At 37.6% G+C, this 72,089-nt stretch overlaps 2 protein-coding genes and 1 long non-coding RNA gene across 5 annotated transcripts; 2 read left to right on the top strand and 1 right to left on the bottom strand.

The window, feature by feature from the left end:
- Positions 1-22,191: 22,191 nt before the first annotated feature.
- On the bottom strand, positions 22,192-23,403 carry LOC122054016. The gene is made up of 2 exons (XR_006132511.1): positions 23,222-23,403; positions 22,192-22,387 (listed from the first exon to the last, which is right to left on the bottom strand). It is a non-coding gene; the product is annotated as an uncharacterized LOC122054016 (long non-coding RNA).
- Positions 23,404-31,036: 7,633 nt separating this feature from the next.
- On the top strand, positions 31,037-40,496 carry LOC122052422 (uncharacterized protein At5g19025-like). 3 transcript variants are annotated; one of them, XM_042613923.1, is made up of 2 exons: positions 31,037-31,765; positions 38,201-38,291. In XM_042613923.1, exons 1-2 carry the CDS (start codon positions 31,095-31,097, stop codon positions 38,220-38,222), a joined length of 693 nt encoding a protein of 230 aa, XP_042469857.1. In that variant the 5' UTR covers positions 31,037-31,094; the 3' UTR covers positions 38,223-38,291. The 3 variants fall into 3 exon arrangements, with proteins under 3 accessions (XP_042469857.1, XP_042469855.1, XP_042469856.1); XM_042613921.1 differs by lacking the exon at positions 38,201-38,291 and adding an exon at positions 35,207-37,146; XM_042613922.1 differs by lacking the exon at positions 38,201-38,291 and adding an exon at positions 40,197-40,496 and having other exon boundaries at positions 31,047-31,765.
- Positions 40,497-41,227: 731 nt separating this feature from the next.
- LOC122050652 lies at positions 41,228-46,326 on the top strand. The gene is made up of 8 exons (XM_042611543.1): positions 41,228-41,231; positions 41,948-42,183; positions 42,274-42,353; positions 42,534-42,594; positions 43,501-43,558; positions 44,134-44,191; positions 45,142-45,214; positions 46,004-46,326. The coding sequence occupies exons 1-8, from the start codon at positions 41,228-41,230 to the stop codon at positions 46,094-46,096; spliced, it is 663 nt and encodes a 220-aa protein (XP_042467477.1). The 3' UTR covers positions 46,097-46,326.
- Positions 46,327-72,089: the final 25,763 nt, after the last annotated feature.

Raw genomic sequence — 72,089 nt, forward strand, 5'->3', positions numbered from 1 at the left:
TCCTCTTGAGAACTTTACCCTTTGAATTTCTTGGAGTCTTGAAACCTTCCATTAGAGCAAACCATTGCTCTATCTCCATCATAAGAAAATTTTCGATTCTTGATTTCCAAGAATCGAAACTCGTAGAAGTGTATGGTGGAGTCACCCTTGTGTCAAATCCAAGTCCATCTTGGAATTGCATCTTGAAGTTGAGCTTGATAAAGTCTTGAACTTGAAGAATTTGCTCCAACTTCTTCACCCTCTAGCTTTTCTTGTTACACTTGACCCTTCCGGTGATGATTCCGGTGAAGAGCGGCCTCGCTCTGATACCACTTGTTAGGACCAAAAGTAGCTAGAGGGGGGGTGAATAGCTCGTCGCGTTCGCTCGGTGCTTGGCGTTGCTTGTTCCTTCAAAGATGTGCAGCGGAAATACAAAGAAACAATCACACAATGCTAACACGGTTGGTTTACTTGGTATCCACCTCACAAGAGGTGACTAATCCAAGGATCCACACCAACACACACACCCTCCACTAAATAAAACTCTCCTTTATGGTAACTACCAAGGGCGGAGAAGCCTACAAGACTCACAAGAAGAGAGGAAAGGATACAAGAAATACAAGCTTACAAGCTTACAATGAGTATAAACCCTAACCCTAGCTTCTCTTCTTGGCTTTGACCGCCTCTTGACTTGGAAAACTTCCAAGATCCTTCAAGAACCGCGATCCGAGCTTTGTGAGGCCGTGGAGGAGTCGGCGAAACCGGAGTGAATCGAGAAGAGATGCGAAGGAAATGAACGCTGCGGCCTTTATCGACGCCAACGGTGGATCCCGATCGATTCGAATGTTCCCAATCGATCGGGAGGCTTTGGATCGACTCACGGATCGATCCAGAGTGCCTCATGCTCACAGACCTGCGATCGATCCACGGATCGATCCGGCCATTCCAATGGCGTCCCAATCGATCCAGCGATCGATTGGAACATCGATCGATCCACGGATCGATCCGGAGGCTCTCTGCTTAGGAAGGCCGGATCGATCCATCGATCGATCCAACACTTAGTTTGCCCAAAACCAAGTTCCAAGCTCTCAAACCAACATCCGGTCAACCTTGCTGGTACATCATGCAAGCGGTCACCGACTGGCGGACTTCCCACCAAGTGTCCGGTCAACTTTGACCCACTTAGACTTTTCTATTCATGCCAGTATCGGTCACTCCCTTGACCTACTTGGACTTCCATCGATGTCCACCCTTGACCCATCTGGATTTCATGCCATGTCGATCATCCTTTGACCTACTTGGACTTCCCAACACCGGATGTCCGATCATCCTTGATCCATCTGAATTTTCCCTTGCCTGGCTTCACTCACCAGGACTTTCACCTAGCTTCACTCACTAGGGTTTTCCATCTGCCTAGCTTCACTCACTAGGGCTTTCACCTGGCTTCACTCACCAAGACTTTCACCTAGCTTCACTCACTAGGGTTTTCACCTGGTTTCACTCACCAGGACTTTCACCTAGCTTCACTCACTAGGGTTTTCCTTCTTCCTGGCTTCACTCACCAGGACTTTCCTGTCAAGTATCCGGTCAACCTTGACCTACTTGACTCTTTTTCAATCAATTTCTTATTGTCAAACATCTAAACTCAAACCAAGACTCAGCTTGGTCACCCAGGTCAACCTTGACCTGAGGGATGTTACACCAACAATTAATTGTTGGTGCAACATCCCTCAGGTCAAGGTTGACCTGGTTGACCAAGCTTGAGTCTTGGTTTGGGTTTCGATGTTTGACAAATGCAAGGTTGATTGAAGGAGAGTCAAGTAGGTCAAGGATGACCGGATACTTGACTGGGAAGTCCTAACTGGGATATTAGGCAAAAGAAAGTCCTAGTGAGTGAAGCTAGGCAGTATGAAAGTCCTGGTGAGTGAAGCCAGGCAGATTGAAAACCCTAGTGAGTGAAGCTAGGTGGAAGCCCTGGTGAGTGAAGCCAGGCAAGGGAAAATCCAGATGGATCAAGGATTAATCGGACATCTGGTGTTGAGAAGTCCAAGTAGGTCAAAGGATTGACTGGATACTTGGCATGAGGAAATCCAGATGGGTCAAAGGGATTGACCAGACATCTGGTGGAAGTCCTAGTAGGTCAAGAAAGTGACCGGATACTTGGCACGACGAGAAAAGTCCAAGTGGGTCAAAGGGATTGACCGGACACTTGGTGGGAAGTCCAAGGGAGTGACCCGATGCTAGGCATGATGTACCAACAGTTCAGGTTGACCGGATGTTGGTTTGGGAGTCTTCGAACTTGGTTTTGGGGAAAACCAACATTGCCGATCACCGTATCGATGCCGGATCGATCGGTGGATCGATCCGACTTCTCCAATAGAAGCTCGGATCGATCCGTGGATCGATCAGATGTCCCAATCGATCGCGATCGATTGGCAGCTGCTTCGCGCGATAAGCGCCGGATCGATCCGTGGATCGATCCAGCGCTTTTCGAGCACAGAGCACCGATCGATCCATGGATCGATCCAAAGCCTCCCCGATCGATTGGGAACATTCGAATCGATCGGGATCCGACCGTTGGCGTCGTTTATAGCTGCAGGCGTGCGATGGCTGCGGCACCGCTTCACCGATTCACTCCAGATCTCTCGCCAGCTTCTCCACAGCACTTGCAAAGCTCAGATCGCCATTTCTTGAAGGATCTTGGAAGGTTTCCAAGTCAAGAGGCGGATCAAAGCCAAGAAGAGAAGCTAGGGTTAGGGTTTGTACTCATTGTAAGCTTGTAAGCTTGTATTTCTTGTATCCTTTCCCTCTCTTCGTGTACTGAGTCTTGTAGGGCTTCTCCGCCCTTGGTAGTTACCATAAAGGAGAGTTTCATTAGTGGAGGGTGCGTGCGTAGGTGTGGATCCTTGGACTAGTCACCTCTTGTGAGGTGGATACCAAGTAAACCAACCTTGTTAGTGTTGTGTGATTTGTTTCTTTGTATTTCCGCTGCACATCTTTGAAGGAACAAGCAACGCCGAGCACCGAGCGAACGCGACGAGCTATTCACCCCCCCCCCCCTCTAGCTACTTTTGGTCCTAACAAGTGGTATCAGAGCGAGGTTGCTCTTCACCGGAATCACCGCCGGAAGGGGCAAACATATCAAGAAAAGCTAGAGGGTGAAGAAGTTGGAGCAATTTCTTCAAGTTCAAGACTTTATCAAGCTCAACTTCAAGATGCAATTCCAAGATGGGCTTGGATTTGACACAAGGGTGGCTCCACCATACACTTCTACGAGTTTCGATTCTTGGAAATCAAGAATAAAAAATTTTCTTATGATGGAGATAGAGCAATGGTTTGCTCTAATGGAAGGCTTCAAGGCTCCAAGAAATTCAAAGGGCAAAGTTCTAAAGAAAAGCAAATGGAGCCCGGAGCAAGTCCAAAGGTGCGAGGCAAATGACAAAGTGACCAAGCTTTTGGTCAATTTATTGCCAAGCACCATTCTTTGCAAAATTGGAGAATTTGAAGATGCAAAGGAACTTTGGAGCAAATTGGCTAAGCTTCATGAAGAGAGCCCCTCCACTGTACAAGATCATGAAGAATCCAGAGAGGGTGACTCTTTGGAGCAAGACCAAGAGGAGGACTCCGAGGTTGAGAGATGCTCAACCTCCGAAGAAGAGGAAATCCAAGAAGCTTCATCCTCAAGGGAATGCACCGAAGGGAACAAGGAGGGAGCATACTCCTTGTTTCATGTTCAAGATGATGAAGCCTCCACCTCTAGGATTGAGGGGGAGCAATTCTTGGTGACGCCGGATCAAGAAGAAGGAGAAGCTTCTACATCCGGGTCAAGTGAAGAAGAAGAAGATGGTGCCACCTCCGAAATTCAAGAAATATCAAATGGAGGAGCAAGTGCCATCCCTATACAAGAAGGTATAAATGTTTCAATTAAAAATAAAAATCATATAATATGTTTTGAGTGTAGGGAAAGTGGGCACTACAAGAGCAAATGCCCTAAATTGGCCAAGAAGAAGGGCCAAGTGGCACAAAAGGGCAAGGAGAAGCCCAAGGAGACCATCCCCGGAACAAAGAAGAGCAAGGAGCACATCGTGTGCTTCTCTTGCAATCAAAAGGGGCATTACCGAAGTCAATGCCCTAAGGGGAAGAAGGTGGTCAAGGCTCATGGAGGAAGCTCTAGTCAAGGGGGAGCCTCTAAGGTAAAGAAGAAGGTAACATTCATTGAGCCTACTCCTTTACATTATGGTAAAAAGCATGATAGTTCAAATTTATATCATTTTAATGCTATTTACCATGAAAATAGAAAGCATGATAGCGTTACAGAAAAACATATAGCTTTTCATGCTAAAACTACTACACCTAAGGCTAGGATTGTAGGTAAAAATCTAGGCGAAAACTCTAAGGATTTTAGATACAAGCCTAGAAACAAAAATGCTCATGGGTCAAATACTAAGGACTTAGTGAGAGAAAATCAAGTCTTGAGGTCAAGACTTGATAAAATGGAAAAGACCCTGAAAAGTATGGAAAATATCCTAAAAGGGCAAAATGAGCATAGCCTAGGTCTGGGAGCACATACGTCATCTAATGGCCATAGAGGTTTGGGATACAAACCCAAGGCTAAGAAGGATGTGCCCTCTTACCATAGGGTTCCATATAGTTATGGAACAAACCCTAGGTCTCGTGGTCAAGTCAAAAATACTAGAGAAGTCATCCCTAAGAGTATTTTTGCAACAAATGTGACTAAGACTTCTAAGAAGTCAAAGAAGGTCACAAAGAAGGTCACAAGGGAAGAAATCCCTAGAGTTGACCTAGAAAAAGTGACCAAGGCTTCTAAGAAGCAAAACAAGGTCACTAGGAAGGTATCTAGGGAGGTTATCCCTAGTGAATACCTAGAGCATCCAAGGAGCACCAATAGGTTTTGGGTTCCTAGGAGCATCTTCTCTACCCCATAGATGGGTTAGAGAGTGTCAACTCCGATTAGAAGGGTAGTTTACCCAACTTTGAGGAAATTGACACTCAAGGAGCATTTTCAAGGTTGTGTTAACCTTTGAAAATGAAATGGAATTATTATTTACTCCTTGAAAGAGTAAAATGTGCCTAATGGTGGAAGAATTGATTTTAATCTTAAATGGCACATATTGGGAAATTCATAAGAACTATCAAGTTGGGATTTTGGTATGTTCTTAGGCAATTTAAGGCAATCCGGGCCTTAATTTAAAAGTGCTACTCTTGTGGAAAAATGGAATATGCCAACATTTGAGGAATATACTTAATTTTAATTGGCATAAATTAATCAAGGGAATTAGAAATGCAAACTTAGGCTTTGGCATTTTCTTGAAGCACTTTAGGGCAATCTAGGTTAAGTTGTAAGTTTAGCTAAGGTTTTAAGGATACTTAGATAGTTAATCTAGGTATATTTTATTAATGCTAAATCTTGCCATGATTGTTTGCCCATCATATGCCATGACATCATGTCTATTTTTGCATTCATTGTTTTATTATGAAAAATCCAAAAATACCATGTCATGACATTCATACATCATGTAGTTATAGGATATTTTCTTTTGAAAATTATTTCCTTTTGATGTATGCCATAACATAATCATGCATTAAGTTTAATTTCTTGTACTTAAGGACAAATGGCATTTAACAACAAATTTTTAACAAGTGACATCCTAGGTGGATGTCTAATAACTCTAGAATGCCTAGATAGATATGCATGATCCCTAGATTAGGGCAAAATCAAAATCTTACATCTCACAAGGACTATAAGGTGACTTGTATGTGTTTTAGTGCACATTAGATATAAGTGAGATGTTAGGAAGATGAACAAAACTCAAGATGTTGATTTAGTGCATTCTTTTGAGTTTTAGGTTCATCAAAACACATAGTTATGTGTTTTCCCATCATTGGGAAAGCTAATGTACAAGTCATGTGCATTATGCCCAAGGAACATGATGGGATATTGGTTTTGAAAATGTTTTTAAAATGTTTTTGGAAAACCTTGGTGAAGGCTATCTTTTGATAGTAATCACCATTGAATAGTTAGACACAAACTTGAAGAAAACGCTAAAGTTTTAGCAAGCTTTCAAGTTTGTGTCAATCTTTGAAAATATGAGGTATTTTCTTAGAAAACCATTTTTCCATGATTAAGTATGCCCTAAATAATGTCTACACGAAATTTCATGAATTTTGGATTTTTGTAGAATTTTCTAGGGGTTTCTGAAGTTGACTGAAATGGAATTTCAGCAACTATCAGAGCTCCGATCGATCCATGGATCGATTGGAGTGCCTGAATCGATCCGTGGATCGATTCATAAGGCAATTCTCGCGAGCAGAAGCTCGCTGGATCGATCAGCCGATCGATCCACACATCCTGAATCGATCAGTGGATCGATTCAGATAGGTTGAATCGATTGGAACCCAACTCCAATCGATCCAGGATGCTGATTTTGGCTGGGAAGGCCTGATTTCAGCACTCTAAATCTATTTTAGTCTAGGTAACCATTCTAAACCCCTGAAAATACATTTGTATACATAAAAAGGGTGTTTTCGTGTGGAAAACAAGGATGGATTGGTTAAGGAAGGCTAAGTTGAAGTTTAGGTTGAGGTTTATTTCAAATTTTGAATATTTGAACCTCAAAACTTCTAAAATTGGGTTTCCTAAAGTTTTGGGGATTCCAAGTCATTGTTGGTGCAATGACAGAAGTTACCACCATGTCTTTAGGGGGAGGGACTCTTTAAAGACATGAAAATTATTTTTCATGAACCTTGGAAGGTGGTCAACCTTCCGTTAAGAACATGCTCAAGGTTGAGCGTTTGAACTTTAATGGGGAGTGGATATCCTCATTGTTCAAGTGGCTTTAAGTGGATAATGCTCAAGGATGGGCATTTGCCTACATTGGAGGAGAATGTAGGGTTAAGGTTAATGAAGGGTATGGGACCTTCATTATCGTGTTGGTCACAACGAGTGAAGTTGTGAACAACGATGAGCAACTCTTCAGGGGGAGAGTTTTCAACAATGGGACATTTGTTGAAGAGTGCCCAAAATTGAGACACGGGTTGATGTGTGCTCAAAGATGGTTTGATGTGTGCCAATAGGGGGAGAATGAAAGGGAGTAAGTTAGGCTTTCATTACCTAGAGGGAGTTTGCCCTCGTAGGGGGAGACTGAAGGGCTTAACTTATGTATTCATTACCTAGTGGCATGAAGAAGGTTTAGGCTATGGGATAAGCCTAACTTACATGTGGTATTGTAAGTGATAGTGTTGGTATTGTCAAACATCAAAAAGGGGGAGATTGTTGGTGCAACATCCCTCAGGTCAAGGTTGACCTGGTTGACCAAGCTTGAGTCTTGGTTTGGGTTTCGATGTTTGACAAATGCAAGGTTGATTGAAGGAGAGTCAAGTAGGTCAAGGATGACCGGATACTTGACTGGGAAGTCCTAACTGGGATATTAGGCAGAAGAAAGTCCTAGTGAGTGAAGCTAGGCAGTATGAAAGTCCTGGTGAGTGAAGCCAGGCAGATTGAAAATCCTAGTGAGTGAAGCTAGGTGGAAGCCCTGGTAAGTGAAGCCAGGCAAGGGAAAATCCAGATAGATCAAGGATTAATCGGACATCTGGTGTTGAGAAGTCCAAGTAGGTCAAAGGATTGACTGGATACTTGGCACGAGGAAATCCAGATGGGTCAAAGGGATTGACCAGACATCTGGTGGAAGTCCTAGTAGGTCAAGAAAGTGACCGGATACTTGGCACGACGAAAAAAGTCCAAGTGGGTCAAAGGGATTGACTGGACACTTGGTGGGAAGTCCTGGCAGGTCAAGGGAGTGACCAGATGCTAGGCATGATGTACCAACAGGTCTAGGTTGACCGGATGTTGGTTTGGGAGTCTTGAAACTTGGTTTTGGGCAAAAACCAAGTACTGGATCGATCAGGGGATCGATCCAGGAGCTGGATCGATCAGGGGATCGATCCAGGAGCTGGATCGATCAGTGGATCGATCCAGGCTTCTCCCAGCGAACAGAAAGCCTCTGGATCGATCCGTGGATCGATCCAGATGTCCCAATCGATCAGTGGATCGATTGGGACGCGGCTGCTTCGCACGATAAGCGCTGGATTGATCCGTGGATCGATCCAGGCGTGTTTCCCAGAGCACAGAGGCGCTCTGGATCGATCCATGGATCGATCCAAAGCCTCCCCGATCGATTGGGAACATTCGAATTGATCGGGATCCGACCGTTGGCGTCGTTTATAGCTGCAGGCGTGCGATGGCTGCGGCACCGCTTCACCGATTCACTCCAGATCTCTCGCCAGCTTCTCCACAGCACTTGCAAAGCTCAGATCGCCATTTCTTGAAGGATCTTGGAAGGTTTCCAAGTCAAGAGGCGGATCAAAGCCAAGAAGAGAAGCTAGGGTTAGGGTTTGTACTCATTGTAAGCTTGTAAGCTTGTATTTCTTGTATCCTTTCCCTCTCTTCGTGTACTGAGTCTTGTAGGGCTTCTCCGCCCTTGGTAGTTACCATAAAGGAGAGTTTCATTAGTGGAGGGTGCGTGCGTAGGTGTGGATCCTTGGACTAGTCACCTCTTGTGAGGTGGATACCAAGTAAACCAACCTTGTTAGCGTTGTGTGATTTGTTTCTTTGTATTTCCGCTGCACATCTTTGAAGGAACAAGCAACGCCGAGCACCGAGCGAACGCGACGAGCTATTCACCCCCCCTAGCTACTTTTGGTCCTAACAGGTTGAACATCTTTGTCACCTATATCAAGGACAAGCAAGGCACTGGAAGAGGAACTCCAAAGAATACCTGGAAGATCTTAAGAAGAAGAGAAATAAGATTTCTACTTCAGGTATACATGTTATAGAAGTCAACCTCTCTATTTCTTCATCGTGGGTATTAGATACCGGATGTGCTTCGCACATTTGTACTAATGTACAAGCGCTGAGAAATAGCAAGGCATTGACGAAGGGTGAGATAGACCTACGAGTAGGCAATGGAGCACGGGTTGCTGCTATTGCTGTAGGAACTTACCATCTATCTCTGCCCTCTGGGCTTGTACTAAAATTAGATGATTGTTGTTATGTGCCTGCTTTAACTAAGAACATTATATCTGTTTCTTGTTTGGATAAGAAAGGTTTTTCGTTTATAATAAAGAACAAATGTTGTTCCGTCTATTTAAATGAAATGTTCTATTGTAGTGCACCTCTGATAAACGGATTCTATATTCTAGACCTTGAGAGCCCTATCTATAACATAAATACCAAGAGGTTCAAGTCAAATAACCTGAACCAAACCTATCTCTAGCACTGTCGCTTAGGTCATATAAATGACAAGCGCTTATCCCAGCTCCATAAGGATGGTATGCTGGACTCATTTGATTTTGAATCATATGAGGTATGCGAGTCATGCCTACGAGGTAAGATGACCAAGACTCCCTTTAGTGGGCACAGCGAGAGGGCGACTGATTTGTTAGGACTCATACATAGTGATGTATGTGGCCCTTTCAATGTCGCTGCTAGAGGCGGTTATAGGTACTTCATCACATTTACTGATGACTTCAGTAGATATGGTTATGTGTACTTGATGACACATAAGTCTGAATCCTTTGAAAAATTCAAAGAATTCAAGAATGAAGTACAGAACCAGCTTGGCAAGAGTATTAAGATACTTCGATCCGATCGAGGTGGAGAATACCTTAGCCATGAGTTTCGTGACTACCTAGCTGAGTGTGGGATTCTATCCCAACTCACTCCTCCTGGAACACCACAGTGGAATGGTGTATCCGAAAGGAGAAATCGTACCCTATTAGATATGGTGCGATCTATGATGAGTCACACAGATCTTCCGACATACCTTTGGGGTTATGCTCTAGATACGACAACTTTTATACTCAACCGAGTTCCATCCAAGGCCGTGATAAAGACACCATATAGGATATGGACTGGGAGAGATGCTCAGGTGTCTTTCATGAGGATTTGGGGTTGTGAGGCTTACGTTCGACGTCAAGTCTCAGACAAGTTAGGACCCAAATCCGACAAGTGCTATTTTATTGGATATCCCAACGAAACTAAGGGATATTACTTCTACATTCCCAGTCAGCACAAGGTAGTTGTGGCAAAGACTGGGGTCTTTCTAGAAAGGGACTTTGTTTCTAGAAAGACTAGTGGGAGCGCGTTCGATCTTGAAGAAGTCAAATGATCTCTGCCCTCTGGGCTTGTACTAGATTTAGATGATTGTTGTTATGTGCCTGCTCTTACTAAGAACATAGTTTCAGTTTCTTGTTTAGACAAGAAATGATACTCTTTTATAATAAAAGACAAATGTTGTTCTGTTTATTTAAAAGATATGTTCTATTGTAGTGCACCACTAATAAACGGACTCTATATTCTAGACCTTGAGAGCCCTATCTATAACATTAGTACCAAGAGGTTCAAGTCAAATGACATGAACCAAACTTATCTCTGGCACTGTCGCTTAGGTCATATAAATGACAAGCGCTTATCCCAGCTCTATAAGGATGGTTTGCTGGACTCATTTGATTTTGAATCATATGAGATATGCGAGTCATGCCTACGAGGCAAGATGACCAAGACTCCCTTTAGTGGGCACAGCGAAAGAGCGACTGATTTGTTAGGACTCATACATAGTGATGTATGTGGCCCTTTCAATGTCGCTGTTAGAGGCGGTTATAGGTACTTCATCACATTTACTGATGACTTCAGTAGATATGGTTATGTGTATTTGATGACACATAAATCTGAATCCTTTGAAAAGTTCAAAGAATTCAAGAATGAAGTACTGAACCAGCTTGACAAGAGTATTAAGATACTTCGATCAGATCGAGGTAGTGAATACTTAAGTCATGAGTTTCGTGACTACTTAGCTGAGTGTGGGATTTTATCTCAACTCACTCCTCCTGGAACACTACAGTGGAATGGTGTATCCGAAAGGAGGAATCGTACCTTATTAGATATGGTACGATCTATGATGAGTCACACAGATCTTCCGACATATCTATGGGGATATGCTCTAGACACGGCAGCTTTCATTCTCAACCGAGTTCCATCCAAGGCCGTGATAAAGACACCATATAAGATATGGACTGGGAGAGATGCCCGGGTGTCTTTCATGAGGATTTGGGGCTATGAGGCTTACGTACGACGTCAAGTCTCAGACAAATTAGGACCCAAATCCGACAAGTGCTATTTCATTGGATATCCCAAGGAAACTAAGGGATATTACTTCTACATTCCCAGTCAGCACAAGGTAGTTGTGGCAAAGACTGAGGTCTTTCTAGAAAGGGACTTTGTTTCTAGAAAGACTAGTGGGAGCGCGTTCGATCTTGAAGAAGTTCAAGATGCGAACAATAGCACTAATGCCTCGATGGAAATTGAACTGGAACCACAAAGTGTTGTGGATGATGTTGTTCCACAAAGAGTTGAGGAACAACAACCAGTTCAAGTAGACATACCTCTTCGCAGGTCTGATAGGGTACGTCGTCAGCCTGAGAGATACTCATTTCTCTTGTCTGACCATGATGACATTGTGTTCATAGAGGATGAGCCCACCACCTATCAGGAAGCTGTGATGAGACCAGATTCCGAGAAATGTCTAGAGGCCATTCTCGGAGCTGGAATCTTCGATTCGATGATGCTATCAAACAGTTTGGTTTCATCAAGAATGAAGATGAGCCTTGTGTCTACAAGAAGGTTGTAGAAAACATAGTTGTCTTCCTCATATTGTATGTGGATGACATACTACTCATTGGGAAGGACATCCCTATGCTTCAGTCTGTCAAGACCTGGCTAGGGAGTTGCTTCTCAATGAAAGACTTAGGCGAGGCATCCCGCATTCTAGGGATACAGATCTATAGAGATAGATCTAAGAGATTGTTTGGCCTAAGTCAGAGTACATACATTGACAAGGTACTCCTTCGGTTTGCCATGCAGAACTCCAAGAAGGGATTTCTGCCGATGTCCCATGGCGTGAGTCTTTCGAAGACTCAAGGTCCCTCTTCTAGAGAGGAGAGAGACCGCATGGATCAGATCCCTTATGCCTCAACCATAGGATCGATCATGTACGCTATGCTATGTACTCGACCTGATGTCTCGTATGCTTTGAGCATGACGAGTAGATACCAGTCAGATCTAGGTGAAGGTCACTGGATAGCGGTCAAGAATATTCTTAAGTACTTAAGAAGGACTAAAGAATATTTCTTGATATATGGAGGCAATGATAAGCTAATTGTAAAGGGTTACAGTGATGCTAGCTTCCAGACCAATCAGGATGATTAAAGATCACAGTCGAGGTTCGTGTTTTGCTTGAATGGTAGTGCAATGAGCTGGCAGAGTTCACAGCAATTCTACAACGTTTCCATTTCATTCGAGAGATTATCGATAGAGGAGATGTGAAGATTTGCAGACTACCTATAGAGGCTAACATCGCAGATCCCTTGACCAAGGCTTTGGCACATAGGAAGCATGATGGTCACACTAGGTCATTAGACCTTAGAGCCTATACTGATTGACACTAGTGCTAGTGGGAGATTGTTAGTTAGAGCCCTAGAGTCAATCATTTGATGATTGTATGGACTCATGTATATCATATTCTTGTATATATATTAAGGCATTTGGTTTTTGGTTATTATGCTTATTTGTATTAGTGTCAGATAAAATAAGTATAGTAACGTCCTTGAGTAGAAAGTTCTTACCTATATCAATCGATTGGTTGAATCGATAGTGAGATGATATAGGGAACACTACTCTAAATCATTCCTAGTCGAGTATTAACATTCAGGGACAATGTTAATACAATAAGACTAGCATGTAGGTCAGCTCGATGACTTGATCTCACAAGTCATGGATATAGAGATATCAAGCTGACACATGGGTATGCATTAGAGAATGTATACTGAATGACCTGCCATGAGAAAGTATCATGGATCGTTATATGAGTGTCATATACTTTCTCATGTGGCTATTAGTATGACTATTAGTCCTTAGACCTGAAGTCACCATGGATCCCTACATAAGGAGTTATGTACTTTGGTTTCGTCAAACGTCACCCGTAACAGGGTGGACTATAAAGGCGATTACTGGGTATGTAACAAATTATGTAGAGGGATGTGAGTGATGTAGATGGGATCTATCCCTCCCATATGACAGGAGCGACATCAATATTCTTGATAGAGTTAGACCACGAAGTGCATGGCCATGCCCAAATAAGTCAACATTAGATGTTGAGCTCATTTGATCGAGTGAGTCTACTTGGAGTTCAACATTTAGATTGATTAGAGGATGACACGGTCTATGCCTTATATTGATCAATCTAGATGTCTAGGATAGAAGGACAATGACATATTTTGTGAGGAGTCACAATTGGTAGTCACAAAGTGATGTCGGATCTCGACATTCTTGTAACTTGGGTAGTAATGATGTGTTGCTAGATACCGCTCATTACTTATACTCTTAAATGGGTTTAGGGCATTGCCAACGTTACAAGAACCTATAGGGTCACACACTAAGGGCAATTAGATGGAGATTTGGTTCATATGATGAACTAAGAGGATTAGATTCATTTGATGAATCATATTGGATTAAGAGTAATCCAAATTGGGCTAATTGAGTTGGACTCAAGTTGATTCATGTATTCAATGAGTCTAATTTAGATTATGACTCATTAAATCAACTTAATTAATGAATTAGATTCATTATATTAAGTTGGCTTGAATCATATGGTTGGATTAGATCAACCATGAGAGAGATTTGATCAAGTTTGACTTGATTTGAGAGGAAGAGAAAAAGTCATGTTTGACTTGACTTTTTACCACATCACTAGTGAGTTGGCAAGATGTGGACCAATAGGATTGCTCCACATCATCAATGTGTGCCACCTCATGGAGGTTACAAGCCTCCATAGCATTTAATGTGGCCGGCCCACATTAAATGAGGAGGTTACACTTGTTGCCATGTCATTTAGTGAGGTGGCAAGATGTGAACTAATAGTGTTGATCCACATCATCCTAGAGTGCCACCTCATGGGGGTTACAACTCTTAATGGTCTCCACATTAATTGGAATTAATGTGGGGGTTACACTTCCTAGAGTGGCCGGCCACTTGATGGCTAAGGGGGTTGTTTTGAATTTCCTTTCATTGATTCATTCACTCTTCTTCTCCCTTGGGTGCTCTCTCTTCTCATTCTCCCATTCCTTGGCCGAACACTCCATTGGTGCTAGCACACCTTGTGTTTTGGTCATCTCCTTCTACTTGTGTCCGTGTGGATACATATAGAGGTTGTCTACTTTGACAACTAGAGATCCAGCGACATCTTGGACAAGCGGGAACGCGAAGGGCTTCGCTACAAGGGTAATGATCTTAACTTTAGTGTAGATCTAAAGTTTTTACAAACTCGTACAAGAAAAAGGTTTTTCGATAATTTTGTTTACGAATCTTTGCACGAGATCCATGGCTTTGGGTGACTCGGGGTTTCCACGACGCGAAAAAGCGGTTTTCGCGGCCCGAAGTTCCCAACAGTGGTATCAGAGCCACGTGCAAAGACTTGTACGAGTTCGTTTGTATTTTTATGAAAAATATACCTTCTGTGATTTTCTGTAAAAATTGAGTTTTTATGAGTAATTTTTCCGTAGAAGCGAAGCACAAGTGTCTCGGCACTTGTAGGCTTCGGCTACCGGAAAGTTTTCTTTTAAACGGCTTCGTTTTGCCCCAAATCCGTTTGGGACAGCGGGGTCGGGTGCCATTAGATCGCAGGAGCAACTCACGATGGTTAGATCGTGGGTAGGGCATTGCCCTAACCCCGCAAGGGAATTTGCTCACGATTGCACCCGAAATCGCTAAAAACGAACCTTTTTCCGAAACGGTAATGTCTCGACCCAAATCGTTTTGGGACAGCAGGTTTAGGCGCTGTTGGATCGCAAAGGAACCCTCGCGATGGTTAGATCGCGGGTAGGGGCGCTGCCCCTGGGCCCCGCAAGGGGATCCGTTCCGCGATTGCGCCCGAAACCGCTAAACGGGACCGCCGGGAAATTTTACTCATAAAAATTGTAAAAATTATTTTTAAAATTACAGAAAAATTATGAAAAATATATAATTTTGAATTATATATTAATTTGTGATAGTCATGGCCCAAAATACCCAATAAGATTGGATTTGTGTTGTAATTCATAATACGGCCTGCGTGCCGTCATATGATTGTGTGTGCTGTATTTTTTATTTTTTTTCACGGCCTGCGCGTCGTGCTTTTCTCTTATTCTGGTTGTAAATTAGATTTAGACTCGAATGTAACTCGAGTTTCAAATTGTAATGTTCAAATTGGAGCGGTGGAGGGTCCACACGAGACGAAGTTCCGAGGCGGGCACGAGCAACACAAGGTGGTCAAAGGGAGGAGCTTAGAGAAGCTGTTGACCCTAGGTTGACCATTCGATCTTCTCATTGGCTTGAGAAGATCGTAGTAGGGCCATGACTAAATCACAAATAGATTAATTAATTAATTGTTATGTATCTGATGCATGTTTAATAATTAATTAATTAATTAGTGCCTTAACGATTAGATTAGATCTAAGTCGTGCACATGATGCACCCTTACGATTAGATTAGATCTAAGTCGTGCACAAGATGCATCCTTCTCGATTAGATTAGATCTAGATCGAACCAACTCTAAATGCCTAACCGTGCCGTGATACCTATCACTACCTCGATCACATGTATTGTTGAATCTGCCAAAGCAGAGCAATACATATTATCTTGGTAGGGTATGGAGGGACAATCTTGGTCTCGCCTATCAACGCATGGGTGAATACAAACTCAATTAGATTGAGTATTCCTAGTTACTCGGTTGGATCGAGTCAACTATAGGCATTCTTCCAATAGTTGGAAAGGTAGGACAAAATCACGTTTATATTAACTCTCGGGCGTATTAGCCAAAGCTAACTCGAGTTTTAATATAAATATGGATCTTGATCCTATAAACAAGAGTTGCATAGAGATGTAATTGGTAATCGTTACCTACCGATCATACTAAGCCTTGGGCGTATTAGCCAAAGCTAACTCAAGGGTTAGTATGATGTGGATCTTGTCCCACAAGAATTATAGTATTCAGTGGGAGCATCATTTAGTTAAAGGCCTAATTAAATGATTTTAAAAGAATATGATATTTATTTCTGCAAATTTTCTGTTGTAGATAACCATGACGTCGAACACGAATTCCTTCTCCCTGCGATCTGTCCTTGAGAAGGACAAGCTCAACGGAGCGAATTTCCTGGACTGGTACAGGAACTTGAGAATAGTTCTCACCCAAGAACGTAAACTGTACGTTCTGGAGCAGCCCATTCCGGAGGCTCCTCCTGCCAATGCCCCGCGAGCCGACAAAGATGCTTACAAGAAGCATCAAGACGACGCATTAGATGTGTCCTGTCTAATGCTCGCGACCATGAACTCAGAGCTTCAGAAGCAACATGAGTTGATGGGCGCTTACGATATGGTTGAGCATCTTCGCCAACTATATCAGGGATAAGCGAGGCATGAGAGATTTGAGATCTCTAAGGCACTGTTTCAGATGTCGACGGGGCTCCTGTAGGTCCTTATGTACTCAAGATGATTGGGTACATAGAGAACCTACAAAGACTGGGTTCCCACTTGGCCAAGAGCTGGCCACTGACTTGATCTTGCAGTCCTTGCCGGATAGCTATAGTCAATTCGTTCTCAACTATAACATGAACGAGATTGACAAGCCACTGCCCGAGCTACTTAGTATGTTACGAACTGCTGAGATTAACCTTAAGAAGGTTAAGCCCATTCTGATGGTCCAGAAGCACAAGGGCAAGGGCAAGCCCAAAGGTAAGGGAAAGTCTCAAACCAAGGGCAAAGGCAAGGCACTGAAGCCGAAAGGAGGGGTTGCCAAGGATGCTACCTGCTTCCACTGCGGTCAGACCGGGCACTGGAAGAGGAACTGCAAGGTATACTTGGAGGATCTTAAGAAGAAGCGAAGTGAGACTTCCACTTCAGGTATATATGTTATAGAAGTCAATCTATCTATTTCTACATCATGGGTATTAGATACTGGATGTGCTTCTCACATTTGTACTGATGTGCAGGCGCTGAGAAATAACAGAGCATTGGCAAAGGGCGAGGTGGACCTACGAGTAGGCAATGGAGCACGAGTTGCTGCTGTTGCTGTAGGACACACACAGAGTAACATAAGATAATTTTTTTAAATTTTTTATCTTTGTTGCCCTTTCCCTCTCGATCAGCGAGCTTTGAAAAAAGGTTTTTTTTTTTTTTATCTCCTCTTTATTTTTGAAAGAATGGTGTATCGTACTCTTAAAAGTCATTAACTTAATTAGGTATTTCTACCCATGGTTTATATCTATAACATATACTTTCCTCTATATTAAAAATAACATTTAAAATATTATATAAATAAAATATTAACATTTAAAATAAGACGATTTATCATTATTTGAATGTTGTTTTGTAAATTTCCTGAAAAAAAAACAGATGAAAAATAGATCGGCACAAAAACAAGATATTGTTTACCTAATTAATTAACTTTCAACTAACTATTTAATTTCCCTAGTGGTGAGCACAGTGGTCACCATGCTCTAATTTTTATTTAATTTTATTATTTTATGGGGAAAAAAAAAACTGTTGAGAATATTGTTCATATAAAAAGAATCGGACGTGCTTCGTATGAAGGGCTGTTAAAAATATTCTTTTTCATATTAGACCAGGGTCGCAACAAATTAAATTTTAGAGGATTCATAAGAATTCTTAAAGTAGGGATAAAAATAAACCAAATTCAGATGGAAGTTCCTAAGGCCATCATAAGTCGCATTTGAAACCTGATCTCTCACTTGATCTCTCACTATTGTTAACAATCGGATGGCTCTCGACTAAGGATGCACATATATAGGTGGTGACTCGGAGGACATCGCACATAATCATGCAAGGATTGTCGTGGCTCGAGGGGTGTCACGTCGAGGAGGGCATTGTGTAGGGATCATCTTGTCGAGGAGGGCGTCGCGTCATGGAGGGCGTTGCGTCGAGGAGGGTGTCGCTAGCCCCGGTCCTAACAATCAGGAGGCCCAGGGCAAAACGATCAAAATAGGTCTTTAATTTTTTTATAAAGTAAAAATTATTTATAATGATTTCTTCTAATTTTTCTAGATGTAAAATCATCTATAATATTATTAATTTTAAGATTATTTTATTTTTTTTCAATAAATAAAATTACTAATCCATTTAAAACCGTGTTGGTGATGATGCAGCCGTGCAAAGAAGTGGCAAAGGCGCAGTCTCACTATAATATCGTCGTAGAGTCGCCAATAAAAAGGAGAGCAAATAAAAATGAAAAGAGAAGGTTAAAAGAAAAGTAATGTAATTGTAAAAAAAAAATTGAGAAGTAGAGAATATGAAAAAGGAGATAACGCTGGCGGAGATTGCAATTTGCTTGAGCTTGTCTGCTTATGTCGTTGTGCGGCGGCGGAAGAGCAGGTGCAACGGACAAACAGTGCAAGGTTTACAAAACTTAATTCTAAAATAATTAATATATATATAAATTATATAAACATTTACAAGTTGTGGGCCCCTCCAAGAGCACGCGCTTGTGCGACGGCGGAAGAGCAGGTGCACAGTGCAAGGTTTACAAAATTCTTAAAACAATTAATATATATATATATATATATATATATAAACATTTAGAATTGTGGGCCCCTTCCAAACTTGGGGCCCTGGGCAATCGCCCAGGACGGCCCGGCCTCTGGGTCGGGGCTGGGTGTCGCGACAAGAAAACCTAACTTTGGAGTCGCCGAGAGGGGTAAAGGAACTTCGGAGAATGTCGAAAGAGAAAGGGCAACGAAAATAAAAAAATTTAGAAAATATTGACAGGGCACTGTTATACTAGAAATCACATATAATCGTGCAGGGATCATTGGGGAGAATACCAACTATGTATATATATACCTAATATTTTTTCAATTCTAAATTTTTTTTACTTAATATTATAACTCAATTTTAAAATCCTAATGTAAAATCGTATTAGCATAAGCTAGAGCTTAAAAAAATTTAAAAAGAAAAAAAAATCACCATCGATGAAGCTGTGCCGTCCATGCTGGACACCCCGGATAAAAATTTCGTGTGTATATATATATATATATATATATATATATATAATTTAGACTTCATTTAGGTTAATACAGGAAAAAATATTAGAATAACTAATAATAAATTAAGAAATAAACATAAAATAATATGTATGATTTTATTAGAATTTTAGGAATTTAAATTATATTTTGATGAGTCGATTGAACGATTAAATTCTTAGTTCCGTTATTAAATCCTAAGTTTAAACCTTCCCTCTTCACTACTGTGCACTCTGCCATGCCGTCTCTTCTCCATGTGCATGCATAACGATGACGTTGGTTTAGTCACATTGACAGTCGCACATGTATTCTTTTCCCCATCATCACAATAACCATCACGAATGAGCTGCTTTTTGTCATTGTTGGCGACACTTGTAGTTTGGTTTCCTAGCCCTGTCGAACAACGCGTGAGCCACCACTTTTGCACGCTACACGCGGCCCTCTTGATGCCTCTTAGTAGTTTATTTATGTAGTTTGACTGTCTATGAGACTGGTTGTGATAGCGTAATTTATCCACAATAAGTAGCTAGATAACTTGACATATCCTAACACTCTACACATAGCAAGGAATATAAAGGTCTGAAATTTTATAATTAAATAGCTCAAACTCCAAGGACATACACTACACATGTATTCATCAAGAAATCAAGTATATAACCATCTAACTGTCATGGTAGGAAGAGAATATCCAATAAACATTAGGATGTGCGCGCAATCGACCCCTTTTAAATGGCCAAATATTAATAGTACCATCTAATTACTTCAAATAAAATAAACCAAAATAAAATAAACCAATGACTAAGTAACTCAATATCCTGGAACATAAAAATATCATCAATTGAGAGAGAAGATTATCAGGTGTGGTACTGGTACCAAGATAGTTCATCCATTAAGACTCTCCATTTTCTTATTTCCTACATCATATGGACTTAGTGAGTCTAAAGACTCAGCAAATTCAACGTTTATAATAAAAATTAAACAATTACATTGCACATGCTTTTCAATATAACTTGTTAGGAAAAATACCTTGAACATTTTATAATAATAATTCAAAACTTGCTAACTCTTAACTTTATGTACCTCCACACTTTATTAAAATAACATCCATAAGAAATTTCCAGATCGAACTTAAGCATCAGAATAGGTAAAAGAATTCATCTCATTGTTTATGGTTACTTTACTTCAACCTCGATTCATTTGGTCAAATCTTTATCCTATTACTAGGTTTTTGGTAGTTTTTATTGGTATCCTCTAAGTCAAATTCCACCACTTCTTTTTCTTCTATTTTGATAAGAATTCCGATATCCTTTAAGCCAGATTTCTTATCCATTTTTCTTCTATTTTGATATATAAGAATTTCAATATCCTCTAAGAATTTCTACTCTTTTTTTCCTCCGTCCTAGTAAGAATTTTGGTATCCTCTAAGCCAGATTCCACCCTCCCTTTTTTCTCTGTTTTTATAAAAATTTCAATATACTCTAAGTCGGGCTCCTTATCCATCGACCTCTATTTTTTCCAATCCTTTAATCTGATTAGTAATTTCATTAATTATCAAATTAATTAATTTAACCAACTTAATAAGCTAATTAATCAATCACTCAATTGATTCATAAATTCATGACCCAATTTGTTATCTAATTTACTAAAAAGACTAATTAATTATTTCTTTAAATAGATCCACAACCTTAATTATCGATCATTACTCATTAATCAAACAACATAATTATTACCTATTAATTAGTCCATCCATTAGTCAACTTATTAATCAATCGATTATTTCAATCAAACATCAAAAAAATAATTCTCATTAACCATTTGTTAATTAGCACATTGATACTAGTTTACTAAATCTGGAATTAAAGTTCAGAAAATAATCTGTTACAAAATTGCTTAACCAATTCAATCAACTAAATCCTATATTAATTAACTAACCTTAATTAATTACTTAATTAATCTCTCACTACAAAAAAATAAGACATTTTGGGACAAAATTGGGGACGAATTTTAAAAAAAAATTCGTTGCAAAAATTTTAGGAACAAAAATTGGGACGAAAATTTTTTCGTCCCAAAATGGTTGATGCCAACTTTTGGAAGGAATTATGGATTGTTGCAAATTTGGGAACGAATTTGGGGACGAATTTGGCGACGAATAAAATTTTCGTCTCCAAATTCGTTGCAAAAAAGTATACAAATTAGCAACGAAAACTATTTTTGTTGCAAACTTAGGAACGAATTTGGGGACGAATTCACATAAATTTTCCGCCAAATTTGTCTCTATTTTTGCAACAAATTTGGGGACGAATTCGGTGACAAATTATATTTTGTTGCCAAGTTTGTCCCTAATATTGGAACGAATTTGGGGACAAATTCGGTGACAAAATTTCTTTTGTTGTCATTTTTGTCCTAAGTTTGCAACGAATAATAAATTTTTTGCAAAATTGGCAATGAATTTGGTAACAAAAACTTCCCAAATCCTTTGATAATCAGATAAATTTTCGTCCCAAAATTCGTCCCAAAATCTGGGACGAATTTTGGGACGAATTTTGTGATTCGTCCCAGAATCTGGGACGAATTTTGGGACGAATCCACAAAATTTGTCCCAGAATTCGTCGCAGATTTTTTGTTGTCATTTTTGTTCCTAAGTTTGCAACGAAAAATAAATTTGTTGCAAAATTGGCAACGAATTTGGCAACAAAAGTTTGCCAAATTTTTTATAATCATATGATAAATTTTCGTCCCAAAATTCATCCCAAAATCTGGGACGAATTTTGTAGATTCGTCCCAGATTCTGGGACGAATTTTGGGACGAATTTTGTGGATTCGTCCCAAAATTCGTCCCAAATTCTGGGACGAAAATAATTTTGTCCCAAATTACGATAGAATTGGGACAACTCATTTTCGTTGCCAAATTCGTCCCTATATCAAATATTTTTTCCCAGCTTCAATTTATTTCTGCAATACTATCCAAATACATAAAAATAATATGCATTCAACACATCCTAATTTAACATCAACACATCCTAATTTAACATTCAACACATCCTAATTTAAGATCAACACATCAACTCATAATTCAAGAAATATAAAGATTTCAACAAAGTTTACATACAAGATCCATCTTGTTCAACAAAGTTTACAAGTTCAACAACCCAAGTCCATCATCCATCTAACAACACTAAGAATACATAACTTTGATCCCCAACACATCAACCCAAGTCATATTCGTGTGCCACAAAATCTTTGATCCCCATAAAATCTCCTTTGCCTACATAACAACAAACAAATAAACTAGATTATGTGTAACAAGAAAGATTGTAAATATTATACCATATAGCCATGTAAAAAGAATAATTAAAAACAAAACATAAATGTAAAATTCCTTAAACATTCTAATAAAAGCCCTAATTCTAATAAAAATCATATTTACCAACGATATGAATCATCCATATCATAGCAACGGTAAATAAAATTATAAGAATTATTTTGAAACTAAGTACATGTATCGTAACTATGATACAACCTAATATAATTGGCACATCATATAGAGAGAAAGAGAGAGAGATCTTGTGAAGTATGGTATTAGGGTTCAAATTTCTCACTTAGTTAACTTTATTTTTCATTTTAATTTGCTGAATTTATAGTTTTATCTTTGGTTGGTATTTAATGTAAACTAAAGGATGTTTAAAATAATTGTTCCTTTCATTGTGTTAACTAGTTGACAATTTCATATGAATAACTTTAGCACATTTTTAACAACTCTTTGCAAAATTTTAAAGTAGGAGGATGCATCGTTATCTAGTAAAGAATTTTAGAATAGTGTGATGTAATTCTAGATGAAATATAGAACTTTTATGTATCTATATAGTTTTGAGATTGTACATAGATCAAATTCAGAACTTTTATGCATCATTATCATTGAAGACAAAACAAGAAAGAGCAGCTTATCAAAAAGAAGGAACACAATTAAACAACTATTTAAAGCTAACTTTAACATAATTATTTAAAGTTAACTTTATATAATTAAACAACTATAACATAATTATTTAAAGCTAACTGTATATATAGATCAGTAAATGCATATTAATGAACTTAGGAATACCGAAAAGAAGTGAACAAATACAGCTGTCTTCAACTACAGTGAGATCACACCAAATTGAGACCTGCACAAACAACATTATAAAATCAGGACAAAAATAAAGTCAGAGTATTAGAGACTCCATTCATATTGCCTAGTTATGCTTTAATTTTGTTACTGGTGCACAACTAATAATCATATAGATTAGTCTACGTCAAAGATAAGTCATCTCATACATTGACAGTGGAACAGTGCAAGAAGACAATAGACTTAACCTACAAATGACAGAGTTGAAAAGTTAAAAAACCATTGATTAATGTGTAAAGCAGTAAACATGAGAAAAAATTCATCATACATTATTAAAATCATCAAAAATCATCACCGCCATCATCGTTATCATCGTAGGCATCATCATCGTCGTCATTGGGAGGATTTTGACTTTGAGCGGAGCTCAACTGAAGGTGTTTCATGATTAATTCTTGTTGTCGGCGCATATCTCTAATATCTTTCTCCAAATTAGCCCGTTCTAGGTCTCTTTGCACCCTTTATTGGTCTCTTTGTGATATTATTTCCTTCAGATGGCTAACCTCATCAGTCAAGGTATTTATTTGGGTCGTAAGTGCTGATGTGGAGGAAGAAGTTCCAACTAATCTTTGGGTTCTACTCAAGGAACCCATCCCCAATATTCTTCCCCCTTTTGGTCCTCCACTGGCCTCTAACCATAAACTCAAATTATTGCCAACAGACTCCTCAGACCCCTGACTCTCGATACCAGCTTGTGAGCATGTTTGAGCTAGCTCGAGTTGATCATATTTTTCCTGTTTTGTAAAATACATACGATATTGATTAGATATAATAGAAACACATATAATATTAAGACAATAATGGTAGGTAACTAATTAAATTTAAACCATATATTAAGGTAAAATAAATATTACCTTGACTGCTTTTGCTCTCGCCCCACTCCATGTGTTATCTTTTTTTTTAAAAGTGCGAGTGAAAGTATCAATGAAAGAAGGCTCCTTCCCTGTCTCCTTGGTCTAAAAAAACATTATTTCAAATAATGAAATAATTTGATATATATTAAAAATTTATGAAAGAGTGAAACAATTACCATTCTCCGTCTATGCTCATCTATGTTAATGGAGCCTCCCGCATATATAGCACTTGAGTCACTAGAATTGTGAGATTGATTCATTCTATTAAGGTCACTCCTTTGTTTACTTTTCTCCGTTGCCCAAAATATAGTGATTCTCTCCCAATTTTCTTCAGTGATGAAGTTTGGCTTTTTCCCCCGACTCTTTGCGTGGCTTAATACATGTCTAATGTGATCGCCACATTTCTTTTTAAATATTCTTCGTATCTCCATTTCATCATTCGAGTCCCAATTATTTAAGCGCTGAAATAGAGATTTATTTTATTATATAATCACTATAAAATTGAAGTAAACTCAAGAAAATATACTTTGAACTCGCTCCACCAAAGTTGTTTTGTGGCTGATGGAGTGCTTGAATATGTCAAAGAATCCCCTCCCCAATGGTTGTTCACAATTCTATTTATTTCTCGAACAACTTGTACCGGATTTTCAAAGTTGCATTAAATTACAAAATAACGATGTTAAATAATTAAGAAAGGTCTAACAAATAAAATATTTTATAGTACTTACGAATCACCGATGGGGACTAAAGGAGCTCTATCATTCCTAAACTCAGCAAATGAGTTTCTTGCTGAGTCGGGAGGATCTGAGTGGACAGGCAACTGCTCTGGGTAAGGTACTTATGGCGGCGAATATGAAACCGGTGCAGAAGGTACATGAGATGGACTCGGCTGATGAAGGGGTGGCATAGGTACACTGGCAGGGGAATATGATGCCGGTGGAGAAGACACATGGGATGAGCCTGCCTGAGTAGGGGGTGGCATAGGTTCATTGGCAGGTGATGGATGTGTCTGGTCCTGTGGTCGCCGTCTACGTCCACCACGTCGAAATATATGCTGAAAATTTCAATAATTTAATAAGTTAATTACAGATCTGATACAAAACAAAGGATAATTAAAAACTTACCATTTTTATGTAAATATTATGGAAAAGGGTGGAGGGGAAATTTATGAAATGTGACCTCTGATAAACTGTAGGAACAAATACAATGTGTTAACAGATAAAGTAAATCAAATTATAAAAGAGACAGTATATACAAAAAAATATGGAAAATTTCTTTAAATAAGCTAACAAAACTTACCCATCATCAAAAATCAAAGTCATCATTGTCATTATCATCCTCCTCCTCCTCTTCCTCTTCCTCCTCCTCTTCCTCTTCCTCTTCCTCCTCCTCCTCCTCTTCCTCCTCCTCTCCTTCCTCCTCCTCCTCCTCCTCATCATCATCAATTTCACTTCTATCTACGTTGATTACTACACCGGTGGGATCTCGTAAAGTTGAAATAATATATTCCTCAGTCTGAAAGGTGTTTGAAACTTCCTCTTGTTGATATGCAATGTTTTCCCAACGTGCCTCAATTTTTTTTCGTGCTTTAGTTTTACAAACAGCCCACCAATCAATCTTATCGCGTTTCAAACTCGGATATGAAGAATAGAATACTTGAATTGCTTGTTGTGCCAACACAAATGGTTCATATCTCTTATGATTTATTTCAACTAAATTATAATGTGGATGCACTTTCATCCCTCTAACAGGGTCAAACCAGCGACACATAAATAATATAACTTGCATTTGTGGTCCTGGGTATTCTACTTCTATAATTTCATCCAACAAACCATAAAAATCACTGCTTGCACCTCCTTCATTGGATGACGATACGCACACCCCACTATTCATGGTATTCTTGCCCATTCCATAGTCTTGAGTATGAAAATTATATCCATTTATGAAATATGCTGGCCAAGTGCGTACGCATGAATTTGGACCCCATGACAGATGGATTAGCCATTCTTGCTCAAGGTGAGCTTGATTAGCTTGAACCTAAGGTCAAAACACAAATTGTTAAAAGTATGCATATATATCAACAAAATATAGATTATTTACTTACATATGATTTAAACCATGCAGCAAATTCTTCTTCACAAAATCGATCGAACTCTTGTGTCGATAATTCAGAATATAAGTTGGTAAATATCCTACTCAAAAAAACATATTGTTACACAAACAATTGAAAAAATAATAAAATAAAAATAAAAATATATACTTACTCGTAATATGATGATATTTCTGGACAATTTAGTAAAATATATGTTTGGGCTGCTCGCCATTCTTTACCAGTTAAGTATCTTTGTTTACATGGTCCACTTGGTCGACCAAGGTAGTTAAAAATTGAAAATGAGGTAACATTTGGATCAATAGGACCCTCATCATTTCGTCCCAAAATTTTATTTATTAAAAAATAAAAAAAACAAACTTGGACGCCTTAAATACGGACCTAGAGACATCGGAATTTGATGAAACAAGTTTCTATATGTTCGTATCATTATCCTGATCGTATATCTTTCAATAAAAATATTTTTTACCAAATATATATATTTTTGGAATTTTTTAATCCCAAATTGACCTAATTGGGTGTTAAAAATTCAAATCGCTGAAAATATTAATTAAAAATTATGGATGATGACGTATTTACGATCAGCTCAACGATACGGACACATAGAAACTTATTTCATCAAATTTCGATGTCTCTAGGTCCATATTTAGGCCTTAGGTGTTTGATTTTATTTATTTAAAATTATTTTCAGTTTTGGGACGAATCCTGGATTCGTCCCAAAATTTGGGACGAATCCTGGATTCGTCCCAAAATTTGGGACGAATCCAGGAATTCGTCCCAAAATTTTATTTATTAAAAAATAAAAAAACAAACTTGGACGCCTTAAATACGGACCTAGAGACATCGGAATTTGATGAAACAAGTGTCTATGTGTTCGTATCATTATCCTGATCGTAAATCTATCAATAAAAATATTTTTTACCAAATATATATATTTTTGGAATTTTTTAATCCCAAATTGACCTAATTGGGTGTTAAAAATTCAAATCGCTGAAAATATTAATTAAAAATTATGGAAGATGATGTATTTACGATCAGCTCAATGATACGGACGCATAGAAACTTGTTTTATCAAATTCTGATGTCTCTAGGTCCATATTTAAGTTTTCGGACACTAATTTACAATTATTCACTACAAACACCTTTTTTGTTAGTATCAACTTATATATGTTTTAAAAAATATATACCTAGAGACATCGGAATTTGATGAAACAAGTTTCTATATGATTATATCATTATCCTGATCGTAAATCTATCAATAAAAATATTTTTTACCAAATAGATATATTTTTGGAATTTTTTAATCCCAAATTGACCTAATTGGGTGTTAAAAATTCAAATCGCTTAAAATATTAATTAAAAATTATGGATGATGACGTATTTACGATCAACTCAATAATACGGACGCATAGAAACTTGTTTCATCAAATTCCGATGTCTCTAGGTACATATTTAGGCCTTAGGTGTTTGATTTTATTTATTTAAAATTATTTTCAGTTTTGGGACGAATCCTGGATTCGTCCCAAAATTTTATTTATTAAAAAATAAAAAAAAACTTGGACGCCTTAAATACGGACCTAGAGACATCGGAATTTGATAAAACAAGTTTCTATGTGTTCGTATCATTATCTTGATCGTAAATCTATCAATAAAAATATTTTTTACCAAATATATATATTTTTGGAATTTTTTAATCCCAAATTGACCTAATTGGGTGTTAAAAATTCAAATCGCTGAAAATATTAATTAAAAATTATGGATGATGACGTATTTACGATCAGCTCAATGATACGGACGCATATAAACTTGTTTCATCAAATTCCGATGTCTCTAGGTCCATATTTAGGCCTTAGGTGTTTGATTTTATTTATTTAAAATTATTTTCAGTTTTGGGATGAATCCTGGATTCGTCCCAACTTTTGGGACGAATCCAAAGATTCGTCCCAAAATTTTATTTATTAAAAAATAAATAAACAAACTTGGATGCCTTAAATACGGACCTAGAAATATCGGAATTTGATGAAACAAGTTTCTATGTGCTCGTATCTTTATCCTGATCGTAAATCTATCAATACAAATATTTTTTAGCAAATATATATATTTTTGGAATTTTTTAATCCCAAATTGACCTAATTGGGTGTTAAAAATTCAAATCGCTGAAAATATTAATTAAAAATTATGGATGATGACGTATTTACGATCAACTCAACGATACAAACGCATAGAAACTTGTTTCATCAAATTCCGATGTCTTTAGGTCCATATTTAGGCCTTAGGTGTTTGATTTTATTTATTTAAAATTATTTTCAATTTTGGGACGAATCCTAGATTCGTCCCAAAATTTGGGACGAATCCAGGAATTCATCCCAAAGTTTGGGACGAATCCAGAGATTCGTCCCAAAATTTTATTTATTAAAAAATAAAAAAACAAACTTGGACGTCTTAAATACGGACCTAGAGACATCAGAATTTGATGAAACAAGTTTCTATGTGTTCGTATCATTATCCTGATCGTAAATCTATCAATGAAAATATTTTTTACCAAATATATATATTGTTGGAATTTTTTAATCCCAAATTGACCTAATTGGGTGTTAAAAATTCAAATCGCTAAAAATATTAATTAAAAATTATGGATTATGACGTATTTTGGATCAGCTCAACGATACAGACGCATTGAAACTTGTTTCATCAAATTCCGATGTCTCTAAGTCCATATTTAGGCCTTAGGTGTTTGATTTTATTTATTTAAAAATATTTTCAGATTTGGGACGAATCCTGGATTCGTCCCAGAATTTGGGACAAATCCTGGATTCGTCCCAAAATTTGGGACGAATCCAGGATTTCTCCCTAAATTTGGGATGAATTTTTAATTCGTTCCTGATTTGGGGACGAATTTAGCAACAAATTTTATTTATGTTGCAAACTTGAAACGAATTTTGTTTGTTGCAAGTTTTGTTGGTTATTTGGGTCGAAATTTATTTTCGACCCTAAATTTGTCCCAATTTTGGGACGAATTATTTTCGTTCCAAACTTTTGTCCCCAAAATTATGTTTTTTTGTAGTGTCTCAATCATCCTTATTAATTGATTAATCTATTAAACTAATTTAATCAACTAAGTTAATTAAATTACTCAACCGATTAAATAATTAATAATCTTAATTATGCAAACCTCTTTAATTAATTACCTTATTATATTAATTAATTATATTAATCAAATGACTTAATTAATCGACTACTGCTTCAATAATCAAATTATACTAATAAATCGGTTAATATTACTTGATCACCCATTAAATAGGTATTTAATCAGATTATTAGTTAATGTAATTAATCACATACTAATCAATCTCAATCAACTAATGAATATCTATTAGAGCATCAACCATTTAATCAATCTATGAACAATAAATTATAAATAATTTAATTCATTAAATGTGTAATCAAGATTAGATTATTATACAATAAATAAATCACATAATAGACCTATTCATCTATCTGTTAATAAATTAAACTTAACTAACAATTTGATTCAAATAAATAGAATAAACCTTTCAATTAATCAAAGAAATAAATCTTGATTTTAATTAATCAAGCAACATGGTTCATAACGAAAAGTCATCAGAATGAATAGAATGAATACAAGAAAAAGTAAAAAAAAACATATTCATTACTAATAAAGTTGCACATCAAAACATACATAATATGATCTATATAATATATAAACTGAATATTAGAAATGTTAAAAAATTAGTTTGATGTTCAATAGGGATAAGACGATTATTTTATGAGTAGGCCATTATAAATCAATTTTTTCAAGTAAATGAGAAATTAATATCTAATGAAGGGTTGCCCGATGTGATCGAATAGAAATTTGATTCGTATACTAGTTGAATTTATGAATGAACGCTAACTTAAGTATGTATAACCCGAGGGGTATGAAATTATAATTAATTTTATTGATTGATTAAAAGATTAATTATGATATTAATTAATTGATTAATTAATATTTAAAAAATTAAGTAAATAGGTAATCCTATTAATCAATTAAATTAATTAATCATAATAAAAATATTTAAGTAAAAATGTTTAAAGGACAAGATACATCCCATATCCTCTTGAAATAAATCTTTCACCTCTTAGGAGTAACCCTTATTCTTATAAAACAAATCACTTTCCTTCCACTCCATTCTTAAGTTATGAATTCTCCTCTCTCTCTCCTATCTTAAAAGTTTCAAGGCTTCGAAAGTTCGACATGACTCGAAATTTGAAATGCTTCTATTTCGAGATGCAAGTCATTGTATCTTGGGAGACAATTACCAATAAACCATAAGTACCTCGCGTAGGGAAATATTCTTAAGGAAAGAAGGTCTAACCTTCACCTCAACCTTAATACTCTTATCCTTAGAAATAAGTTTACATAGCCTTCACCTCGACCTTAATACTCTTATTCTTAGAGATAAGTTTACCTAAAGAGGCTGTATCGATATCCGAAAGGATAACTCGATGACCGACGAGATTAGGTCGGTAGTGATGATACCAAAAAGGGTATGTCTCTTATCCGAAGGGGTACTACTTCGATATCGAAAGGGGATGTCAAGAGTATAAATAGGATAAGATCCACATGGTCATACCAATCTCTACGAATCATCGACTCATCGTTGAGATGACTAATCGGGTCCAACTATTAGGTATTAACATCGAAAATCAATATTCCCATTTTTTTTTAAAGAAAAATTTCTAAACTAATAAACTAAAGTTTAAAGTATTCTGTAAAGTTAGGTGTCTGTTTTGTAAATTGCCAAAACAGAAAAGAGGCACCATCCCCTCATCCTCCTCCTGCACTGCCATGCGCCCCCATTCTCATTCCTCCTCTTCCAAGTCCTCGAGGCGCCACTCCTCGACCTTCGACGGAGGCGGCGGCGGCGGCCACCACCACCACCTCCTCCCCAGCATCTCCATCTGCGCCTCCTGCAAGAACTCCCCCTCCGCCGCCACCCTTGACCTCCTCATCCTCCTCCTCATTCTCTTCTGCTCCGCCTTCCTCACTGCTTCCTCCCTCGCCCACGTCTTCCGATCTCTCGACCTCCTCCTCCCCGCCGCCTCATTCCGCCACGCACCCTACCCCTACCTTGCCGCTCTCCTCCTCTTTCTCGCCGCCTCCTTCGCTGTCGCCTTACTCTCCTGCTTCCGGCCATGCTTCCTTCCCTGGTCCCGCCTCCGCTTCTGCGGAAGGCCTCGCTGCCGCGGCCTCAAGAAGGCCCTCGAGTTCGATGTCCAGCTTCAGACCGAGGAGTGCATCCGCTCGCCCGACCCCGCTCAGGTCGCCGCCTTGAAGGAAATCGACGATCTACCCTGGAAGGGAGGTCAGCAAGGTAACAACCCCGATTATGAATGCCTGCGCGTAGAGCTCAGGAGGATGGCTCCGCCCAATGGCCGTGCCGTCTTGTTCTTCCGTGCCCGATGCGGTTGTCCACTGGCAAAGCTCGAGGCCTGGGGACCCAAGCGCCGGCACAAGAAGTGAGCTCCCTTGCCCTTTTTCTTCTGTGTTCTCTTAGTTTGTGATCCTAAATATTGACAGCGGAAAATTTTCAGATCTAGTTATTATGCTAGCATTTTTGTTACAAAAAATTAGAGGATCATCTTCTGGCGATGAGCCATTCCAGTCATTCAGATTGTGTAGACAAGGATTAAACATGCCTATGGTATTAATCTATGATTCTATTAATGTAGATAAGGATTAAACATTCTGGCTATGGTATCAATCCATGACTCCATTAAACTGGCCTGGCCTTTTTTTTTTCCTTGGTATAACTTCTGTCGTATTTCTACTGGGTGTCGGATTACGAGCATGACCTTAGCTCTAGAAATGTTATTTTCCTACAAATAAAAAGTCATGGCTTCTTTCAGAGACATGCTTTTAACCTTCAAGACCAGAATTAAACAGCCATAAAAAGAATCTTATGGATTAAGTGTTATGAATGTTTTTATTTTCAATCTCCTGCAAGTAGAGAGTAAAAGAATTTATAAGAAACCATTATGAAGATATAAGGGGAATATATGTTTGATCTAATAGAGAGTTCCCTAAACAAATATATTAACTTCTTAGGGTGAGTTTATCTAAATAGATGAACTCACCAGAAAAAGTTATGGCTTCTTTCAGAGACATGCTTTTAACCTTCAAGAGCAGAATTAAACATCCAGAAAAAGAATCTTATAGATTAAGTGTTATGAGTGTTTTTATTTTCAATCTCCTGCAAGTAGAGAGTAAAAGAATTTATAAGAAACCATTATGAAGATATAAGGGGAATACATGTTTGATCTAATAGAGGGCTCCCTAAACAAATATATTAACTTCTTAGGGTGAGTTTATCTAAATAGATGATTCAAAAGATCCATTTAGGGAATATTTTGCCAGACAATTTGCAAGGATTTGATATTCACACTTTGGATAACTCTAATGGATCCAAGTGAGACTTGGTCTCATTTGCTAATTAGGTTCTTGATGGGACCAAAATTGTTAAGGGAATACCATACTATACAATTCAAATAGATTCTTGTATTCACACTATACAACTCAAATAGAACTAGTTGATATTTACTGAAGTTCATTCAGCTAGGTTCTCGATGGGGTTAAGTTAGCTAGGTTGGTGGGGTCAAGTTGGCGTGATGATATTCTACTGGATAACTTGAAAAAAAAAATCCAATATTAACACTGAATGACTCAAATAGATGCAAGTGATATTTAAGCATATTCACCAACTAGGTTCTCAAGGGTGTCAAGTTGGCAAGGGCATATACAAGAATGTGATGTGGAACCTGACTGAGAATAAGACCTTTATTAAGCTATTTTTCCTATTCTTCCTTGATAGAACAGGAATTATTGAGAATTGAATAACTGCTTCTGTAGCATTCAATTCTTGATTTTTGTGGACCATTATTGAAATGAAGACTAAAGGCAATGGCATGCCTAATTTTATAAGGGTTCCCTTCTTTTTGAATACAGTTGGATAGATAACTTGTATGCAATTTTCCTTCTCATGTCTACACAGTCTACCCTATCATTTTGGTATTCACCCCATTTTACTATCTTCTTTTTGTACTATGTTAACCAGCAAACCCCCTCTAACATGTTCCATGTATTAATATCACATATCTGGATTAGGAGTTACATCTTAATCTCTAACTTTACAATAGGAAAACAATAGGGTGTGTAAATATGAGTAAGTTTAATCTATTATATTAAGATGGTATATACATGTTCAAAGATAACTGACAAATTCTATAGTTAGACAAGTTGAATATATTAGAGTAGAAGATGTATTGGTTGAGGTAAACAAAGAATATATTAGTTAATAAATTATTTTAATTGATTTGAATATTAGTAGTGATATAAAGTTACTTAAAGTACAATGGAGGATTAGATTCATCCTACTTTCCCCAAATAGTGGGGACAAAAATGGCTAATTGATGATGACTTTAGGTGAATGTTCTCCAATTTGCCTTACCTTCTATGTGATTGGTGTCATTGAAGGTGTTAGGCGTTTTAACTTAAGGCACTATAGGCCTTTTTCATTGCCCAAGAAGTGAGATGCATACCTAGTTGAAGCAAGATGCTTAATTTATAAAAATGAAAAATTATTAAAAATTTGAGAAAATCAAGAAAATAATTATTACACCTTGAAGATTTATTTTCTTAGCTGATCAAAATCAACCTCATCTTCATGATTTGCTTCTTTTGAACTTGTCTAATGTTGAACTTGTTGCCTACATCTTTGTTCCCCAATTCCAATAATCTTTGCTATATACAATGATATGCTAATTTATCACCATGAATACCATATCAACACTATTATTTGACATATGTTTGTAGCCATATCCTTAAACCATTCATTTTCATCTTCAATATGTATTTAAAGATAGAAGATCAAAGATTTTTTGCAAATTTTATGAAAAGTTTAATTACTTGGTTATACTTTATTTACACCAAGCATATGATTTTTTAATGCTCCAGTGTATTTCTTTTTGTTCCTTTATAAATTTGTTGCACTAAACCACTTTATAAGATCCTTGTGGTTTCACCAATTATGTGATCTAGATTTCGTAAGACACTCCATAAGATGAGTATAGATCTTCTTGAACTTTCTCTATATTTGTGCAAAAATAATTTTGAAGGCTTTTTATTCTATTGTGATTTTTTTCTCTAGAAGTGGAAGGACTTAAAAGATACTCTTATCTTGATGGTTAAACCATGTGATCCCAAGATTGTTGCATCTCATATTCTTTTTCTTTATCATTAACACTTCTAAATTTATTCTTTTGACAGTTCTTTTATATGAAATTATTCTAAAATTATGTCCTGTTGGCATTAACAATTTGCAAGGAAATATATGTTAGATTAAGCTACAGCACATCTAACCATCTTTCTTGGTTGTGAACTGCCTCATCATATCTAAATTAATTTGATCAGAAATATATCCAACTAATAAAAGGTGCCCCATCCAAAGTCTTTTTAGCATATGTCATCTTTTGCTAATGTGTAACACAAGCTCAAACAAATGAGCCGCAAATGTAGTCCGGTTCAATATAAACAGTCTCTGGTTTCAATACTTTGATTAAGTTCAGCAATAGTAAATTATGTTTTTTTGAAGATAGGTAGTTTGCATGATTGTTTTAATTGTTGAATTAATAACATTCTTTCTCATCAATTTTGTTCAAAAACTTGCTAAGTAACTAATGTTTTTTTATCTAAATTGTAGAAAAGCAAAAAAATCAAGAGATTTTATAAACAACATACTAGATGAACGTGAACAATACACTAGAAAATTTTACTCCTAGCTTCTTTTTAAGTAATGTAACTAGTTCATGTGCATGATAATCTTAGATATGGTTTCAAGTGCCAATCAATATTGGTTAACATGGTTGTAATTTATCTTCCAACTGTTGTTTGTGCTGGAATAGTTCAAATGGTATTGATCAAGACAAAGCTTGTCTTATCCAATAATGTACGGAGTTGGCCTAGGCAAGAAGATTTTCTTTCGATGGATCGTCCTTCGTTTCTGTCCGTTACTTCTAGGAGGGGATAAAGCACTACAATAGCGAAGGGGCAGGGTCGAAGAGAAGAATAAACCAAAGCACTAGATGTAGTAAAGAGGAGTTACATTTGAGTCAGAGAAATGGAGATGCTTTCATATTTTGTACCTTGAGTCCTTGCTCAAGTTCTAGTTGTTTCAGTCCAAGTGCAACTCATGGTGGCTAACTAACATATATTTTTATATTCATGGACATGTAGAGAAAGTTATGAGTGCATTATTTAGTTTGGATCTTAAAGAATTGTGAAAGTGATGTCACTAGGATTGTATGAGAACATACACTTCCATTTGATGCACAACTATGATGGTGTTAATAAGTCATAATCATTGATCAAGATGGTCGTTATATTTTATAAGTTGTTCCTCTAAAATTTTATTTCAATAGGTTGTCTTGTTGTTACAACTTTATATTTAGTGGGAAGCAAGTAAGTGAAATATAATTATAAGATTAAAACTCATTTGAGTTGAGGTAACATATTTTGAAGCTTGCCAAAATGTGCCAAGCGTCGGCATGATTCAAGACCAATACCATACTGTCCTGAACAGAGATAAAAAAAATCCAGAATGAATCAATACTTGAAGCCTTGGTTTTAGTCTTTTAGATTTAATCCCTTACTGAAATTGCTTCAACCATCATTCTAGAACCAATTTGAATTAGTAACACTCAATAAAATCCTTGCTTAAGACAAGAAGCAAAGTGTTGGAGTTAATAGTTGAATGAGTGTTTAACAGAAGTTAATCTCCCTTTAGAGTATTATTACTTCAAGTGTTATGTTAGAGTCCATATGTGCATGTAATGGCTCTCTTGATGGAATAACATTTTTCAAGTCGTTATCACAACCAACTTGCTGTTAATGTAAGGGTTTTCATCTAGAATCCCTTTAGGGGAAGGTCACTGGTTTCACACAACAGTGTGACCTCCCCTCTTCCCTCCTCTCCTTTACATAGCCGCCTTCTTTTTTCCTTTATCTCCATTTGGCACTTTGTTTTTATCCCCTATCCATGTGTACCTCCAGATCTTTGTCCTCCATATCTTGCTCTAGTCGTCTATCACTAGTTCTCCAACTTTTAGACTGCGTGCTAGGTATCTTCTTCACCATCCGCATCATGTAGATTGTCATCTAGAAGTTGCTCCAGTCAACAATCTGGGGCAAAAAGCAAACCTTTGCATCGTGATGACCTTGTGTTTTTTTTTGCAACCATTGCTATAGGAAGGCCTTGCAAATTCATCTTCAACATCCTATCTTCATCCAGGACACGAGATTCAAAGAAAAAGCTTCCTTCCTTCTTGAACTTGCTAAAAGTTCACAGATCTATGAGGTGTTGCTAGAGCCTAGCTAGACTTTCCTGCTCTGCTGCCTCGAGAAGTGATGAACCTTATATTAGCTCCTTCCTCCTCCACTTCTTTGCCTCTGAAACTTAAAAGTTTTCTGTGCTTCCATCCTACTATTACCTCATCATTGTGCAATCCAGCGTGGATGAATTCCTTGTTTGCAATGGCCTCGGTTGGCTTGCCTCCTTCCTGCCTTCCTAACCTGCAAGTACATGACTTAGCTTCACCTATGACATGCACAAGCAACTTATTTAATCACAATTTCATAGACCTAGTCCACACTTGTGACATGACATCTCCTCCATCAGTGCCATTCGCACTCTTAGCTAACTATACCTACCATGGCCTTTGGAACGTGTGCTATTTAAGCTCAACCTAGATTGGTGAAGCTTGTGCAGGGTCAAATTTTAAAAAAAGAGATACTTTAGCAGCAAATGAAAGCATTACAAGGCAGCGATTAAAAAATTGACAAATTGTAGAAACAGTGAAAAATGGAGCATGAAAAATAATGAAAAGTTTAACAAAAAAAAAAAAAAAAACGAGTTTCTGGATCTAAAAAAAAAAAAAAAATATATATATACATGTTAAAACAAAGTGGCCTTAGTTTAAAATAAAGAGGGTGAAGATTTACAAACTTGAAGGCTAGGTTTTTGCAGCAGCACTGCATGATCTTCTCTTCTATAATTTTTGAAGTATCTTCCTCTTTTTCCTCAAGTGATTAATTCTGAAGTAGTATATCAAACTTATTGTCATCGCTTATATGTTTGTGTTCATGTTAAGAATGATATCAATAATTTGGATAAACATCCACATTTGCTATGTGATGGCATACAGAATTTCACTTTGGCAATATGGTTCTAAAACAAGAATATTAACTGTTGACGTTTTAAAATACTTCTGTGACTGATTGTTTTCCCCACAATTTTAAAGGACATGCTAATGGATTACTTTGATGCAACAGACAGGATTAGAGTGAAAGAAATAAAGATGCATATCTAGTGGCGCTGACATGCATTTACGAACTTCAGTCTTTATTTACACAATGCTAACATTCATATATCTTCACATCTCAGCTTCTCTTCTAGAAAACTCCTGCAACCCTGCTTATATAAAATTAATAAACTAGACGCTTTGAAGTTTTCACCAGTTTATATATGATTAAGTTGTGGAGACTAAAGATATTTGACTAAAACTTGGTTCTATGTGGTTCTACTGAAATAAACTGTTAAAATCTCTGATATGTGGATCTAATTAGGTTCATGGAACCCAGTGTCACCAACAATATTATTATTATTTGTGTGAACTATATAGCTGTACTTTTAAGTGACAAATAGATGATCTCACTGATTGTCCTTACCAGGATCCTTAAACTATAAGTGATTTCTGATATGATTCTCAAACTGCTAAATTGATTTTTTATGTTAGTTCCAATGCCTTTTCCTACTTGAATTTTTAGGAGAGCAAATGCATCAAAATACAAACCATCTCGTTCATGGCTAATTGCAACTGTAAATGTTCCTGTTCTTCCAGGGTTATGAAATCTCTTCTGTAGCTCTTGAAGACTTTACTTCATGGCAATATAATCATCCATATATCTTCTGTCTGGTATCCTTTATAAGTGCATTTCCATTTTCTTAGGCTCTTAATGCATAATTGGATTATTATAATTCTGCATAATGCTAAGTAGCAGATGAAATTATAGTATTCAACTTTCTACTAATCTCATTATACTTTGACTAACAATAACATATAGTGAGAAGATTTCTGACAATGATCTATTGTGAGAAGAATTTGTAGCAAAATTTAAGGCATATGATTATTTCTATGGTGGCTTATGGACTAAAATTGAGAAGTGTATCTACTGGATTGCTATAGATAGGAAAGACGATATATCAGATCAAGACACATTGTCACACAAAAGTATTATTATTATATATTTTTTTTTACCAATTAATAGGTAGAGAGAAGACAATTAGAATAGTGAAGAGTTTTTGATGTCATCTAGTGGTATCACTATATTCTTCTCATGAAAAAAAAATGGAATTTATGGCTAAAATATAATTAAATATATTTTATGGATTAAGAGTGTCGGAGAGCAACCTCTAAAAAGTTATATGACCAAGACAAGAATATGATAGATCTATGGGATTAACAAAAATGAAACAAATAAGAAATATTGTCATTAGGAAGTATTTAGATGCAATTCTAAGAGCATCCACATCAGCTTCCTTAAACATAAAATTTATCTTAAATTTTATGAAAAAAAACTTTTCCATTAGCTATCCTATCCATTTCCTAAATTTAGATGTCATGAATAGTACTCCTTAAATTTAGGGAATGAAATCCATTCCTTAAATATTAAAATATCATTTAATTTGGAAGAGAGAAAAAATAAAGGGAATGGATTGGGTAATGAAAAGTAGATATTACATAACAATGAGAAAAATATAATAAAAAAATGGAAGAGAGAAGAAAATAAAAAATTTAAGATAATGGAAAATTTAGGATAGCTATTGTAGTGTGTAGTGAAAAATGATGATCTAAATTTAATAAAGTGGATGATTTGCCTCAAATTTTAGAGATATTATAGAGAAACTAGTGTTGATGCTCTAATAGATAGCAAAATTAGAAACATATGTTAAGATGAATTATGTAGTTATTAGTTATACAAGTTAAACCAATTGTAGTTGAGAGCTTGACTGATTGTGAGGTAGAGAGCTACAATCTTAAAAACTCGAACGAGCGCCCTTTTTTATCCAGATCATCAAAAGGGCACTCCTCTTTTATAAATTATCAAATCAGCGCCCCACCTATATTTTTCTATCCAAAATACTTTTGTGGGTTCTATCTTGGAGCTACTTTGTACCAAACAACACCACCTTAGAGATGCTTTGATTAGTTTGGGTCAAAACAACACCACCTTGGATTTGCTCTGTAAGCACCATCTGGGAGCCTCTTTGTACAACGCGGGGCACCCTTTTGATTTTCTGCCATCTTATATTAATGTAGTAGTTGGGGGGTAATGGTTCGAATGACGTGTCAGTTATTCAATCCATGAGGTGTTGTGGATGTGAAACAATTGAATGTGTTAGGACTGACAAGGGTAAACCCCTCTCAACAGTGCCATTATGCAAATTCAAACCCTCAACTTTTGACAGAAAACCCTCCAAATCTAGTTCGTTTGCCACTAGACCAAACAATTGCTAGTTCAGTCTTTGTATTTTTCAAAAACTTTGTTGATCCTCAAGTAGTAGAAAAAAGGTAAGCAAAGCTCTTGATTATCTAACAGTTGACTACTCAGTTAAAATACTGGATCTCTCCTTTATGGCATGCATTTCACTGCTAGGTCTACGACTATTCTATTCTTGTGATGACACCCTTGAACTTTTATCTTCAACTTGATTTGCTATTGAAATTTGTTAGCAGCACACTAATGTCCTGTCCTTTTTCAACAAGAAGATTGTATTGCCATTAAAGTTCTAAGTTATTTTGATAATGAACTAAATAAACATTATTGTTTCTGTAGGGCCGTAGCAAATATATCCAGTGGTGGTGGATGATACCGGGTGGGTTCATGATTCATCCTTCACAATGTCCGTTCCCGTTGGTAGCAAAACCTCTTCTATATTCTCAAACATATAAAGGAAAGAAAACATGAAACACGGATTCCTGCCATCATCTGGCACAAGGGTATCCAGCGTCCAGACTAGTATGATGTGTTTCAAATGTTGATAAGACTTGATGCACAATAAAGCACATCTACTCTTAATTCCCAATGAATATTTTGTGAACATTTTTGATATAATGGATTCATGGATCAATTAAATCTATTTCCTTAATCTGGATTCACATATACAACACATATGAGCTGTGAAGGTGCCAGAGTAACCACATGGTAAGAAAAAATTTGGCCTTATGTGTCAGTTTTACTCTTGGAATGTCATCTGGTTGAATTAGGCAGTTGTATGAGCGTTCTGTTTAAAATAGTTAACATTGGTTGGTATATTCTTCATTTAACGATCTGTGCTGGTAGTTTGTTAGCCTTTGGATGAATTTAGTTACAACTATATAGCAATTATAAATAGCCGTTACAAGGTGCAACTATCAGTTAGTAGCTACCAGAAAAATCAAAATGTACTTTATCAATTTGTTTAAAATTATTTTAATTTTATTAAAATTATTTTAAGTTGGTCAAAATTACTTTAAAATAATTGTAACTAACTACTAAATAGTTCTAGCTAAATCATAAATGGTAAACCCTAAAATTATTTAAGTAGCTATTATAATATTATAATAATATTGTATTGAATATCACAGGTTTAGCAGTTCTAGAGTAGATGTGGTCAAAATCACTGTAAAACTAGCCATTATAATACCACAATTGTATGTATTAAGTATTATATATTATAACAACTATCTTACTGTACCACAATAGAAAACATGATATCCCTGGGGTACCATATCATGATAGATATTTAAATTATCATCTAGGTATTTATAATTTGATCTCTAATTATAATATATTTATAAAAAAAATTTCTTCAAATAAGGGACCTAATGCGTTTTTTGATTTATCTTAATAAACGATAAATTTTTTTTTTATAAAACCAGTTTAATTATCTCAAAAATAATTAATGAGATTAATTGATATTATAATAATGATAATCATGATTCTAGACCTTCATACATGATGAAGACATCTTATAACGAACACGAGTGATAATATACGTAGAATGATAGCAAAGAGATGAATGAGTAGCTCTTAGGATAATGATGCACCGGCATAATGCCTTTTTTGTTTCGGCATCTAAAAATTAAATTTTATTTTTGATTAATTGACGGATGAATTTATTTTAACAGACGATTAATATATTAAATCGATTAATATATTAAATTTATCAACGGACAGGTGAAAGCTTCCCGATTTACCAACCTGCCAACTTATAATAATAAAAAAAGGGGGGTAAATAGGGATAGAGGGCTGCAATAGGTCATTTTTGAAAATAAAGGACCTCCGTGGATAAAAAAATTCGCTAAAATGGAGCTTTTAAGCAATTCCTAAGAGATAACAAAAAAATTAACAATGAAAAAAAACTTCGCCTGCCTGTAAGTTAACGGCACTCCGCCGTCTTATCTCCTTTTTCCCGCTGCCAACATCCTTCTTGCCGCATCGCCCTTCCCTTCCATGGCCGTTCGGTTCCTCCTCTCCTCCGCATCAAAGCCCCCTCCCCTAATGCAAAACCCTATCGCAAACTCCCACGCAAAACCTCTTCTCAGCTTCGTCTCCAGAATCTGCCGCCTGCCTCGACAGGAGAATCGTGTCCATCGTTTCCTTGACCGCGGCATTGGCCCTCGGGGTCGCTCCTCTCGATTCCCTGTCGGAGGTGACTGAGCCTCCTCCTCGTGAGCCTGTTCTCGCCGGAATCGCTAACACCAAGTCATGGTTTCAGTTCTACGGCGACGGGTTCTCGATCCGCGTCCCGCCGCTGTTCGAGGACATCATGGAGCCAGAGGTGATGAAAAGGACTATTTTTAGGATGCATAATTGTTTTTTTCTTTTGTTTTTTGGTTTCGCTATAGCTGGTTTGGTTTCGCTATTACAGGAATATAATACCGGATTTTCATTCTATGGGGATAAAGCAAAACCTAAGACATTTGCAGCTCGTTTCGCATCCCAGGACAGGTGGAAAAGATATATCAACTCTTTTTTTCTTCAATAAAAAAATTTTCAGGACTAAGATTTGCTTGGTTGCTATTTACCTTCCGTTGTTAGTTGAATTTGGGTGTTACAAATAAAGGTGATTTAATAGCCATTTTCGGTTATATTTTTGTTTATGATTTTTCTTCTTTTCTCTTCATGAAGGTCCGAAGTTCTCACTGTGCTTATTCGACCATCAAACCAGCTCAAGATCACATTTCTAGAGGTCTGTGAATTAGTTTTGTTTTCAACAAGTTAATATATATTGATCCACTCTCGTAGGTTTAATTAAATATTTATTTGTGAAGGATGTTGGCGGTTGCTAGATGCCATCAGATACTACAAGTTTGATGTTTGTCACTGTAGTTTGTTCATGACTTTTGTAACAAATATGAACAGGAAATTTTTGTTTCACCACAGAGTTCCCTAATAGTTTTTTTTAACTGAATGGATGATAGGAGGGAAGATGGGAGGAGATTTGTTTTAGCTTTCCCCCCAATTACTCAGAATTTGTTTTCTAGATGTAACGAGTTCCCACTATTAGTAGGGAGTGCTAAGTTTGTTTGAGGTGACATGGTCATTATAGCAAGATGGATACTGCGACTATTGCACTGGAAGTGATACATGGTATAGAAAGATGGTAAGTGCTAACTTGCTAGTTGTCATCAATTTGCTGAAGACATAGCAATGCAGGAATGGCTGCCTCCCCACTCACTACAGAAATAAGCTGTAAGGCATTTTATTAGTGCTGGGAGTGGGAGGTGAGCCTACATGATTTATTAGTCAATATGCAACAAGATAGATGGACTTATCAGCTTCCTAATCATGGAAGCTATCTGGTATACTTAAACTTAGAGCTAGTCTGGTGTGCAGTTTGGTTAACCTTTGGCTAGGAGTTGGAATATTCTCGAGTTAACAAAAAGTGTACAAGCCAATTTCCAGTATTTTGTTGGCAAAAGTTTCTAGGAATTGATATGTTCCATTCCTTTAGTTGTATCACCTAGAAGAATCATCAAGGCAGGAGTAGGTAGAAAGTTAATTAAGATACTAACCTCACTATGCAAGTTATAGATTTATCAAAGTGATTTATTTGCTACTTGTAATTGCTTGTGTTTTCACATAACTTCTACAGGCAAAAGATATTACAGATTTAGGATCTCTTAGGGAAGCTGCAAAGATATTTGTACCTGGTAATTTTCTGATCAGAAAATATACATCTTTAGATTAATTTTTCAGCATGTTGTATTTAAGTCAACCAACCGTAATCAAACTAGTTTTGTTTTCTAACACTATCAGTGATTTTGTATATCCTTTGATACAAAACACGAGCAAAAAATAGAAGAGGATTAGCGAAAGCCTATTGGTTTCTAGTTTCTGTAGGCTTATGGGAAAAGCATGACAAAAGCTTGAATGATATGGCTGGTCATCATCTCGAAATGGAAGGGGTGATCTTGTAATTTTTAGTCTATGAACATGTATTATTGGGTGCTCTGTTTTCCCATTGAAGTTGAACCTAAGCCTGTGTTCGAGAGATAACTATTCATACATTAATAAGGAATGAATTAATTCTTGAGTAAGAGAAGAGTTGTGGTCGTCCAAATGCTAATGATGACCTTAGAAACTGAATCAAGGATAAAGATGATATCTTTCTTTGACTTAGTCAACATTTTCTACCAAATCTTACCACATTGTTTTTTAAACATTATTATCATTTGTAGTTCATAGAACTTCAAACTTCAGCTTGCTCATTATATCTGTGCCACAGGTGGTGCAAATTTGTATTCTGGCCGCACCATAAAGATTAAGGAAGATGAAAGTTTTAGGTAACTTGAGTTTAAGAGGTAGAGTTATCTGTTCAAATAATTCTGCTCATTCATGGTGATTATTTCCAACATTTTTACTCCGTTAAGTACTTATTTGTTGGTTTCCTCTTCCTTCAGTTGAGTATAATGAGTAGGAACTATAACTGTTCTCTGCGTTAAAAGTGTCTCATAGTTTAAGATTTGATTAATCTTAGTAAATTATCATGTCTGTTTTTTATATTTTGGGGAGATTCCTGTATTGCTTAGATAATGTTGGAATTTGTCTATGTTGCATGATATGGGTATGGGTATCATATCGGACATGACACGGATATGACGATACGGAAAATTTTAAAAATATAAGACACGATACGGTTAGGATACGACAATTACCGGTGGCACAAAGGGAGGCAACAGCAAGCAGCAGGTCCGGCGGTGCAAACAGCTGCAGCAAACAGCAGGTTCGCTGGAGGAGGGAGGCAGACTGGCGTTCAGTGGGCAACGACAGTTCGTCCTTTGTCGACGGCAGAAACAAAAAGGGGCTGCCCTTTTGCTTGTTCGGCAGAAGAAGGAGAAGGTGTTTGTTCGGCGGAGAATGGGAAAGAATCGGGATAAGAAAGAAACAATTTAGGGTTTTTTAGGCCAATTTTTTTTTTATTTATTAATTAGTCCTCAAAAATTTATTTTTTTGAATTTAATCCTTGAATTTTTAATTTTTTTGCAATTGAGCCCAAAAGTATCCGAAAACGTGTCTCATCCGTGTCCTAGCAGTGTCCTTGCCGTATGTTAATCTTTTAAAAAGTCAATGACACAGTTTTTGTGTGTCATGTCCGTGTCGTATCGTGTCTGTGTCCGATACTTAAAAAATTTTTTTTTTGGAGTGTTTGTGCTACAGAATTTGTGTCTAAATGATTCTATCTTGTAGAATTCTCCATAATCCTAGCAATAATGACTGTTTAATTTATCCCCAGGATATATTACTTCTATGAGTTCGGCATCGATACACAACATGTTGCTATGGTGGCCTGTGTAGATAGTGGAAAGGTTGATATTTCTAGTACTTCCCGCTTTCATTCTTTACACATCTTCATGTTTACATCATCCTAGGTGCCGTATTTGTTGCTTCTTTTCAATAGATTTCTCATTGTTTGATCAACTTTTGCTGTACCATAAATGGATCTTTTGTTCTTTGCTAAATATCTAGAATCTCTAGTACTTGGGACATGATATTTAATTCAAGTAGAAACAATAGCTTAGTAGTCTTTTTAAGATGATTTTCTCATATCTTTACTTTCATTTATCATTGCTTATTTATGCTCTCTGCATGGATCCGTATATGGCTGGATGATTAGTTCCTGTGCCAAAGTCATTAGATTTCATTTCAATGAATCATGAAATGATAATGATGGCCCCCTCGGATGGGTCTAGTGGCTAGCACATGAGGTATTGCCACAACGAGGTCTGGGGTTCAAATCTCGGCAAAGTCGAGGTAAATACCTCCCTTATGTGCTAGTCACTATTCCAAAGGCTAGTAGCCGTCCGTGATTTACCTCCTCCGTGTTGGCCTTGGGACGGGTTGGCGGAGGCGCTGGGGGCGAGCGTATTCGCCTTTTGCCACAATGAAATGATAATGATGGGGTGGATAAGCTATGAGTAGTGATCTATCTACTACGAAACAATTCTAATGATATAGTTTTTACTCTTTAAACGCAAGGTTGCTCCTGCCAATAAGGCACCGTTCGTTCCATATTATAACTAGCACGTAGTTTCCTCATATTATGGCATGATGCGCATGTTCGTCTCTAGATCTTCCATTGTTTTCATTCGTTGCAGGCATATGTCGCCGGTGCAGCGGCACCTCAGGATAAATGGGATGATGACGGTGTCATGCTACGATCTGCTGCAATTTCCCTTTCAGTTTTGTAGTCTCTTCCACGATGCAACTTCTGAGATTTTAAGGAGAAAGTCGAGGCATTGTCCAGAATTTACTGGCAAATTCACTTGGACGAGTTTGCTTGGTCCTGCTAAATATTCCAGGTAAAAAAAATGTTGGTAATTTGTTTTTTGAAAAAATCACAATTAATTTATGATCCTTTTCTGGATGATTAATTTATGAGCTAATGTGTCTGCGGGATAATGATTAATTTATGAGCTAATGTATCTGTGGGAAACATGGCTATCATGTGACTACTCCATCTTAGTGATATGCTCTATTTATTTGGAAGGGAAATTGAAGAAAAGTGAAAGATGAATGATTATAAACAAATATGTTAATTTCTTATATTTAATTTAAAGAAAATTAAGATGAAAATTGATATATTAACTCCTTTCCATCTTATTTTATCAGCAAAAGTGGAGAGAAAGATTAAGCCCCAAATTAAAACTGGAAGTTGTTTTTATCCATGGTGTCCTCTATTTTTAAGCATACAGTTTAGTCTTGAGCTATTATGTTGACTCTGACATGTCCCGGGGTATAACTGAGTTGGTGATATAGGCTAGATTTATAGAAATGGATAATGAATTTTTAATAAAATCAGTGAAAATATCCTTACATGTGTAATGATCTATTTGATTTTTTTGATTTATCTCTGTAGATGACGGTGGGATTGATCGCGTTGGGCATCTAGGGTACCTTTTGTAGAAATATATCGAGTCTGGATTATGCTGGGCAACATGACTTGCATACTGAATTAAGTTTGAATATTTAAAAATAGTAAATAATTTAAAATAAATTATTTAAAAATTATAAAAATATTTATTTTTATTTTCTAAAAAAATTTATGATGTTTTGTTTTGTTTTTATATATTTATTATTTTATTTAGAAAAAAAGCAGTCTCAAGCTCGAGCACCACTGAAACTGGCTCGTGCAGAGCAACCAATTGGACTTAACACGGCTCATGACATATCGGAGCTGCTGGATTAGGCGTGCCACATTAAAACAATGGTTTGCTCAGGCTCAAGTCGTGTACGGTTGAGTCGATTCCTTTTGACACCTCTAACTTTAGGTACTTATGGATTTAAACTACTCGAATAGATAATTTATCGGGGAAATCTTCTAGATCTGATTGACCTATCTTAACACCTCTAACCCTAGCTTGGTGAACCTAAACTAGCCCGTGGATGTAGCGCAGTTAGTTTATTGCATTGGGCACGATTGATTCTAGGGGATTTCATGGCCTTGGGTTATACTCTTTCACTTAGGAGGCCGCTGGTCTTATGTGTATCGTGATTTATTTATTTATATTTTGTCATGGGATCAATGAAATTGAATTATTTATGATGAACAAATTACTTTTTGCCATATTAATAGACCTAAACTATTTAAATAGATAATTCATCATTAAAATCTTCCAGATCTAATCGATCCATTTTTGATACCTCTAACCCTAGACACTTGGAGTCTCTAAATTGTCCCTTTAGGGCAGTATGGTAGTTGAGATATGGGATGTTGGGGTCGAAACTTGATGTGTTTGAGTATGAATTCTCCATGCCTTGGTCACTGCACCAATGACTAATAGTCATTCATGATTTACCTTTTTTTATGTTAGCTTAGGAATGAATTAATAAAAATATTAAAACGAGCAAATCATCTTTTACCATGTGGGGGTCTCTAAACTACTCAAATATATAATATTTCACCATGAAAATCTTCTTTAGAGTCTTATGGTCTTTGATTTCTAAGTTTTTATTACATTTGTCCAATCGAGAATTTACACACTTTAGCACTAAGTATTTACCAAATGGAAATCGCTTAATAATATGATTTAAATAGTTTAAAATACTTTTCCAATTAATTTGGTTTATGAGTGAAATTAGATCGGGGAGGAAGATTGAGGAAAAAGATATTGGTACAATCAACCTCTGGTTAAGATTGATTGAGTTGATCAAGCTTAAGTTGATTTGAGTTGAATTTTGATGTTTGTTTAATATATTTATTAATGAGAGCAAGTAGAAGGAGAAATTTGTTGGAAAGGAAGATTAGTGGGGCAATCGACCTCTAGTCACCGAGCTTGGTTGTAGTTAAGGATGAGTGAGTGAAGATTCAAGTGAGTTATGGTTGACCAGATACTTGACAGTTAAAAATTCAATATCGAGTTGACAAGTGGAGAAGTCTAAGTGGGTCACGGTTGACTGGACACTTAGGTTGATAGTCTAATAGGAAGTTGACAAAGACGAAGTCTAAGTGAGTCATGGAGGATTGAATACTTGACAAAGGTGAAGTCCAAGTAGATTTCGGTTGACTGAACACTTAACAATGGTGGAAGTCCTGACAGATCGTGAAAGACCGGATGTTAGGCATGAAAATGGAAGTCTAAATAAGTCAAGAAGGATCGAATATTTAGCAATGATGAAGTTTTACCCAGTCAAGTTTGACCGAATGTTAGGTAAGAGATGAGAAGTATTGATAAATCAAGGTTAATTAGATGTTAGGCGGGTAAAGCCCTAACCGGTACTAATCGTACTAGGAAGTTTTAGAGACTTAAGAGTCCTTTGGTATAAGCGAATTCGATGCGAACAATATATTTTGATACTGTGAATAATATTTTCAACACTATGAATAGTGATCAAATATTGTTTTGCTATAGTACAATGATTGATGGACAATAATAGTCGACTGATGACATTGTAGTAGCAAAGGATATTTGAAACTCAACTGTTACACTTGACTGATTTGAGATCAATTAATTGATGAATAGTGACAGTTGACTGTGTTATGATCGATGGACACGGCTAGAGAGGGGGGTGTGAATAGCCGCCCCAAATTCTCGCGTTTCTTTCTACAAACTAGGGTTAGCGCAGCGGAAATAACTAAATAGAAACGCAAAAGAAGAAGCAAACCTCAACACGAAGATGTAACGAGGTTCGGAGATGATACTCCTACTCCTCGGCGTGTCCGTAAGGTGGACGAAGCCTATCAATCCGTCGGTGGATGAGTCCCCGGATAACCGGCTAATAAATACTCCTTGTGGGTGGAGAAACCTCGCCACAAACTTTGCAACAGCAAGCAAGAAGCAAAGTACAATACAAATGTATGAAACACCTTCGCTTACTTGCCTTCTCTTCGACTGGATGAAGCAACAGCTTCAAGCGACGCCTACAACAGCAGGAACCCAGCCGAAAGGAAGCTCACGCGAAGCTTCAAGCAGAATCGAGCTCAGCAAACTCAAATCACAGCAGTAGAACTTGCAGCAGCAAGAAGAAGAGCAAGAAGAAGACTCTTCACAGTAGAAGCCCTCAGCCTCTTATACCTGCATCCACCTGCGAAGAAGAGAAGACAGAAGAACTAGCCGTTGCGTCGCAACGGCTAGATTCCTGATCGGTCCATGGACCGATCAGGGAACCTCCTGATCGGTCCACAGACCGATCAGGCTTCGGTCCCTCGTCTGATCGGCGTCTCCTGATCGGTCTGTGGACCGATCAGGGAACCTCCTGATCGGTCCATAGACCGATCAGGCTTCGGTTCCTCAGCCACTGATCTATGCCTGATCAGGGTATGGGTGGATCGGTCAACAGACCGATCCACGGCTTTCTTCTCGCGAGGTTGCGTTGCCTCCTGATCGGTCTCCAGACCGATCAGATTACAATCAGTGAGCCACTGATCTGATTCTGATCGGTCACCAGACCGATCAGGGCAACCGCAGTATCACTGGATCGGTCACTAGACCGATCCAAACTTCTCAGCCCTAAACCTAAGGCTTCCACACCAATATCCAGTCAACCTTGACCTGTTGGTACATCATCCCTAGCATCTGGTCACTCCCTTGACCTGCTAGCACTCCCCGCTAAGTGTCCGGTCAATCCTTTTGACCCACTTAGACTTTTCCCTTGCCCGGCTTCACTCACCAGGACTTTACCTAGCTTCACTTACTAGGATTTTCACCTGGCTTCACTCACCAGGATTTCCCGACTGCCTAACATCCCAGTTAGGACTTTCTCACTGCCTGGCTTCACTCACCAGGACTTTCCAACTGCCTAACATCCCAGTTAGGACTTTCTCACTGCCTGGCTTCACTCACCAGGACTTTCCAACTGCCTAACATCCCAGTTAGGACTTTCCCACTGCCTGGCTTCACTCACCAGGACTTTCCACACTGCCTAACATCCCAGTTAGGACTTTCTCACTGCCTGGCTTCACTCACCAGGACTTTCCAACTGCCTAACATCCCAGTTAGGACTTTCCCACTGCCTGGCTTCACTCACCAGGACTTTCCACGTGCCAAGCTACCTGCTTGGACTTTTCCCCGTGCCAAGTCTCCGTACTTGGACTTTTCCAGTGCCAAGTCTCCATACTTGGACTTTTCGTGTGCCAAGCTCCCTGCTTGGACTTTTCCCGAATCAGGTCAACCAGGTTGCACCTACAATCTCCCAAACACCTATTCTTGTCAAACATCAAGAATACAACTCTCTTCTCGTCAAACATCGTCAAACATCAAAACACAACTCGAGTCAGGTCAACTCGAGTCAGGTCAACCAGGTCAACCTTGACCTAAGGTTGCACCAACAGACTGTTCATACTATTATAACGAATAGAAGGTTTTTGAGTCGGCTGTGACACTCGATTGTTTAAGTATCAATTGACTTAGAGTTGGTAATAACCATTCTATAGATGTAATAGTCGAATTCAGTGGAGCAATTGACTAATAGCGATGATTAGTTGATTGATAGCTAAAAAACAACCTCGACTTGAAGACTATAACGGGAGGGCTTTGTGGAGATTTTCACCGTCGGTTCTTAAGAGTTTTGGATGAGAGTATTGTTGCATTTTCAGATCAAACAATGATCAAACTAAAACTTGTTAGTGTAAATTAGTCATTTCAATTTTTTTGATATCATTTATACACTTATTTTTGTTTTGTATTTGTTTGTAAAGAATAAATATTGTGAGAGGTTTCTCCATCTCCATATGGTCTTCAACAAGGAGAAAGATAATGGACTATTATTAGGAATAGACTATGGAGTATTCACAACTACCTAGACTTTATTTAGCTTACATACGTCTCAAGTGAAATAACTTATAAGGAAAAGAACACTTGAATTTGATGCCTAACTTACTTGATGGTTGTCATTACTACCTCCATATTCACAACTACATAATATACTCGATGGCATCTGGACACCTGGGCTTTAACATACTTGACAGAAACCTCTAAGAAGTTGTGTTCATCCTCGGCTTCCTGCTCACTTGGATTACTTACCTGTCTATCATCCTTGACATTGCTTAAGCCCTAGCCTTAGCCTATTGGGATATATGCTTGTTAGAACACTTCAAGAGTAGAGGGGAGGGGTGATTAGATCCGATCACTTAGTAGATAATTTATTGCAGTGGAAACTTGAAGCAATCACTAACTCGTTGATTTTACTTGGTATTCATCTTCTTGATGTGACTAATCTAAGTGTTCACTTTCTACATGATCTCATCCACTATGAAATCTATTCCTTCTCGAAAACAATTCAGAGGCAGAGAAGCCTTGTATAATCTCACAACAAAAATACAATGAAAGTAAGAAGTAAATACACAATATAAATGAAAACATTGCTTGCTTGATCTCTTATTGCTTTGGATTGCCTCTTGATCGGTTAAAAAGTGCAGCAACACTTGTCTTCCAAGAGCTCAAGAATTGATGAAGAATGATGGAGAAGAAGAATTGCATTTGAATCCTTGGCGAACGCTTTTTATCTCACGGATTAGGGCTCCCAATCCATTGGTCTTACCCCCAATTGATTGTCACGTCAGATCCGAGCAAATCCAGTCGTTTAAACCTCACAACGACTCTTTTCTGTTTCTCCCAATCGATTACGCGGCTTCATAATCGATCACCCAATCGATTCAGAAGCCCATTATTCGCTCGTGGGCTTTTCCCAATCAATTACTCAATTGATTACGCTCTTACAAGGAAGCTACTGTGCTTCACGAAAAACTCCTCTTAATCGATCAGCTGATCAATCAAGAACCCACTTGTCGTGGACTTCTTCTCCCAATTGATTACCTAATCGATTGGGATTGACCTTGATCGATTTCCCAATCTATTTGAGCCCTTTCTGTTTCACGAAAAAAGGCTCCCAATCGATTACATGATCGATTGGCACAAGTCTTGATCAATTACCCAATCGATCTAGACACCTTCTATTTTGCGAAGAAAGGCTCCCAATTGATTACTTGATCGATTGGCTTTGGTCCAATCGATTATCCAATCGATTGCCTAACCTTAACTTCCTTAACCCAAGTCTAGGTTTCCTTTGCCCAACCTTCAGTCAACCGTAACCTATTGGGACCTCTTCACCAAGTGTCCGATCAACTTTAACTCACTTGGACTTTCCATCTCGTGCCAACTTCTCATTGGACTTTCGATCACTAAGTGCGGTCCTCCTTGACCCACTTGGATTTTCCTCTTGCCTAATCGTAGTTAGAGATTTCCTCTTGCCAATGTGTGGTTCTCCTTGATGCACTTAGACTTTCCTTTGCTTAACCGCAGTTAGGTCTTTCCGTTTACCAACGTGAGGTTTTCCTTGACCCACTTGGATTTTCTTTTGCCTAACTCTAGTTAAGACTTTCTTTGACCAACGTGTGATCTTCCTTCTCTCACTTGGACTTCACTTTACCTAAACGTAGTTAGGAGTTTCCCCTTGTCTAATCGTAGTTAGGACTTTGTCTTGCCTAACCTCTAATTAGAACTTTACTTTATCTAACCTCTAGTTAGGACTTTTCTAATTAAGTATTTTGTCCTTCATCACTTGCTTGACTTTCGTCTCACATATCGTTAAGTATTTGGTCAACCTTGACTTACTTTACCTCTTCTTCATATATTGTCCAAACATTGAAATTCAAGTTCGAATAAGCTCGAGTTTAGTCAAACTGGTCAACCTTGACCCGAGAATGATTGTACCAACAATCTTCTCCTTTTTGATATTCGATAATATGTTTAAGTTAGGCTAACCCATATTAGCCCAACTCCATTCTTCATCCCATGCCAAAGCATGAATGTGAGTTTCTAATTTAAACTTCACATTTCTCCCCATTTGACATACATCAAAAACTCTTTACACTAAGAGTTAATGTTGTTAAAAGGAATTCAATGAAAGTCCCATACCTATCATTGTAATCTATGCTCAACCTTGAACATACATTCATTATAATGAAGATTTTCAATTTTCCATTGTCTTCAATCCTTAAAAGTAAAATCATACTTTTAAGAAGAATCTTCCTCTTAAAATATGCTCCAAACTTCTATCATTGCACCAACAATGATTTAGAGTTCCTAAAAGTTTAGGAAACCTAAAATCGAAGGTATGAGGTTGAAAATTCAACGTTTTATCTAAACCTCCTCCTAAATTTCAAATTAATCCCTTTTAACCATTCCTTTTTCATTTTATCAAGAAAATTGCCCTTAACTACTTGTCAAGGCATTTCTTTGGGTTAAGGATGGTTAACTCGACTAAACGTGACTTATTGGACTGAAATCATACCATTTTAGCTAAAATCAAGCATGCTAATCAATTTGTTTTAGCTACTAATCGATTCTTACATGTCTTAATTAATTAAAGTTGGATTTCAATTGATTACCGCCACTTAATCGATCACTTGATTGATTTTGCGAGTCTCTGCTGGTAAAAAAATTCACTTTCAATCGATCATTCGATCAAGTAAACCAAGTCCCAATCGATCACCTGATCGATTGGAGTTTTTGATTTTCTAAAATCAATTTTAGATTCAATTTCAGAAACTTATAAATAATTCTATGGTTATCGAAAAATCAAAAAATTTTATGTACACATTATTTATATCATATGCTATCATGGAAAAATAGTTTTATATGAAAATACCTCTCATTTTTAAAGATTGATAGAAAATTAGAAACTATTGAAAACTTCAATGTTTCACTTTACTTTGTATCCAACTAATCAATGATGATTCTTATCAAAAGATAGACTTTACTAACATTTTCCAAAATAATTTTAAAATGTTTTTCAAAACATAATTTCCAACCACGATCTTTGGGCTAAATGCACATAACTTATACATTTGCTTTTCCCATAATTGGACTTCATATAATCCATTATTTTGATGAAACTAAAACTCAAATAGATGCACTAAGTTAACATCTTGAATTTTATTTATTTTCCTAACCTCTCATTTGTATCTAATATGCCTTAAAAATATATACAAGTCAAACTTAGGGTCTTGTGAGATGTAAAATAAGTTTTCCCTAAAGCTAAGGGATCATGCTTATCTAACTAAACATTTAAACTTTGATCATCTAACCTAGGATGTCAAGTGATGTCATTGCCCTTAATTTCAAGAAATTAAGACAATACATGAAAATGATTTTGATATACATCAAATGTATCTTTCTAAAAAGAAATCTATCATATCTAAATGATACATCTATGACATGACATATGATATTTTTCATAGCAAATATGAATGCAAAAATAATGATATCATGGCATGTGATAGGACATACAATCATGACAATTTTAACATAAAGAAAATACCTAAATTTTCTATGTAAGTATCACTAACTAATTGCTAAATTTAAAAATAAGTATAAGTTACCCTTATCTCTCTAAGAAATGGTTAAAATTTCAATTTGACATTTCTTTAACTTCTATCCTAATTGTATAAATTTAATCATTGATTCCTCAAATTTATTGGCATACTTTTACGCATCAAGAGTAAAAATTAACTTTTCATTTTCAAGATATAACAATACCTTGCAAATGGCCTATAGTGTCAACTTCACTGTGGTTGAGTTAACTACCCTTCCAATTAGAGTTGACACCCTAACTCCATCTAGGATGTAGAGAATATTCTCTTAGAAACTCAAAATCTATTGATGCTCCTTGGTTGTTCTAGGTATTCATTAGGGGTAACTTCTCTTGATAACTTTCTAATAACTTTCCTAGACTTCTTACAAGCCTTAGTATCACGCCCCCAGAGGAGTCCCTACCGAAAAATTTCGGTAGCATCTCCCCTGTATCGATGACAATCTGAGGCATATATACATACAAAATATATCAGCCACATACGACTAGAATATACACATAATAGAAACAACATAACCACGTAAATTAATATACTCAGCCTACCCAGCTGGACAACAATGAAATAAATACAACCATGCAGTTAAATAATAGCCCACACGGCTGGAAATAAGCAAAGCGAAAATCACAAAATAACGAACATGGAACGAACGAAACAACCAATTGCGAGCCGGCTCGGCTTGACACAACATCAACAAACCAAATCCAAAACAAACTCCATATAGAAGACATAAATACAAGAACAGATACAAAGCCAAATATGCAAACAGAAACACTAACGGAAAGTGAAGCTCGAAGTGACGTGGGACTGGTGGCCGGGACTCTCCAAGCATCCATGGCTCATCTACCTGCTACCTGCCGAAAGAAAAACCATTTTGTGGGGTGGTGAGTATTGGAACTCAGCGGGTAATGGAAAGATAGTGCATGAACATAAAATACAACTAGAAAGTGAGCCAAGAGTATACAGTTTCATAAAAGAGATAACAAATACTAAAATAAAACCACAATAGATGCTTATACCTGAAACTATATCCTAGGCTAGTAATAGAAAGTCAGAAGTAGTACTAATCTGCTACAGTACTGCTCATAACTACAGAAGTAATATATAAGGCATATAAACATTTTCAATAAATAAACCAAGGACTGTACACCTACAATGAGCGTATATTTCAACATAAGTAAGCATAACAACATAAGTGAATAACAACAGTAAGCGATGACAACATAAATATGTAAGGTAATAGGTTGCTAAACACGCAAACGCGTAGTGGAAAAACCTATTATCCCAGAAGATCCATGCGAAGGGAAACAAAACTTTATACTAAGTTAGATCTAAAACATGATGAAGTATACCTTTGGTGCGTGCTCACGGACTCCCGATAGCTCGGATCACAGCACGATCTCACGTTCGCGCCTCTACGGTATCCACACGAACAAGTGTTCGTTTGTCTCACAAACTCACAAAAGGAGATAGGTTGTGCTAGCAACCTTGAAGGTGGATTTCGGCCAAGGAGAAGAGGAGCAAGAAGAATGAAGATTGAGTCCAAAAATGAAGAGCAAAAAGATTAAGTATTTTCATCCAATGAAATACTTAATTAGCAGTAATGACTTTAATAAGCATTTACACTCCATTAAGGACCAAACTTGTAACTCTTCATTTTGAATGAGTGTAACTCCTCATTTCAATTTCGAAAATTGAATGGGATAAATAATCATTGAATTTTAAAATTCAATGATTATTTCCATTAATCTTCACTTGAGTCTAACTCAAGTCTCCTCACTTGAGTCTAACTCAAGTCTAATTCACTCGAGTCTAACTTAAGTTTAATTCAATCGAGTTTTACTCAATTGATCTCATGCAATTCAAATTCAATGAATCACTATTTCATTAATTCGAATTGAGTCCTTGAGTCTAGTTTGAATTGGACTTAATCCAACAATTAGATCCACTTGAGTCCAACTCAATAAGTCCAATTCGGATTAGACCTAATCCAATGATTCATCATATGAACCCATCTCCAAATCTACTTGTTCTTTGTGTGTGACCCAATAGGTTCTCGTAACATTGACAATGTACCCAAATCAATATTTAGATACATAAGTAATGAGTGACATCTAGCAAGGCATCATTGCTACCCAAGTGATGAGAAGGTCAAGATTCAACCTAACCTGTTCGTGGCTATTATCTTGTATGACTTGGTCCCTCTATCCTTGATATCTAGGTTGATCAATGAGGCATAGACCGTGTCATCCTTTTATCAACCTTTGTATTTCTTGATCTCTAAGTAGACACACTCAATTAAATAAGCTCAATATCTCATATTGACTCATTTGCGCATGACCATGCTTTCTTGTGTCCTACTAATCAAGGGGCCCACAGATATCGCTTCTGTCATATGGAAGAGATAGATCCCATCTACATCATTCACATCCCTTCGCTTAATTCATTGCATACCCAGTGATCGACTTTATTGTCTACCTTGTTACAGATGACGTTTGCCGATACCAAAGTACACAACTCCTTATGTAGAGAACCGTAGTGACTTCAGGTCAAAGGACTATTCATACCAATAGTCACATGAGAATGTTTATGACACTCATATAACGATCTATGAAACATTCTCATGGCGGGTCATTCAGTATATATTCTCTAATATATACCCATGTGTCAACCTGATATCTCATATCCATGACTTGTGAGATCAAGTCATCCGTTGACCTACATGCTAGTCTCAACGCATTAATATTGTCCTTGTATATTAATACTCGACTAAGAATAGTTAAGAGTAGTGTTCTCTACAATATCTCACTATCAATTCAACCAATTGATATATTGTAGATAAGAACCTACTACCCAAGGGCATTATTATACTTATTCAATTGACACTGAACTGAAATAAATATAATAACCAACTTTGCCTTTTATTAATAATGATATATGATACAATAATGTACCCTTTACAATTATCTCATAATTGGTACTAGGGCTAATACTAACAAAATATACCACAATAACATAAGTAAACAATAACAACATATGTAAACAGCAGTAGCCAAAGCAAATATAATAACAGCGTATGCAACGGATGGTCACCTCGCCCACCTCTCTACATCACGACCCCTATATGGTCGAGAGGCCGGATCAGTGACAACTGTACCACTCAAAGACCGCCACTACTATCAAGTGACCGAGTGGACAGGTGCTGAGTAGCTAACTAGCTAGACAGCGAAGGGGGTCCCTGCTGCTCGCAACTTTAGCTACCACTACCCATGAGTGGCCGAGTGCGGCACAACAGGACAAGCAGCATCAACTCAAGCTACCACTCTCGAGTGGCCGAGGATGCGACCCTGGTCAACGACTCTCTCGACTGCAAGGGAGAATTTGTCGTTGACATGCATGTCATGATGTGATGCGCCAAATGTAACAGTCATCATACAAATATAAGCAGAAATTAGGTATGCTACATGAAACCAGCATGCTCAAAATATAATATAAATAAACAATAATTCAAACATGTATCTAGTATCTGCTACGTATCATGGATAACAATGAGAAACTGTATAGATATGGAAACAAATATCTTAAAGATCGAGTAGAAGTATCAAGCACAGGAAAAATAAGAGTGGAGTCAAGGTAAAACAATCCTTATCCAAAAATAGTTCATGCACCAAGTTCAAAGAACTAAAGAAACAAAGTAAGAAGTATCCGCCTTTAATAGAAGTTTGAATCAAAAATCCTACGTCGAGACGCTCGTCCCGAATCAACGTCCTGCAAATCACATAGCATGCACAGTATAACTAAGATTTATCATAAACCAAATAGCTAATCATAATCCTAATCCGATTAGGAATCTACATTTTAATCCCATTTAATGCTCCAACATTTCTTTTACAACTAATCTCCTTATGAATTAATCTAATTCAATTAGTTAACCATTCTAGTTAACATACTCCAATTATCCAACCAAGACATGTGTTGGTGCGGTTAGCACTAACGGTCTAACTCAGGTTTTGATGAATGACAAATTAGGTTAAGTTAGGTTTGTCGTTATCTAACACTCTGACCGAGTGTGTAGGCGAAGTCCAGATAGGTCGACGGGCTGACCGGATGTCTGGCACGAAGTCCAAGCGGGTCGACGGGCTGACCGGACGCTTGGCACGAAGTCCAAATGGGTCGACTGGCTGACCGGACATTTGGTACGAAGTCCAAGCGGGTCGACGGGCTGACCGGATGCTTGGCACGAAGTCCATCTAGGTCGACGGGCTGACCGGATAGCTGGCGAGAAGTCCAGACGGGTCGAAGGGCTGACCGGACGTCTGGCGGGTAAGTAAAGGTAAGTCACTAGAGGGGAGTGACTGTGAGGACGCGTTCCCGGGAAGGGAACATTAGGCGTTGATCCGGCTTAGATCCATTTTGGATATCTAAGTCGAGATCGTGACTAGATTCCGGTCTCGGAAAGACGGAGTCTAAGTCATACTCTTTATATTGAACTTATAAACTGTGCTAACACTTTGTTTTGTAGGATATACATTATCTATTTGTCTCGGACTAACCTTGTCTTGCAGGAGAAGATGTTCTCTGGAGAAAGGTGGTCCGGGCGCCCGGAGGCAACTTCTATCCAGTTCGCGGCGTAGATGTTGGTTGCTACTCGAAAAGCCTAATGGTTCCACTGTACAAAATTTTGTATAAAGGTCTGCACTTTTTTCTAGCTACCATGTGTTCTTTTAAATTAAACTTGGATCGCCTGCGTAACTTAACACGTTTGATCCAAATCACCTAGGTTATTAATTCCATTAAATATTAATTTCTAAAATTAGCTTCCAGGACTGCATGGTGAGGCACATGGCCTTCTTGGATATGGAAACAACCACCACCGCCTAGACAAAGCTTTTTAAGGAAAATTAATATTTAATTTCCTTAAATAACTTTAGGTCAACCAAAAAGAACAATCAAATCACAAGGACAAAAAAAACAAAAGAACACAACATCGAAAACAAATTCGAAATACTAGAATCGCATGACTCTTGTATTTGGTATTTTTACAAAGGAATAAAACTAGTATAATGCGGAAATTAAATACTAGTATACCTTTTCTTTTGCAAACAAAAATCTCTAGGTGTTCTACCGTATTCCTCTTCTAACCTCGGACGTTGTATGGGCAACGATCTTCCGAGATGAGAAACCACCAAAGCACCTTCTTCTCCTCCTTGTAAGGTTCAGCCAATACAAGAGCACCTCCAAGGATGAAGAGAAAACACTACCAATGCTCCAAGGGATGCAAGCTTTCTCTTCTTCTTCTCCAAGCTAGAATCCGGCCACCACTTGATCTCCAAGAGAGATGAGAGTTTCGGCCATAAGGATGGAGAGAAGAGAAAAGGGAAGAGCCGGCCACACCAAGGAAGAAAAGAGAGAGAAAATAATAGAGGTTGTTCACCTTGAAGGCTCCTGAAATCCCCTCTTTTATAATCCGTAGCTTTGGCAAATAAGGAAATTTAATTACAATAAACTTTCCTTAACTTTCCTTAACATGAATTAATTAAGAAAAATTAAATAAAATTTCCTAATTGATCATATCATGGTCGGCCACCTCATGGAGAACAAACAAGGTAATTTTCAATCAACAATTAAAATTCTTTATTTGTCTTCGGAAATTTTAAAAAATAAAATTTCCCTTTAAAATCCTTTCATGGTTGATAAAAAGAAATCTCTATAATTTTAATTTTTCAACATGTGAATAATTTACAAAGAAGAAAAATAAAATATCTTTCCAATCTACAAATAAGGAAAGAGATTTAATCTCTTTCTTTAATCTTTTGTAAAACTTTATAAAAGAGATATTTTAATTTTTAATCTCTCCAATAAATTATATCTTTCACATAAGAAAATTTTAAAATTAAAATTCTTTTTTAATTTAATAGGGCCGGCCACCTAAGCTTGGGTTCAAGCTAGGGCCGGCCACCCATGGACCAAGGCTTGGCCGGCCCTAGCTTGGCTCTCAAGCTAGCTTGGTCGGCCCCTACACCATGGGTATAAAGGTGGGTATAGGTGGGTATAGTATTCTATAAATAAGAGGCTACGATAGGGACCGAGAGGAGGAATTGGTTTTGGTCTCCCGATAAAATTAAGCATCCCGTGTTCGCCCCGAACACACAACTTAATTTTATCAATAATAATTTATTCCACTAGAGAACTATTATTGAACTACCGCACCAATCCCAAATTACATTTTTGGGCTCCTTCTTATTATGAGTGTGTTAGTCTCCCTGTGTTTAAGATGTCGAATGTCCACTAATTAAGTGAGTTACTGACAACTCATTTAATTAATATCTTAGTCCAAGAATAGTACCACTCAACCTTATCGTCATGTCAGACTAAGTCCACCTGCAGGGTGTAACATGACAATCCTTATGAGCTCTTCTTAGGGACATTATCAACCTAGATCACTAGGACACAGTTTCCTTCTATAATCAACAACACACACTATAAGTGATATCATTTCCCAACTTATCGGGCTTATTGATTTATCGAACTAAATCTCACCCATTGATAAATTAAAGAAATAAATATCAAATATATGTGCTTGTTATTATATTAGGATTAAGAGCACACACTTCCATAATAACTGAGGTCTTTGTTCCTTTATAAAGTCAGTATAAAAGAAACGACCTCTAATGATCCTACTCAATACACTCTAAGTGTACTAGTGTAATTATATAGTTAAGATAAACTAATTCCTTATTACACTACGACCTTCCAATGGTTTGTTCCTTTCCATTTTGGTCGTGAGCTACTGTTTATAATTTATAAGGTACTGATAATATCATCTTCTGTATGTGACACCACATACTATGTTATCTACAATATAAATTAATTGAACAACTACAAACAAATATAGATAATTTGACCAAATGTGATTCTTTATTCAAAATAAATGTTTACAAAAGCTTAGGCTTTCAGTATACACTCTAACAATCTCCCACTTATACTAATGACTAAGCTGCCATATCTTCTGCCATACATCTGATTCCCATTCCCTCCACATGCCGATCAAAAGCTTTTTCCGGAAGGGCCTTAGTGAAAGGATCTGCCAGGTTATCTGCTGATGCAATCTTGGCGATGACAACTTTTCCTCGCTTCACGATATCTCGTATCAGGTGGTACTTGCGCTCTATATGTTTACTTGCCTTATGAGCTCGTGGTTCCTTCGAGTTTGCAACTGCACCACTATTATCACAATAAATTGTGATGATTTTGGGCAAACCAGGAATCACTTCTAAGTCCATTAGAAAGTTTCTGAGCCATACTGCTTCTTTAGCTGCCTCAGAGGCTGCTACATACTCAGCTTCCATGGTTGAGTCCGAAACGCATTTCTGCTTAACACTCCTCCATGCAATGACTCCACCTCCTAAAGTAAACACATAGCCTGATGTAGACTTACTGTTGTCCCTATCTGATTGGAAATCTGAATCCGTGTAACCTACAGGGAGTAAATCGTCTGCTTGGTATACTAGCATATAATCTCTAGTCCTTCTCAGGTACTTTAATATATGTTTTACCGCAGTCCAATATCCTTGTCCAGGGTTACTCTGATATCTGCTAACCATGCTCACGGCAAAACAAATATCAAGTCTCGTACACAGCATTGCATACATAAGGCTTCCTACAGCCGAGGCATAAGGAACTGCTTTCATGTCCTCTATCTCTTTTGATGTCTTTGGAGACATCTCTTTAGATAGAGCTACTCCATGTCTAAAAAGTAAGAAACCTTTCTTGGAATCTTGCATGCTAAAACGAGCAAGGATTGTATCTATATATGAAGCTTAGGACAAACACAACATTCTTTTCTTGCAATCCCTTATAACTTTGATCCCAAGAATGTGTGCACAATCTCCTAAGTCATTCAAATCAAATTGTTTAGACAACCATACCCTTATGTCTGATAATACCTTGACATTGTTGCCAATTAACAAAATATCATTTACGTATAGTACAAGAAATACAACCACATTTTCGTTACACTTCTTGTATACACAAGACTCATCCGAACACTGAATAAATCCATATGACTGGATTACTTCATTAAACCGGATGTTCCAAGACCTTGAAGCTTGTTTTAATCCATAAATGGACCGATTGAGCTTGCACACAAGATGCTCTTTGCCTTTTTCAATGAACCCTTCTGGTTGCTTCATATGGATGTTCTCTTCAAGACTTCCATTAAGGAAAGCTGTCTTGACATCCATTTGCCAAATCTCATAATCTATATGAGCAGCAATGGATAAGAGTATCCGGATAGACTTAAGCATGACTACCGGTGAAAAGGTCTCCTCATAATCGATTCCCTCTTTCTGAGTGTACCCTTTCGCAACAAGCCTAGCTTTGAAGGTTTTTACCTTCCCATCTGTCCCACTTTTCCTTTTGTAGATCCACTTGCATCCGATAGCTTTTACACCATCAGGTGGTTCTACAAGCTCCCAGACCTTATTAGAGTACATGGACTCTATTTCAGAATTCATTGCCTTTTGCCAAGATGCTGCATCTATATCTTGGAGTGCTTCGTCATATGTTCGGGGATCAGGTTCATGTTTACCCGGGATCAAGTCCGAAGACTCCCAAAAACATGAATCTTTCAGGTTCCCTCACAACTCTCCCACTACGATGAGGCACCGTCTGTGGTTGTGTATCATGTGTGACACGTGTTGCAGTCTGTTGTGGTACTTCATCTTGTACTGTTGGTACTAAAGTAGACGTGTCATCTCTAAGTTCTTCTAAAACAACTTTGCTATTGGGCTTGTGATCCATTATATAGTTTTCTTCTAAAAACTGGGCATTGGTACTAACAATGACCTTCTGGTCTTTAGGACTATAAAATAAACCACCTTTCGTTCCTCTAGGATAACCCACAAACACACGAACTTCTGTACGAGATTCTAACTTATCAACATCTGGTTTCAGCACATGTGCTGGACTATCCCAAATCCGAATATATCTTAGACTGGATTTTCGCCCATTCCATAATTCTGTGGGAGTAGAAGATACTGATTTAGAAGGTACTAAGTTCAGAATGTGCGCTGCCGTTTCCAGAGCGTATCCCCAAAATGAATTTGGTAATTCTGAATAACTCATCATCGATCTAACCATCTCCATAAGAGTCCTATTCCTTCATTCTGCCACACCATTCTGTTGGGGTGTACCAGGTGCGGACAATTGGGATTGAATCCCGACCTCTGATAAGTAATTCCTAAACTCTCCTAAGAGGTATTCGCCACCACGATCAGATCGTAGTGTCTTGATACTTTTACCTAGTCGTTTCTCCACATCAGCCTTGTACTCTTTGAACTTATCAAAGCACCCGGACTTGCGGCGCATTAGGTAAATGTATCCGTATCTTGAATCGTTTATAAAAGAGACAAAATATTTAAAACCACCTCTCGCCTGGATAGACATAGGACCACACAAATCAGAATGAACCAATTCTAACACTTCTTTGGCTCTATACTCCTTGGCCTTAAAAGGCCTCTTGGTCATTTTACCTTCCAAGCAAGATTCACAAGTTGAAAAATTTTCCAACTCTAATGAACCCAAGAGTCCATCGGCTATAAGCCTTTGAATCCTACTTAAGTTAATATGACCAAGCCTTAGATGCCAAAGATATGCTTGGTTCATTTCCGAAGGTTCTTTTCTCTTATTTGAGTTAGAAGATGTGTTATTAATTTCCATATTTTGCTTTGTGGGAGAAATTGGATTTAAAGTATATAAATTGCCAACCAATGCACCAGAACAGATAATCACTTTATTTCTCTTAATAACCACATCGTTACTAAAGGAAACTGAATCTCCATCCAAAAACAGTTTAGAAACTGAAATTAAATTCTTTCTAAAACTGGGTACATAAAGACAATTTCTTAAAACCAAATTTCTATTCCTATTAAAAGATAAGTAGACGTCTCCCACTGCAACAGCCGCCACCTTAGTAGCATTGCCCATGTAGATGGTAATCTCTCCATTAGTTAGTCGTCGGGTTTCCTGGAACCCCTGCAAGAAATTACAGACATGATCAGTGGCTCCCGTATCTACACACCAGGTGATGGTAGATAACACCGATAACATGTTTCAACAACCAGAGCATGAGATATACCTTTGTTGTTTTGATTCCTACGAGGACAATCCGCCTTCCAATGCCCTGACTGCTTGCAGATGAAGCACTTGCCCTTTGGCTTCTTCATTCCAGCTTTAGGTCCTGTACTCTGAGATTTATTCACTTTCTTTGCTGAGCTAACTTGTTTCTTCTTCTTCTTTCCTTTCGGTTTAGAAGTAGAACCATTTTCAGCATAGTGAATATGAGAATTATGACGGAACAACCCTTCTGCTGCCTGAAGTTCTGTCAATAGTTCCGCCAATGAATATACCATTTTATTCATATTGTAATTCAGGCGGAATTGCTCAAAACTTCTAGGTAGCATTTGGAGGATCATATTAATCTGGGTTTCCCCATCAATTTCTCCTCCAAGGATTTGTATTTCATTCAGATAAGCCATCATCTTTAGGATATGATCCCTTACGGGAGTACCCTCTTGTATGGTGCCCGTTATTATCTTTCTCATGGCTTCTTGCCTAGAGGCCCGATCCTGGTGACCAAAGAGTTTCTTGAGATTGTTCATAATATCATAGGCTGTTGGTAAATCTTGATGCTGATGTTGTAATACATTTGACATTGAAGCCAAAATGTAACACCGCGCCATCTCATCTGCTTTTACCCATTTTCTATGATACTCAATCTCCTCTTGGGTAGATTCACCATTGGGTGTATCAGGGCAAGGTTCAGTCAGTACAAACTTATAGCTTTCAGCAGTAAGAACAATGTCCAGGTTCCTTTTCTAATCTATGTAGTTAGGACCAGTAAGTCTGTTCTCTTTTAGTATGATGGCCAGTGGGTTGAAAGTCATCCTAAGAATCACAAATAACTTTTGGTCAGAACTCTAAATTTAGAATAATATTGATTCCTCAAACAATACTATTTTAAATTAACCAACACCTCAAAACACCGTGAATTTTGTATGTCACGATAGTGTGGACGTATACAAAATCAACATTTGTAAAAGGAGGGTTTAACCCATTAATTTTATTATCTTGTCAACCTAACTTTTTGACAAATAAAATTAATAGTTGGTTTCCTTTGGTCACACGAATAATAGCAGTGACTCCGATGGGGAGGATACTATTAGACGTGCCTAAGTGTATACCATTACTTGACACTAAGTCCATTAATAAGATTGTGCCCCTTCCGATGGGGAAGATCACACGCTCTTAATTAACTTCCTATAGTCATCCAAAAATGGAAGTTTAATCTAGTGATCTGCAAACAAGCTCATCCGATATGGAGGAAGGCACTCAGAGCCAACGCGCAAGCTTGTTGCATCACTTATAAATCAGTAATGGAGACCGTGGAATTTATTTAAAAATAAATCTCTCTCCCACTTAGTTATTTAAAGTGAGGAATTTTGACTATGCTAGCCTACTTAACATGCATACTAACAAGCACACACAGTCACAGCATAAAAAGCAATAAATAGAAAAATTAATTTTCAACTATTATGACTTTTATCTATTGCTGTCCTCCGTGTGTCACCAACCCTAGCTGCTGCCATCTTTGGCCACTGGCACCAGGTCTAGTTGTCGCATCCATCTTACTCCTTGTTCCGCTGCGCCTCTGGTCCTCAAAAGGTTCCACGCCTTGCAAGATTCGATCCGCGACATAAATAGAATTTTACATTTTTCGATCCTATATTCCTCGAAGGAATGTACATGTAAACTAGATCGAATATAAAATAAAATTTACATCCATCGATCCTATATTCCATAAAAGGAATGTACATGTAACTAGATCAAAAAATAAAATCCTAATAAACTAAATACAGCTCCTGCTGTATTTTATAATACAATCATGCACACATAATAAAATGTCCTTGACATGTCCAAGGGTCCAATCACACACATAATAACTATAAGCCATAATAGTTGGATCCTGCATCCACAAAGTTAGCACATCCTACTATTAACCTGCCTAAATTATGTATGACATGTGCATAATTAAACTAATACCAAATACACAGAGGCAAAACCCTAGCTCTGATACCAATTGTTAGTTGCTACTCGGAAAGCCTAATGGTTTCACTGTACAAAATTTTGTACAAAGGTTTGAACCTTTTCCTAGCTACCATGTGTTCTTTTAAATTAAACTTGGATCGCTTGCTGAACTTAACACGTTCGATCCAAATCACCTAGGTTATTAATTCGATTAAATATTAATTTCCAAAATTGGCTTCCAGGACTGCATGGCGAGGCACATGACCTTCTTGGATATGGGAACAACCACCACCGCCTAGACAAAGCCTTTTAAGGAAAGCTAATATTTAATTTCCTTAAATAACTTTAGGTCAACCAAAAAGAACAATCAAATCACAAGGAAAAGAAAAACAAAAGAACACAACATTGAAAACAAATTCGAAATACTAGAATCGCATGCCTTTTGTATTTGGTATTTTTACAAAGGAATAAAACTAGTATGATGCGGAAATTAAATACTAGTATACCTTTTCTTTTGCAAACAAAAACTTCTAGGTCTTCTACCGTATTCCTCTTCTAACCTTGAACGTTGTGTGGGCAACGATCTTCCGAGATGAGAAACCACCAAAGCATCTTCTTCTCCTCCTTGCAAGGTTCGGCCAAAACAAGAGCACCTCCAAGGATGAAGAGAAAACACCACCAATGCTCCAAGGGATGCAAGCTTTCTCTACTTCTTCTCCAAGCTAGAATCCGACCACCACTTGATCTCCAAGAGAGAAGAGAGTTTCGGCCACAAGGATGGAGAGAAGAGAAAAGGGAAGAGTCGGCCACACCAAAGAAGAAAAGAGGGAGAAAATAATAGAGGTTGTTCACCTTGAAGACTCCCAAAACCCCCTCTTTTATAATCCTTAGCTTTGACAAATAAGGAAATTTAATTACAATAAAATTTCCTTAACTTTCCTTGACATGAATTAATTAAGAAAAATTAAATAAAATTTCCTAATTGATCATATCATGGTCGGCCACCTCATGGAGAGCAAACAAGTCAATTTTCAATCAACAATTAAAATTCCTTATTTATCTTCGGAAATTTTAAAAAATAAAATTTCCCTTTAAAATCCCTTCATGGTTGATAAAAAGAAATCTCTATAATTTTAATTTTTCAACATGTGAATAATTTACAAAGAAGAAAAATAAAATATCTTTCCAATCTACAAATAAGGAAAGAGATTTAATCTCTTTCTTTAATCTTTTGTAGAACCTTATAAAAGAGATATTTTAATTTTTAATCTCTCTAATAAATTATATCTTTCATATAAGAAAAATTTAAATTGAAAATTCTTTTTTAATTTAATAGGGCCGGCCACCTAAGCTTAGGTTCAAGCTAGGGCCGACCACCCATGGACCAAGGCTTGCCGGCCCTAGCTTGGCTCTCAAGCTAGCTTGGTCGACCCCTACACCATGGGTATGAAGGTGGGTATAGGTGGGTATAGTAGTCTATAAATAAGAGGCTACGATAGGGACCGAGAGGAGGAATTGGTTTTGGTCTCCCGATAAAATTAAGCATCCCGTGTTCGCCCCGAACACACAACTTAATTTTATCAATAATAATTTATTCCACTAGAGAACTATTATTGAACTACCGCACCAATCCCAAATTACATTTTTGGGCTCCTTCTTATTATGAGTGTGTTAGTCTCCCTGTGTTTAAGATGTCGAATGTCCACTAATTAAGTGAGTTACTAACAACTCATTTAATTAATATCTTAGTCCAAGAATAGTACCACTCAACCTTATCGTCATGTCGGACTAAGTCCACCTGCAGGGTTTAACATGACAATCCTTATGAGCTCTTCTTGGGGACATTATCAACCTAGATCACTAGGACACAGTTTCCTTCTATAATCAACAACACACACTATAAGTGATATCATTTCCCAACTTATCAGGCTTATTGATTTATCGAACTAAATCTCACTCATTGATAAATTAAAGAAATAAATATCAAATATATGTGCTTGTTATTATATTAGGATTAAGAGTGCACACTTCCATAATAACTGAGGTCTTTGTTCCTTTATAAAGTTAGTATATAAGAAACGACCTCTAATGGTCCTACTCAATACACTCTAAGTGTACTAATATAATTATATAGTTAAGATAAACTAATTCCTAATTACACTACGACCTTCCAATGGTTTGTTCCTTTCCATTTTGGTCGTGAGCTACTGTTTATAATTTATAAGGTACTGATAACATCATCTTCTGTATGTAACACCACATACTATGCTATCTACAATATAAATTAATTGAACAACTACAAACAAATGTAGATAATTTGACCAAATGTGATTCTTTATTCAAAATAAATGTTTACAAAAGTTTAGGCTTTCAATATACACTCTAACAGTAGACACGCGGAGCTCATTGGTTGGGCTTGCTACGTCACACCAGGGTGCCCGGAAGGGATCTGGGGCGCCCCAAGCCTCCTATATAAGGAGGGTCAAAGGCGGAGCTCAAAACAACAACTCTGAATTGATTATCTGCTCTCCTGTGCTCCTGCGATGCTGCGATCTCCGACAAGTTCTTTTTTACTGTCTCATTTCTATTTATTGTCGATTTTTATTTTACTATATAATTCATGTACTACATTTGTAAACACCCTTTTCGAATTATTAGTATTTGCCTATCGAAAGCACCCTTGTGTGCGGGCCTTGGAGTGAGAGTCGCCAAAGGCTCCGAACCAAGTAAATCCTTGTGTTCTCTTTGGCTTATTCTTTCTTTTCCGCTGCGTTTACTCAACAAATTTTCGTAATCGATATTCACCCCCCCTCTATTGTCACGCCCCGGAGGAGTCCCTGTCCGAAGAAATTTCGGCAGCATCTCCCCTGTATGGCGGACAATCTGAAACTTTATACATCGCCCTCTGGGCCACATATACATCGGCCAAAACGGCCGGAACAATAACATATAATAAAACAATCACCCACGCAGTTAATAATTTAACAAACTGAAATAATGATAATATGACTCAAAATCCCCCCTACTCAACTACACTCATAAAGCACAAATCCAACGATAAAATCAACTTACCTCTTCTGCCGTCTAGGCAGGCATGTAGTAAAACAAATCCAAATAAAAACTCATCGGCAATGTCCATATAAAATCCAAGTATATCAAAACAGTGCAGTTTCCAACATAGTCTAGTAAAAGACACCAAAAGACAATAGACATCCTCGTGGACTCCAGGGGACTAGCGACTGGAACTCTCTGGATAGCATCAACCTGAAAATAACAACGGAGGAGGGTGTGAGTCCAACACTCAGCGGGTAACAACTGATATATATAGTAAGGAAATAATATCTAGCACTAATCATGCGTACGGTCTCCTGACGTAATAAAGGTAAATGCAAATTGAAATAAACAGGAGAATACTGTACTAACCAGGACCTGGTACAAGGATAAACAGTCCGAGAGGTATAGAAATCCTGTATGCATGTCAAGCATGGGCATCCAACCAATGTGCAGCAAATAAATACAACAAATACAATCACAAGAAATAAATGCATCAATGTGTATAATGCCTATGACATGTCCTGGTCACCCCTACTCTCCAATCAGTCGTCTCACATATGATGGTGAGACCGAGTGGGTAGGGTTGTGACAACCGTGCACTCTGTCATCACTACTCCTGATGAGTGACCGAGTGGACGAGATGCTGTCGGAGTACACCTATTCTACTACCCCAAATCATAATTGGGGGAGCTCAATGCTCTTATCTCCCGGTACACGATGATGGGGAGGGATCCCTGTCCTGCTACAACGTTGCGTCACACTAACCCATGAGTGGACCAACGGAGCCCTTGACAGAGCACCTGCTGCAACACACCCTGCCTGAATATACCACTAATCCATGAGTGGTCGTGTGTGCAGATAAATGTAACTGGCGATGTGCTCAACAATAATGGAGCCGACAATCGCATAACATGCAATCATGTGAATGGTGTATGACACTAAGCATGACAAAATTACTGAACAACATAGCAATAATCCAGATACATGTAAAATGTGTACCATCGGAAAGTGAATCAATCAAAGTACACAGACCAGATAAAGTATCAAAAACCCTAGGTCCTGAACATGATAAATAGCATGGTTGTGTCACTACCTCTATAAACAGACATAATCAGGTAAACACTAGCATGATGTGCAAAACAAATAAACAAGCAAACATAAAACAGGTCAGATAGTGATCAACCGAAACAGATAACAAAACACAATCATTGCCATGTGTTATAAACATTACTATGCATATCAAATGACATAAAGTCAAAGTACCCGCCTCTAATCGAAAAGTCCAAGCTGGTCCAAACACGACGTCGAGATACCCGTCTCGCGTCAAAGTCCTGTGTCACATTATTTAATTTAGCTAATTCTATCATGCATCCATTAACTAAGCTAAATCCTAATCCATCGACCAACTAGGGTTAGCTTCATTAACCCTAATTACATCATTTGATTAATTCTAAACCTAAGTTAACAAGTATTGCTAACACAACTAGCAATCATCTACAACGAAGACCAAATTCTTACACAATACCTCAATTCAAAGCTTTGATTGGATGGAAGGTTTACTATTGGGAACCAGGTGTAGCTGTTGGAAACCAGTAACACCCTAAAATTCACTGTCCGGATCAAAAAGATCAAGAAATCAACTTCCAAACCACAACCAAATTTCCAAAATAACCTGAGCACTTTACCTCTTCCTTTATTGCCTGAAATGACCAAAGACCGGACAAAGCTGCCACTGGAACCCCTAATGCCAGAAACTCAAGCCGATAACAAGGTGGTTGCTGGCACTCGACGGCTAGCCGACCGACACTAGATCACAAGGGCGGTGGCGAGCGAAGGACACTGCAGGAGGGCAATGTCGGAGATGGCTAGGGCAGAGTGGGACGGCGGCGCTGCAAAAAAAAATCTAGGGCACAATGTTGCTCTAGTCCGTCGACGTCGACGTTGGCTGTGGCGACCAAAAGATGCAATAGGGGCAAGGGAGGCAGCGGTGCTAGGGCACAACCCAATCGACGTTGGCGTTGTTGAACGGTGTCGGCCGATCAACTCCCTTGTGGCGTCGGCGTCGGGGAGAAGAGAAGAAAGGTGGAGGCTCGCGGCTCGCTAGGGCACAAGGAAGGTCACTCGGTTGTGGAGAGGGAGAAAAGAAATGTCGCCTTCTCTTGGTCCCGGCTTTATGCACGCGTGGGAGAGGAGGAACCGCCGTGGGCGGTTAGGGTAGCGTCGGCGCAAGAGAA

The sequence above is a fragment of the Zingiber officinale genome, chromosome 3A (assembly GCF_018446385.1).
Source record: "Zingiber officinale cultivar Zhangliang chromosome 3A, Zo_v1.1, whole genome shotgun sequence".
NCBI classification, from domain to species: domain Eukaryota; kingdom Viridiplantae; phylum Streptophyta; class Magnoliopsida; order Zingiberales; family Zingiberaceae; genus Zingiber; species Zingiber officinale.

What these genes read in the sequence shown, in the direction of transcription:
- LOC122050652 (XM_042611543.1), top strand. An exon ending in AAGGAAGATGAAAGTTTTAG is followed by an intron (nt 44,192 to 45,141) that starts GTAACTTGAGTT and finishes ATTTATCCCCAG; the next exon opens with GATATATTACTTCTATGAGT. An exon ending in CCTGTGTAGATAGTGGAAAG is followed by an intron (nt 45,215 to 46,003) that starts GTTGATATTTCT and finishes CATTCGTTGCAG; the next exon opens with GCATATGTCGCCGGTGCAGC.
- LOC122052422 (XM_042613921.1), top strand. Translation starts at nt 31,095, where the DNA reads ATGCGCCCCCATTCTCATTCCTCCTCTTCCAAGTCCTCGAGGCGCCAC. An exon ending in CCCAAGCGCCGGCACAAGAA is followed by an intron (nt 31,766 to 35,206) that starts GTGAGCTCCCTT and finishes GTGCTGGAATAG; the next exon opens with TTCAAATGGTATTGATCAAG.